At 39.3% G+C, this 72,089-nt stretch overlaps 1 protein-coding gene across 2 annotated transcripts; it reads right to left on the bottom strand.

Moving 5' to 3' along the window:
* Positions 1-25,625: 25,625 nt before the first annotated feature.
* TSNAX (translin associated factor X) lies at positions 25,626-62,502 on the bottom strand. 2 transcript variants are annotated; one of them, XM_070782141.1, is made up of 6 exons: positions 62,353-62,502; positions 61,810-61,914; positions 58,591-58,705; positions 52,073-52,203; positions 30,903-31,030; positions 25,626-27,291 (listed from the first exon to the last, which is right to left on the bottom strand). In XM_070782141.1, the coding sequence occupies exons 1-6, from the start codon at positions 62,366-62,368 to the stop codon at positions 26,914-26,916; spliced, it is 873 nt and encodes a 290-aa protein (XP_070638242.1). In that variant the 5' UTR covers positions 62,369-62,502; the 3' UTR covers positions 25,626-26,913. The 2 variants fall into 2 exon arrangements, with proteins under 2 accessions (XP_070638242.1, XP_070638241.1); XM_070782140.1 differs by lacking the exon at positions 62,353-62,502 and adding an exon at positions 62,230-62,333.
* Positions 62,503-72,089: the final 9,587 nt, after the last annotated feature.

Below are 72,089 nucleotides of genomic sequence, written 5' to 3'. Positions count from 1 at the left end.
TACTACATTTTTAAAACTATAAAATGTTCTCAAAGTGAGAATAATACAATGGCCCCATAAAGTTCTGCCACACTTGCTTCAACTATCCACCGATTCCTCTCCCCCTCCCTCCCTCCCACTCCATGGAATTTTAGAGCAAATTCCAGACTTCGTGTGCTTTGATATGCATGTCTAAAATACATATGCATATTGTTTTTGGCCACGCTGCACAGCATTCAGGATCTTAGAGCACCAACCAGGGATAGAACCTCTGCCCTTGGTAGTGAAAGCACAGAGCCCTAACCACTGGACCGCCGGCGAATTCCCATGTGTATATTCTTCTACGGGCTTCCCTGTTGGCTCAGCGGTAAAGAATCTGCCCGTCAGTGCAGTAGTCGAGGGTTTGATCTCTGGGTTGGGAAGATCAAATGGCACCCCACCCCAGTACTCTCTTGCCTGGAAAATCCCATGGACAGAGCAGCCTGGGGGCTGCAGTCCATGGGGTCACAAAAGAGTTGGACACAACTTAGTGTCTAAACAACAGCATATTCTTCTATGACAAGATGCCATTATGAAACTTAATAAAATTAATGATAATTTATTAGAGTCATATCATGCCTCCTTTCAATGTTTTTAAACAAGAATAAATGGCAAGACTTTACATAACCTACAATTTAACCAGAAGAATACTTGAGTAATAAACCAGCTTGGAGCTTTCTGATATAGCATTCTGTTATATAAATGACTTTAGAGGGAAGTATAGAGGGGCTGTAATTGGAAGACGTGAAAAATATTCTCTCACAGATTTTTTTGTCCATCTCTCATCATTGTTCTGTGCTTCAGTCCTAGTAACCTCAGAATGATGCTGTTACCTGACAGCACACTAACACAGATTAAAGAAATAGCATCTGTCGGGAAGATCCCCTGGGGAAGCGACAGGCTATCCACTCCAGTATTCTTGGGCTTCCTTGGTAGCTCAGATGGTATAAAATCCACCTGCGATGTGGGAGACCTGGGTTTGATCCCTGGGTTGGGAAGATCCCTGGAGAAGGGAAAGGCTACTCACTCCAGTATTCTGGCCTGGAAAATCCCCATGGACAGTGGAGCTTGACGGGCTACAGTTCATGGGGTTGCAAAGAGTCAGACATGACTGAGCGACTAAGCACACAGGGGCAGGTTGGGAGTTTGGGATGGACCAGTACACACCGTTATATTTAAAACAGATAATCAACAAGGACCTAGTGTATAGCACAAGAAACTCTGCTTAGTGGTATGTGGCAGCCTGGATGGGAGGGGAGTTTGGGGGAGAATGGATACATTCTGATGGCTAAGTCCCTTAGCTGTCCACCCGAAACTATCACAGCATTGTTAATCGGCTATACTCCAGTACAAAATAAAAAAGTATATTAAAAAAAGAAATAGCATCTGTTAAACTTATTAAGTTCATTGAGGCAGGATGGGGGCTGGGTGCTGGTAAGTGGAGCAGATAAACGTGAGGCATATATACTTTTTTCAGGTTGAAAAGTAATCATAGAGAACCCTTTCTCCTTCAGAGCACGTACTGATGCTTCAGAGCACGTGTGCCGCATGGAATTCCTATTAACTCTGACAGGGTGGAGTTTGGTAGGAAAGACATGCCAGAAACTCACTCCCTAACCTTGGGAGAAAATGTTAGTGTTATGCCTACAGCTCTAGGAAGAGATACATATAAATATATGTTCATGTCATTTCAATCTTCAATATCTGGTAAACAAGAATTTAGGAAAGGGAGTCTGGCTGATAATTGTCCCAGAAGAAAACAACTCAATTTGTCAGTGAATAACAAAAATATTCATATTACCCAGCTATTCTGCTTTCAGCAACTTATTCTAAATAAATAAACAAAGACACAGGCAAAGACGCACTTCTAAGGTCATTTGTATCAGTATTGTTTATAACCACAAACACTTTAAAAATGTTCAACAACACAATTGACGGAATAAATTACATTATAGCATCATGAGGGTATACTTTGTAGCCTTTAAAAAGCACCTAGTAGGAATATAGTGGTTAATATGTAAATATTTTGACATTATATTTAATTTTTGAAAATCATGTTATTAAATAGCACAATGAGGATAATTCCTCTTTAACTTAATAATAATTATATTAGTGTTTACACACCCGCACACATCCATATACACATATGCACAGAGAAACAAGATTACAAAGATAATTAAATAGAATTAATATAATGCTAATAGTAATTATAAAAAGAAAGTAGGAAAAACCACTAGACCATTCAGGTATGACCTAAATCAAATCCCTTATGATTATACAGGGGAAATGAGAAATAGATTTAAGGGACAGGATCTGATAGATAGAGTGTCTGATGAACTATGGACTGAGGTTCGTGACATTGTACAGGAGACAGGGATCAAGACCATCCCCATGGAAAAGAAATGCAAAAAAGCAAAATGGCTGTTTGGGGAGGCCATACAAATAGCTGTGAAAAGAAGAGAAGCCAGAAGCAAAGGAGAAAAGGAAAGATATAAGCAGCTGAATGCAGAGTTCCAAAGAATAGCAAGAAGAGATAAGAAAGCCTTCCTCAGCGATCAATGCAAAGAAATAGAGGAAAACAACAGAATGGGAAAGACTAGAGATCTCTTCAAGAAAATTAGAGATACCAAGGGAACATTTCATGCAAAGATGGAGTCGATAAAGGGCAGAAATGGTATGGACCTAACAGAAGCAGAAGATATTAAGAAGAAATGACAAGAATACACAGAAGAACTACACAAAAAAGATCTTCACGACCCAGATAATCACGATGGTGTGATCACTGACCTAGAGCCAGACATCCTGGAATGTGAAGTCAAGTGGGCCTTAGAAAGCATCACTACAAACAAAGCTAGTGGAGGTGATGGAATTCCAGTGGAGCTATTTCAAATCCTGAAAGATGATGCTGTGAAAGTGCTGCATTCAATATGCCAGCAAATTTGGAAAACTCAGCAGTGGCCACAGGATTGGAAAAAGTCAGTTTTCACTCCAATCCCAAAGAAAGGCAATGCCAAAGAATGCTCAAACTACTGCACAATTGCACTCATCTCACAAGGTAGTAAAGTGATGCTCAAAATTCTCCAAGCCAGGCTTCAGCAGTACGTGAACCATGAACTTCCAGATGTTCAAGCCGGTTTCAGAAAAGGCAGAGGAACCAGAGACCAAATTGCCAACATCCGCTGGATCATGGAAAAAGCAAGAGAGTTCCAGAAAAACATCTATTTCTGCTTTATTGACTATGCCAAAGCCTTTGACTTGTGGATCACAACAAACCGTGGAAAATTCTTCAAGAGATGGGAATACCAGACCACCTGACCTGCCTCTTGAGAAACCTATATGCAGGTCAGGAAGCAACAGTTAGAATTGGACATGTACCAACAGACTGGTTCCAGATAGGAAAAGGAGTACATTAAGGCTGTATATTGTCACCCTGCTTATTTAACTTATATGCAGAGTACATTATGAGAAACGCTGGGCTGGAAGACGCATAAGCTGGAATCAAGATTGCCGGGAGAAATATCAATCACCTCAGATATGCAGATGACACCACCCTTATGGCAGAAAGTGAAGAGGAACTAAAAAGCCTCTTGATGAAGGTGAAAGAGGAAAGTGGAAAAGTTGGCTTAAAACTCAACATTCAGAAAATGAAGATCATGGCATCTGGTTCCATCACTTCATGGGAAATCGATGGGGAAACAGTGGAAACAGTGTCAGACTTTATTTTTTTGGGCTCCAAAATCACTGCAGATGGTGACTGCAGCCATGAAATTAGAAGACTCTTACTTCTTGAAAGAAAAGTTATGACCAACCTAGACAGCATATTGAAAAGCAGAGACATTACTCTGCCAACAAAGGTCCGTCTAGTCAAGGCTATGGTTTTTCCAGTAGTCATCTATGGATGTGAGAGTTGGACTGTGAAGAAAGCTGAGCGCCGAAGAATTGATGCTTTTGAACTGTGGTGTTGGAGAAGACTCTTGAGAGTCCCTTGGACTGCAAGGAGATCCAACCAGTCCATTCTGAAGGACATCAGCCCTGGGATCTTTGGAAGCAATGATGCTAAAGCTGAAACTCCAGTACTTTGGCCACCCATGGGAAGAGTTGACTCACTGGAAAGACTCGGATGCTGGGAGGGATTTGGGACAGGAGGAGAAGGGGATGACAGGATGAGATGGCTGGATGGCATCACTGACTCGATGGATGTGAGTCTGAGTGAACTCCGGGAGTTGGTGATGGACAGGGAGGCCTGGCGTGCTGCGATTCATGGGGTTGCAAAGAGTCAGACACGACTGAGCGACTGAACTAAACTGAATGGTAATCATCTCTTCAAGCAGAACATAATTTTTTGACTTTAGATTTTTCAACAATATATATATAAAAATTAGGTAAAAAAATTTATTTCAAAAATTTAACTACCAGATCTGGCACCATGGAAGAATGACCTGAAGTAGAATGCCATATACTATAAACCCAGAGAAATGACACATAAAGGAACACAGAAAAAGAAAACAAGTGTCTGAGAAAGAGTGATCTGAAATGCAGGCTGAGACGCACATGAATTGACCATGCCCATGGTTGAAAGCACATAGATATGCTGCTCCCAGGGGACCTAACAGTAGGTACTAAACACCAGGAGCCTGGATTTAATGACACTCAAGGACAGGAGATAAAACTTTAGGTTAAGTGGTAAACCACAAATTTAAAAAAAATACGTAATATACCCGAACACATGATTCCCATTGATGCACCAGGATTAGCCCCTCAAGGATAGTCTGAAAGATATTATGATATAAGCATATTTAAAAATTAGAGAAATTTTTAAAAGAAAGGAATAGAAAATTAAAGAATAAGACACTATGAAAATAGAACAGGAAAGAATGAAAAACAGATAAAACTTACAGAAATTAAAAATAGTTATTGAAACAAAAAAAAATTTATTCTCTCCACCAAGTTTAATAGATGAATTAAATAGTAAATTAACTTCCAAAGTAGAGATTATGAGAGATCTGCAAGCTATCATTAAGAAAACTGCTGAATACTAATTAATTCACTGACTGGATAGCAAGGCTCATTTGATGCAGAGGCTGCCAGGAAGAGCTAGCAATTGCTAGTCAGGAACTTGGAGAAGCGGGGCGGGGAGAACTGGGAAGTCTGTTTCCAAACCCTGAATGAGCCCTTACATCTTGTTAGGTAGGTAAAGGAAAGATTAATAAAAACATAAAGGCCTATGATTATAAAAAGTTAAATGTGTACTTACTCTGTACCTTGACATCATGAAGTCATCATGTTTTCCTGTAATATTAATTTTAAATTGTTCAAGAGACTGTTGATTTGTAACTCTGCTGCTGGGAACATGCTTGTAATAGGAAAGTCACAATATTTGCTGTAGAGAATGGATCACTTATTGTCATAACCTTTTTTTTGTTGTCATGGACTGTTGATTTTCCCTGCTGGCTGAGGTGATAATTAATTCACTAATTCCACGTAACTCACTCTAACTCAACCATAACAAAGGAACAAAGTTAAAGATATTTTCCTCCTTATGAAAAGGTATATTTGAAGTGACTAGCAAATTCAGTTTAAAACACACTGCAAAATTCTATCCAATACTGAAAGTAGAAATAATACAAGAACAGTAAGACAAATTTGATGAAAAGGCAAGAATAGTTGCCCTCTCCTTTATCAAAACTCAGTATAAACTTACAGTGATTAGTAAGTGTGTTATTGGTGCAAGGACAGGCAAATAGACCAGTGGGCCATAAAAGGGAGCCAAAAGAAACCCACGTTTCTTAGGAGAACTTAGGATAATGGAGATAGCATTGCAAACTGATGGGGAAAGGATAAAGTTTTCAATCCACATGGAAAAATAAGACCCCTTCTCTCATCCATATCACACACCATACCCTGGAATACCAAAATAATTTCCACAATGATCCCAAACCTAATGGAAAAAGAAAAACTTTTAAAGATTTATAGACAACCCAATCAAAAAATGGGCAGAAGACCTAAATAGACATTTCTCCAAAGACATACAGATGGACAGCAGGCACATGGAAAGATGCTCATCGTAGCTAATTATTAAAGAAATGCAAAGCAAAACCACAATGAGGTATCACTTCACATTGCTCAGAATGGCCAACATCAAAAAGTCTGCAGGGGATATCCTGGTTGTCCAGTGGTTAGAACTCTGCATTTTCACTGCCAAGGGCCCAGGTTCAATCCCTGGTTGGGGAACTAAGATCCCACAAGTCATACAATGTGGGGGAAAAAAGCTACAAAAAATGAATGCTGGAGAGGATGTGGAGAAAAGGGAATCCTCCTACACTGTTGGTGGGAATGTAAATTGCAGCCACAGTGGAGAACAGTGTGGAGGTACCTTTAAAAACTAAAAATAGAATTACCATATTATCTAGCAATCCCACTCCTGGGCATATATCTGGAGAAAACTCTAACTTGAAAAGATAAATGCAACCCAATGTTCATAGCAGCACTACTTATAATAGCTGGGACATGGAAACAACCCAAGTGTCCATCAACAGAGGACTGGTTCAAGAAAGGGTAGTATATAGATACAGATAGATATAGATACAGATATATGATGGATATTACTCAGCCATAAAAAAAAGAATGAAATAATGGTATTTGTAACAATGTGGATGGACCTAGAGATTATCATACTAAGTGAAGGAAGTCAGAAAGAGAAAGACAAATGTCATATCAACTACGGTTTTTCCAGTAGTCATGTACAGATGTGAGTTGGACCATAAGGAAGGCTGAGCACCAAAGAATTGATGCTTTTGAACTGTGGTGCTGGAGAAGACTCTTGAGAGTCTCTTGGACAACAAGGAGATCAAACCAGTCAATCCTAAAGGAAATCAACCCTGAATATTCACTGGAAGGACTGATGCTGAAGCTGAAGCTCCAATACTTTGGCCACCTGATGAGAAGAGCCAACTCACTGAAAAAGACCCTGCTGCTGGGAAAGATTGAGGGCAAGAGGAGAAGGGGGTGACAGAGGATGAGATGGTTGGACAGCATCATCGACTCAATGGACATGAGTTTGAGCGAATTCCAGGAGAGAGTGAAGGACCGGGAAGCCTGGTGTGCTGCAATCCATGGGGTTGCAAAGAATTGGACATGACTGAGAGACTGAACAGTAACAACAAGAGCAACAACAAAATCACTTATGTGTGGAATCTAAAATAAAAAGATACAAATGAACTTCTTTATCAAACAGAAACAGACTCACAAACAGAAAGCAAACCTATGGTTACCAAAGGAGAAGAGGGAGAGATAAATTTGGAATTTGTGATTAACAGATACACACTACTGTATACGAGACTGATAAACAACAAGGATTTATGGCATATTATAGGGAATTATATTCAATGTTTGTAATAACCTATAATGGAAAAGTCTGAAAAAATATATATGTATATTCACATGTATGTATAAACTGAATCACTTTGCTGTACACCTGAGACACTATACTTCAATTTAAAATAAAAATTTTGTAAATGATAGACCAAAATATACGATAATATACTTATGACCTCAGGGTATGGTTGAAGTTCTTAAGACAATAACAGTACAAATCATAGAAGAATGGTAAATATGATGGCATTAAAATAACACATATCTGTATGAGAAAACACACTCCCAACCATAGACCAGGAAAGGGTATTCATATAAAGAAGAATTGCAAAAATGGGGAAAGGCCATGAGGGGGTTGGGGGAAATAATATAATAGAAAAATGTTGAAATCATATGAACAAGTAATTTGTAAAGGAAGAAATATGAATGGCAAAGAGTTTGTAATTGCAGAGATAGTCACTGTCAGATTAGACCCCATTGAATTATCAGTATTCAATAGTTTTTGGCTCACAAAAATGCAATTTCATATAGGTAAAACGAGTACAGTGAGGGACAAAATCATTTTAAAAGATACCATTTCAAAACCATCAGGTTGGGACTTCTCAGGTGGTTTGGTGGCTAAGGCTCTGTTGGGGAACTAGATCCCACATGCCACGACTGAAGATCCTGTATGCTACAGTGAAGATCAAAGACTCTGAGGGTCCCAACTAAGATCCGGTGCAGCCAAATAAATAAATATTTTAAAAATAAAGAAAGAAAGAAAAATGAAAACCGTCAGGTTGGTTATTAGGGTTGGCAAAATGATGCGGGAACACAAACTTTTACACAGTTGCAGAAAGAAATATAGATTAGTATAGCACTTTATAATATCTAGTAAAATTTAATGTCTGCATTCTAAAACCAAGCAATTTCTCTCCCATATCATCTACCTAGATAAATTCTTACGTATGCTCACAAGGAGACAAGCTAAGAATACTGTATTCACCAGTCTTACAGAGAAACAGAACCAATAGGGCGCATGTGTATGTAACTATCGATAGGTAGGTAGACAGACACATACATGTAACATGCATATAGACAGACATAAAGAGATTTATTATAAGGAATTGGCTCCTGCAATTATAGAGGCTGAGAAGTCCCAAGAACTGCAGCTGTCAAGCAGAAGGCCCGGGAGAGCTGAAGGTATAAGTTTCAGTTCAAAATTCAGCAGGCTCAATAACCAAGAAAAACTGATATTTCAGTGAGTTCAAAGGCCAGAAAAGACCAAAGTCTCAAGCAGTCAGGGAAGAAGAATTCCCTCCAGCCTTCTGTCCTATTCAGGGTTGGATGGGGTCCACCTGCATTAGGGAGGGCCAGCTGCTTTATGCAGTCTACAGATTCAAATGTCAATTTCATCCAAAAAAATATCCTCACAGACATACCCAAAATAATGTGTGATGAAATGTCGGGGCATTTCTTAGCCCAGTCAGCTTGACACATAAAATTAATCATCACAGGTACTCACTGCTGCTGCTGCTGCTGCTAAGTCGCTTCAGTCGTGTCCGACTCTGTGTGACCCCATAGACGGCAGCCCACTAGGCTCCCCCGTGCCTGGGATTCTCCAGGCAAGAACACTGGAGTGGATTGCCATTTCCTTCTCCAATGCATGAAAGGGAAAAGTGAAAGTGAAGTTGCTCAATTATGTCCGACTCTTAGCGACCCCATGGACTGCAGCCCACCAGGCTCCTCTGTCCATGGGATTTTCCAGGCAAGAGTACTGGAGTGGGGTGCCATTGCCTTCTCCGCAGGTACTCACTGCTCTATTACAAATATTATTTGTAATACCAAAGAACTGAAAACAATCTCCTTGTCTATTCATTGCACAAGTATTCACTAAGTACCCATTATGTGTACGCATGGATTGTTCAATATATCTAGGATACACCAGGGAGTACAAACATTCCTCTCCCTGGAGAGCTTACATATTAGTTAAGGGAGAAAAATAGCAAGTGTAACACGTTGGTTGGTTACATACTACCCATGTAAGAAGGGAATGGTACTTTCTACAGTGCCAAGGACACTGTTCGTACTGTGTTCCATGTAGAGGCCAGCCTCTGAAAGTGCATTGGGAGTAGGCTGCAAATGGCGATTAAATTAGATCCTGGTAGACCTTATTCGGAGAAGGCAATGGCACCCCACTCCAGTACTCTTGCCTGGAAAATCCCATGGATGGAGGAGCCTGGTAGGCTGAAGTCCATGGGGTCACTAAGAGTCGGACACGACTCAGCGACTTCACTTTGACTTTTCACTTTCATGCATTGGAGAAGGAAATGGCAACCCACTCCAGTGTTCTTGCCTGGAGAATCCCAGGGACAGGGGAGCCTGGGGGCTGCCGTCTATGGGGGCGCACAGAGTTGGACACGACTGAAGCGACTTAGCAGCAGCAGCAGCAGGCCTTATTTGGAAGGTGGCCTGTTAGCACAAACTTAAAAGTGATGAAGAAAATAGTGCACAGATATCTGAATAAAAAAAAAGAGACAAGAAGAAACAGACCTTGTTAAAACAACAAGCTGGAGGCCAGTGAGGCTGGAGTGCAGTAAGTCAAAGGGAGTGTGGTGTGTGTGTGTGTGCGCGTGCGCGTGCAGTCATGTCTGACTTTTGCAACCCTATGGACCGTAGCCTACCAGGTTCCTCCGTGCATGGGATTTCCCAGGCAAAAATACCGCAGTGGGTTGCCATTTCCTCCTCCAGGGGATCTTCCCAATCCAGGGATCGAACCCAAATCTCCTGCATCTCTTGCATTGGCAAGCAGATTCTTTACCACTGAGCAGCCACCAGAGAAGCCCTGAGGGAGAATATTAGGCTAAAATAAGAGGAGGCAGGCAGATTGTATAGAGCTGGGGTCGCCAACCTCTGGGACCTAATGCCTGATGATCTGAGGTGAAGCTGATGCAATAATAATAGAAATAATGTTCAAAATAAATGTAATGTGCTTGAATCATCCCCAAACTGTCCTTCCCACTCCCCAGGTCTGTGAAAAAAACTGCCTTCCACGAAACTAGTCCCTGATACCAAAAAGGCCGAGGACCTCTAGTGCAGAGTCCTGTGGCCATCTCAAGGGCTTGGGCATTTTCGTCTGAATGAAACAGTAGCCACTGCAAGGATTTCAATAGAGAGGCAAGCTGACCTGACTGCAGGTTAACAGACCACTCTGCCTACTCGGGAGGGGACAAGGATGGAAGCAGGAAGCTGCTGCAGTAACCCAAGTGAAAGGCGGTGATGGCGTGGATGAGGATGATAAAAGATATTGGGTATATTTTAAATATACAGCCTACAAAATTCCTGACAGATTAAATATGGAATGTGAGCCAAAGAGAGGAACTGAGATGACTACCACCATGCCTGATCGTTTACAAGGATGAAGTTGCCATCAAATAAGAAGAAGCAGATAGACGGAGAAGGTTTGACGGGAGAAACAAGCTAAGTTCTGGACCTGTTAACTTGGATACATCCATCAGACACTCAAGTGGAGATTTTGAATTGGGAATTGACAGGTATAACTGGGAGGCTTCCTAAGTGGCACAGTGGGTAAAGAATCTGCCTGCCAACGCAGGAGATGCAAGAGATGTGGGTTCAATCTCTGGGTTGGGAAGATCCCCTGGAGAAGGAATGGCAACCCATTCCAGTATCCTTACCTGAAAAATCCCATGGACAGAGGAGCCTGGCAGCCTACAGTCCACGGGGTGGCAGAGTCGAACATGACTGAGAACACACATGTGCATCTGGAGTTCAGAAGAGATGCCGACACAGAGATATGAAACTGTCAGCATGTAGATAGTATATACATCCATCAGTTCAGTTCAGTTCAGTCACTCAGTCATGTCAAACTCTTTGCAACCACATGAATCACAGCACACCAGGCCTCCCTGTCCATCACCAACTCCCAGAGTTCACTCAAACCCATGTCCATCGAGTCGGTGATGCCATCCAGAAATCTCATCCTCTGTTGTCCACTTCTCTTCCAGCTCTCCAATCCCTCCCAGCATCAGGGTCTTTTACAATGAGTCAAATCTTCACATGAGGTGGCCAAAGTATTGGAGTTTCAGCTTCAATATCAGTCCTTCCAATGAAAACCCAGGACTGATCTGCTTTAGGATGGACTGGTCAGATCTCCTTGCAGTCCAAGGGACTCTCAAGAGTCTTCTCCAACACCACAGTTCAAAAGCATCAATTCTTCGGTGCTCAGCTTTCTTCACAGTCCAACTCTCACATCCATACATGACCACTGGAAAAACCATAGCCTTGACTGGATGGAACTTTGTTGGCAAAGTAATATGCTTTTCAATATGCTATCTAGGTTGGTCATAACTTTCGTCCCAAGGAGTAAGCGTCTTTTAATTTCATGGCTGCAGTCACCATATGCGGTGATTTTGAAGCCCCAAAAAATAAACTCTGACACTGTTTCCACTGTTTCCCCATCTATTTGCCATGAAGTGATGGGACCAGATGCCATGATCTTCATTTTCTGAATGTTGAGCTTTAAGCCAACTTTCTCACTCTCCTCTTTCACTTTCATCAAGAGACTTTTTAGTTCCTCTTCACTTTCTGCCATAAGGGTGGTGTCATCTGCATATCTGAGGTTATTGATATTTCTCCCGGCAATCTTGATTCCAGCTTGTGTGTCCTCCAGCCCAGTGTTTCTCATGATGTACTCTGCATAGAAGTTAAATAAGCAGGGTGACAATATACAGCCTTGACATACTACTTTTCCTATTTGGAGCCAGTCTGTTGTTCCATGTCCAGTTCTAACTGTTGCTTCCTGACCTGCATATAGGTTTCTCAAGAGGCAGGTCAGGTGGTCTGGTTATTCCCATGTCTTTCAGAATTTTCCACAGTTTATTGTGATCCACACAGTCAAAGGCTTTGGCATAGTCAATAAAGCAGAAATAGATTTTTTTTTTTTTAACTCTCTTCCTTTTTTCATGATCCAGCGGATGTTGACAATTTGATCTCTGGGTCCTCTGCCTTTTCTAAAACCAGCTTGAGCATCTGGTAGTTCACAGTTCACGTATTGCTGAAGCCTGGCTTGGAGAATTTTGAGCATTACTTTACTAGCATGTGAGATGAGTGCAATTGTGCAGTAGTTTAAGCATTCTTTGGCATTGCCTTTCTTTGGGATTGGAATGAAAACTGACCTTTTCTAGTCCTGTGGCCACTGCTGAGTTTTCCAAATTTGCTGGCATATTGAATGCAGCTCTTTCACAGCTTTGTCTTCTAGGATTTGAAATAGCTCCACTGGGATTCCATCACCTCCACTAACTTTGTTCATAGTGATGCTTTCTAAGGCCCACTTGACTTCACATTCTATGATGTCTGGCTCTAGGTGAGTGATCACACCATTGTGATTATCTTGGTCATGAAGATCTTTTTTGTACAGTTCTTCTGTGTATTCTTGCCGTCTCTTCTTAATATCTTCTGCTTCTGTTAGGTCCATACCATTTCTGTCCTTTATCGAGCCCATCTTTGCATGAAATGTTCCTTTGGTATCTCTGATTTTCTTGAAGAGATCTTTAGTCTTTCCCATTCTGTTGTTTTCCTCTATTTCTTTGCATTGATCGCTGAGGAAGGCTTTTTTATCTCTTCTTGCTATTCTTTGGAACTCTGCATTCAGATGCTGATATCTTTCCTTTTCTCCTTTGCTTTGGCTTCTCTTCTTTTCACAGCTATTTGTAAGGCCTCCCCAGACAGCCATTTTGCTTTTTTGCATTTTTTGGGGGGATGGTCTTGATCCCTGTCTCCTGTACAATGTCACAAACCTCCGTCCATAGTTCATCAGGCACTCTATCAGATCTAGTCGCTTACATCTATTCTCACTTTCACTGTATAATCATAAGGGATTTGATTTAGGTCATACCTGAATGGTCTAGTGGTTTTCCCCACTTTCTTCAATTTCAGTCTGAATTTGGCAATAAGGAGTTCATGATCTGAGCCACAGTCAGCTCCCAGTTTTGTTTTTGCTGACTGTATAGAGCTTCCCCATCTTTGGCTGCAAAGAATATAATCAGTCTGATTCAGTGTTGACCATCTGGTGATGTCCATGTGTAGAGTCTTCTCTTGTGTTGTTGGAAGAGGGTGTTTGTTATGACCAGTGCATTCTCTTGGCAAAACTCTATTAGCCTTTGCCCTGCTTCATTCCATACTCCAAGGCCAAATTTGCCTGTTACACCAGGTGTTTCTTGACTTCCTACTTTTGCATTCCAGTCTCCTATAATGAGAAGGACATCTTTTTTGGGTGTTAGTTCTAAAAGGTCTTGTGGGTCTTCATAGAACCATTGAACTTCAGCTTCTTCAGTGTTACTGGTTGGGGCACAGGCTTGGATTACTGTGAAATTGAATGGTTTGCCTTGGAAATGAACAGAGATCATTCCGTCGTTTTTGAGATTGCATCCAAGTACTGCATTTCAGACTCTCTTGTTGACCATGATAGCTACTCCATTTCTTCTAAGGGATTCCTTCCCACAGTAGTAGATATAATGGTCTGCTGCTGCTGCTGCTAAGTCACTTCAGTCATGTCCGACTCTGTACGACCCCATAGACGGCAGCCCACCAGACTCCCCGTCCCTGGGATTCTCAAGGCAAGAACACTGGAGTGGGTTGCCATTTCCTTCTCCAATGCATGACAGTAAAAAATGAAAGTGAAGTCGCTCAGTCGTGTCCGACTCTTAGCGACCCCATGGACTGTAGCCCACCAGGCTCCTCCATCCATGGGATTTTCCAGGCAAGAGTACTGGAGTGGGGTGCCATTGCCTTCTCCGAGATATAATGGTCATCTGAGTTAAATTCACCCATTCCAGTCCATTTGAGTTTGCTGATTCCTAGAATGTCAACGTTCACTCTTGCCATCTCGTTTGACCACTTCCAATTTGCCTTGATTCATGAACCTAACATTCCAGGTTCCTATGCAGTATTGCTCTTTACAGCATTGGACCTTGCTTCTATCACCAGTCACATCCACAACTGGGTGTTGTTTTTGCTTTGGCTCCATCCCTTCATTCTTTCTGGAGTTATTTCTCCACTGATCTCCAGTAGCATATTGGGCACCTACCGACCCGGGGAGTTCCCCTTTCAGTATCCTATCTTTTTGCCTTTTCATACTGTTCATGGGGTTCTCAAGGCAAGAACACTGAAGTGGTTTGCCATTCCCTTCTGCAGTGGACCGCATTCTGTCAGACCTCTCCACCATGACCCTCCTGTCTTGGGTGGCCCCACACGACATGGCTTAGTTTCATTGAGTTACACATGCCCTTAATGGTTTTATACACCCATAAGACTGCACAAAACCATTAAGAGGATGAATGTAATTAGAGAAGACATCCAAGGATTGAGCCTCAGGTCGTCCAAGGTGAGGTCAGGGTGATAAGAAGGAATCAACAAAGGAGGCTGAGAATCAGCCAGAGAAACAGGAGGAAGACCAAGAATGGGGTGTCTGGAAGTCAGTGGAAAACAGCATCCAAGGAGAAGGTCCTGGACAGATCCATCACCACCTGTCAAATGCTGCCGCAGGTTGAGTAAGACAGACAGTTATGTATTAAACTAAACAAAACAAAGACATATGCAAGGAGGGATGGGAGGAGGCTCAAGAGGGAGCAGATGTGTGTACACTTAGAGCTGACTCATGTTGTTGTACAGCAGACATACAACACAGTGTACATGTTGTGCACCAACACAACATTGCAAAGCAATTATCTTCCAATTAAAAATAAATTTTTAAAGAAAGAAAAAAAAAACCAACATTTGGAAAAGAGCTGAAGTTCAGGTGAATTGTCGGGGACAAGTCTGAGTGGATCCCGGAGAATGGGAGAAGAATTAGATTCAGAAAGTATACACATCTCTTTCAGGAAGTTTTTAAAGATATGTTTGTATGTTGGCGGGAAATTCCAGTAGAAAGGGAATAAAATCAATCATTGAGGAAGGAGAGAGATGAGACTTGCTGGAGCCACTGAACAGATGAGAGCGGACCCAGGACACAGGTGGAGAGGCTGGCCTCAGAGAAAACACAGATAGCAGGAGGCAGGGAGGCAGAGGAGGTGAAGCCAAATGCTGGCTGATAAGTGTGATGAGATTGTGGAAATTCTCCTCTTCAGTCTTCCTAGCCCTTGGCCAAATGGGAGGCTGAGGAGGAGATATAGGAGGAGACGATATAGGAGGAGACAGTGTGAAATGTCATTGATGAGAGCGGAAGAATGAATGGACTGAGGAAAAACAGTATGACTGCCAGGCAGCATGAGACCAACATGATATCCATGGTCATAAAGTGAGACCCATCAACTTTTCCTATATTTTCTTCAGCACCACAGGGGCACGTGTAAAGGAGTTAAAGAGATGGACTTAATCTGGGATTTAGTTTCACCAATGAGTATGATGAATAAGAGAAAGCAGGAGAGCTGAAGGTGTGTGCAAAGGAAAGGGAATTATTAGCAAGGACGTTAAAGCTGGGAGATAAAGGGAAAGAGGCTACTCAGAGGTCAATGAGTAGTGGAAAGGTCAATGAATTGAAGGGTCCAGTGGGGTCTTAAGAACTGTTAGAGTTGGGATACTAGAAAGGGGTAAACTGATCTTTCAACATGGTAGTAAACAGGACTTCCCTGGTAGCCCAGTATGTTAGAAGAATTATCTTCATGTATCTTGAATTTGCCATTGAATTAAAATGGGTCTGATACAGAAAGAATGAGCATAAACCAGGAGCTAAATAAATTAATAAACCTAAATTAATAAACCAGGAGGGTGGTCTGGGGTACAGCTATAGTCTAGGGGAAATGGTTAAGCCCTAAAAGTAGAATACTATGTAGCAGCTAACATGAATTGACTGGAATTTACATATATCCATGTGAGTAAATTTCAAAATTTTAAATATTAAATGAAATGAAAAATACTAAATGAAAAAAATCTAGTTGCAAAAAGATTTGTATGACAGTATTTACAAAATTTTAAAATGCAAACCAAACAGAAGTGTTTGTGGATTAATACATAGGCAGTAACAAAAGAAAATAAGTATCAAAAGAGTATGTATTCCAATCTTGTGGTTGATAACTGCCTCTGGGGATGGTGGAGGTGGGGTGAAACTCTGTAACATCTTAATTCTTTGGAAAGAAGTCTGGAGCAAATGCGGTTTTAAAAAGTTTTAAAGAACTCCTGTGTCCATGGGATTCTCCAGGAGAGAATACTGGGGTGGGTTGTGATGCCCTCCTCCAGGAGATCTTCCTGACCCAGGGATCGAACCCTTGTCTCACTGTGTCTCCTGCATTGGCAGGCAGGTTCTTTACCACGAGTGCCACCTGGGAAGCCCTTCTCTGGTCTATTTGCCCCCAAATCACATCTTTTTAAATCTCAAATCTTCCTAAGAGACGACAAAGTTAATAAAAATAAAAAACAATAATCCAATATTATCCTTGGTTTCAAGCTCTTTACATCACAAAAGGCCTACGAATGTGCCACCAATTTTTCTCCTCACCCATTCATGTGTGAAAGGAGGGCAGCGAACAATCACCCTTGTCCTTTTGTGTGCATTCTTCTAGAAATAATCTGCATGTTAACAAAAACATATTATTTTAACCTTTGCACGGCAGTGGCATATCTACATTTTTCTAGTTTCAGTTAAAATAAAATGAATAGCTTTCCATAACAGAATATGCAGACCTGCCTCATTGTTTTCAATGGCTTTATAGCATCTAATCATATGGTTGCACCATAACGGATTTAATTTGTCCTTCATAAAAGGACACTCACATTTAAAACATTTCAGTATTTCAAAACAATGCTATAATAAGTATGTTTTAAACATGTAATTCACAAATGTATGAATAAACATGATAGATATTACCAAAATACCCCTTGTAGAGAACAATGTCAATTTCATAGCATGCATGCTAAGTTGCTTCAGTCGTGTCCGACTCTTTGCGGCTCCACGGACTATAGCCCTCCAGGCTTCTCTCTCTGTGGGATTCTCCAGGCAAGAATACTGAAGTGGGTTGCCATTTCCTTCTCCAGGGGATCTTCCTGACCCAGGAACTGAATCCATGTCTCCTGTGACTCCTGCATTGGCAGGCAGGTTCTTTACCACTAGCACCACCTGGGAATCACCAGTTTCATAGATTAATGTCAATTTCCATTTTTTACAGCAGCGTGGAAGCCAACTTCCCCCACTTCAACATACTGCTACCAGTCGTCCACTCTATCCAGCTGATAGGTGAAAAGGGCCAACTTGTAGTTTCTACTTGCATTTCTCTTGCAAGAGATAACAGGCACCTCTTTCTCATGCTTGTTCCCTGGTAGTCAGCATTCAGTCGGGAACAGAAAGCACTCGAAGTATCACACAGGACAGGATTTAACACAGGTGCTTCCAAAACCTTGGAAGGGCTGGGTGAAAGGAAGTTCAGGGAACACTGCCAGTGAATTCAGGAAATCAATAAGTCACAGGAACTGCAGGAAACCATGGCTGATGAGCTCAGCTGCTGGCAGCACTGAAGCAGGTGATTAGTAGAGTGCAGAAGCTCCTGCAAATCCTCACGTAAGCCCTCTGAGCAAGCCCGGCTCTCTGCCTCCGATGCTGCAGAGCAATTATGGCTTCTGTTTCTCTTGTTCTTCAAATATTACATGTGCCTCTCACTGGGAGATGGCAAATAAACCCTCTTAGCAAGGAAATCAAGGAAGTGTGGCTTCTAAGCTTCCACCTCCAACAGTACAGGGAGAATTCAGAAGGCAGCCCTGGTACCAAGAGTGTGTGTGCCCTCAATCATGTCCAACTCTTCGTAACCCCATGGACTACAGCCCACCAGACTCCTCTGTCCAAGCAGTTTTCCAGGCAAGAATACTGGGTTGCCATTTTCTACTCCAGGGGAGCTTCCTGACTCAGGAATTGAACCCATGTCTCTTGCATCTCCTGCACTGGCAGACGGATTCTGTACCACTGCACCAACTGGGAAGACCTTCATACCGAGTATCAATAGGCAATGCCCAGCATGGTCCACTCCTCTGGCTTGCGGCACTCACACCCTTCCAGCTAGCTTTGAACCTTCAAACCACTTCATGCTTCCATCTAATGTAAGGCAATGATCCTTCACGCAACCAAAGTGGTTCACTGTCTTCCCTTAGGAAGTCCCATCAGTCTCTACCCATCTCTGGTCTCCGTTCCTCTTTTAGTTCAATACGACTTGTTTCTGCAACTGCTCCCAAGGTGAGAGCTGATATTTATAATTTTCTTCTTCTACACCTCCTTCTACGGTTCCTATGCCTTCAGTCAGAACCTCAGTTAATTGAGATGCTTTACCTGCGGTGCCTCAAATCGTGATTGCTAAAGATCGGTGCCATTAGGATTCTGCCTCTTTGGTGTTGCCAAAGCCTTCTATCCATTCTCCCTCCACGAAGGGACGTACTAAGAGGTGTTCAAAGTACTGTGGGTGTGTGTGTGCGTGCATGCGCACATGTGCACTTGTGGGTACTATTAGGTAGACAAGGAGGTTTGGAGGCTTTTATTTGTATTATGAATATAGAAAAAAGTTCTGGACTTTGAGTCTTGAGTTCTTATACTTCCTAGATGCTGTTTCGTCATGTTTCTTAAGCAAGACTTGGGATTTGGCATGTGCAATTGCTTACTATTCAAATGATCATTGAGATGGGTTACAAATAGGATTTTCCTCCCAAATTGTAGGCCAGTAAAAAAAGTACTTTTGATGGCAAAGGCACAGCAACAAAAGCAAAAACACTTACTGATTTGCACTGTTGTACAGCAGAAATCAACATAATGTTGTAAAGTATTTATCATCCAATTAAAAATTTTAAAAAGCAAAAACAATTAAATGGGACAACATCAAACTAAGAAGCTTCTGCTCATCAAAAGAAACAATCAAACCATCAACAAAATGAAAAAGCAACCTACTGAATGGGAGAAAATATTTGCAAGTCATATAACCAAAAAGGGTTAATATTCAAAATATATAAAGAATTCAAACAACTCAATAACAAGAAAACTATTGATATAACAAACATTAAAAATGAGCTGAGGAATTGGACAGTTTTCCAAAGAAGACAAACAAATGGCAACAGATACTTGAAAGAATGCTCAACATCATTAATGAATAGGGAGATGCAAATCAAAACCACAACGTTACCTCATGCCCAATAGAAAATGCTATTTATTATCAAAAGATAAGAGATAACAAACGTTGTAAGGGTGGGGAAAAAACAGAACCCTAGTGCATTGTTGGTGGGAATGCAAACTGGTGCAGCCATTATAATAGAAAGCAGTATGGAGTTTCATGAAAAAATTAAACACAGAATTATATGATCCAGCAATCCCACTTCTAAGTATACATTCAAAGGAAATGAAAACAGGATATCAAAAAGATATCTGCACTTTCCTGTTTACAGCAGCATTATTCACAATAGCCAAGATATGGAAACAACTTAAGTGTCCATCAATGGATAAATGGATAAAGATGTGGCATATATAGTCACTCTCAGTATCCAAAGGCAATTGGTTTCTCCTGCAGATACCAGAATCTATGGATATTCAAGTCTCTTAAATAAAACAACATAGTATTTGTACGTAACCCATACATATCCTCTCAAATATTTTAAATCACCTCTACATTATTTATAATACCTAATACAATGTAAATGTTATGCAAATAGTTATAGATATAGTGTAAACAGTTGCCTGTATACAGCAAATTCAAGTTTTACTTTTTGGAACTTTCTGGAATTTTTTTCCCTGATATTTTTTGATCTGTAGTTGGTTGAATTCATGGATCCAAAACCTAAAGATAAAAAAGAGCTGACTGTATACAATGGAATATTATTCAGCCATAAGAACTTTCATTAGGGGACAAGGGAAGCAATAACTGGAACATTCTTCAACAGAACTTCACTTATGGTTTAACAAACAAAAGAGCCAAAGAAAATCCCACTACTTCATAAATCCTAGAAATTGCTTCATCTACTTAGGATCTTTGGATTTATAGTCTTTTATGATGCATGGTAACAAGAAAACATCTAGACCAGTAATTCTTGGCTTTTTAAGGTCAAAGACCCATTTGAGAATGACATGAAAGTCACAGGCATTTCTCAGGAGAGAAACTCTCTAATATATTAGCATTTCACTCACACAACAAAATTGAGTATCTGCCCCTTTTGGAATATCACAATGGAAACTGCATGCTTATGCAAGTGTACAATGTGAAAGACACTTTTGAATTGCTCCAATAACAAGGTCTCCTGGGACTTCCCTGGTGGCCCTCCAGGGGTTAAGAATCTGCTTTCCAATGCCGGGGACGTGGATTTGATACCTGGTTGGGGAACTAAGACCCTGCTTAGTGGCAACTAAGCCCGCACACCACAGCTAGAGAGCCCACACGCTGCAACAAAGACACGGCACAGCCAAACCAAACAGAAACAAGGTCTCTCAATCTGGGTCTCAGGGACTTAGTTTTACAGTGTCCATAGGTGGACTCCTGAAGGCGTATGCATCTCCTTAAATTACATGCAAAATTTTGCACATATAGACTATTCAAGAAGTGACATTCCTGGGTTCTTCATGCCCTGAAAACCATTTTCACATAGATTATACCGTCCAGTCATAAAAACACCTGAGAAAAGTAAGGCTGGCATTATTTGATAATAAAACTAAGGTTCAGAAAGTGGTGTGCTATTGCAGAAAGGCTGTCACTTAAGTTTCATTAAACATGGTTTCTAATTCCAAATCTTTGTCTAGTGTAGTAGGTAACCTTGAGCAAGCTACTTAACCTCTCTCTAGGTCTTAGTCACACTAGTTGTATATTTATTTATGTATAAAAGGGGTATTGAGGAGCAGATATTACCATGTCCTGCCTACATCAGAGCTCTAAGAATCAACTGAATTTATATAAATGCACTTGTAGACAAAAGGTAGTAAGTCCTATTGTCCCACTGTTAACCCATGGGTTGGAATTTATTTTTTTTTCATGGGTTGGAATTTAAAGTATAAATCATTTAAAACCTTCCAAGTCTCAACAGCAAAAAAGATTATGAGTTGCAAATGTGACACCTATTGACTTGAACAAATTATTGACCATGAGGTACTTTCTTGACTTCTGGGTCCAAGTATATGTAGTTTCACTTAGCAGTTTTCCAGGCTCATCCATGATGCAAGTACTAGCATTTCATTTTTTATGGCTGAATAAGTATTTCATGGCAGGAGTATGATCAGTTGATGGACATTTGGGTTGTTCCCACTTTTTGGCTGAAGGTAACACTGTTGGAAACATTCATACACAAGCCTCCCTCTCCTTCTGTTTTTTTTTCTTTTACTTCTCTCCCTCCCTCTTCTTCCTTCTTTTCCTTCTCTCTCTCCTTCTTTCATTATATAGAAGACATAAAAAATATATATGTAGTGAATGTACAGTGGTACTTTATGATTTTGATTTGCATTTCCCTCCACTCCAGTATTCTTGCCCAGAAAATTCCATGGACAGTGGAGCCTGGCAGGCTACAGTCCATGGGGTCACAGAGTCAGACACAACTAAGCAATTGAGTACACACACATGAAATGGTTAATGATGTTTAACATCTTTTCCTGTGCTCACTGGCCATTTGCATGTCACTTTTACAAAACTATCTTTACAATTGGTTTGCCTACTGTTAAATGAGGTTGTCACTTTATATTGAGTTCCTTATATATTTTAGATGCATTTATCTATTATCATTGTACCATTATCAGATTATGATGGGCAAACATTTTCTCCCATTCAGTGGGCTGCCTTTTCACTTTCTTGATAGTGTCCTTTGACACTTAAGTTTTTCTTTTGATGGATGTTTCACTTTTTTTCTTTTGATGCTTGTGCTTTTGATGTCAGACCTAAGAAACCACTGCCTGATCTATGGTCAAGAAAATGTACACCTGTTTCTAAGGATTTCATAGTTTTAGTTTTTATATTTGTCTTTGCTCTATTTAAAATTTTAAAAAAATTTTTATTTATTTTGGTTGTGCTGGGTCTTGTTGATGAGAGGGCTTTTTCTCCAGTTGCAGCGAGTGGGGCTCTCTAGCTGCAGTGTACGGGCTTCTCATTGCAATAGCTTCTCTTGTTGCGGAGCACAGGTGTAGAATATGCAGGCTTCGGTAGCTGCAGCTCCCAGGCTCTAGAGCACAGGCTCAATCCTCGTGGTTCACGGGCTGACTTGCTCCTAAGCATGTGGTATCTTCCCAGACCAGGGATAGAACCCGTGTCTCCTGCATTGGCAGGAAGATTCTTTACCACTTAGCCACCAGGAAAGCCCTTAAATTCTGTAGAATTTGAAGAATCTAACTTCATTCTTTTCAAGGGATGCTCAGATGTCCCAGCACCATTTTTTTAAGACTATTCTTCCCCCATAGAATAGTCTTGACACGTTTGTCCAAAATCTACTGACTTATTCAAACCTACAGAACGTGCACCACCAGAAGTGAACTGTATTATAAACTATGGGCCTTGGGCAATTATGACAAGTCAATGTAGTCACACTCATTGTAACAAATGCACCAACCACTCTGCTGGGGGATGACAGGAGAGGTACATGTGGGTCAGGGGATGTATGGAAAATATCTGTACCTTCCTCTCAATTTTACTCTGAAGTTAAAACTGCTCCAGAGAAATAAAATCTTTAATTAAAAATTCAATTCACCATAGATATATGGATCTTTCTAGAATTTGAATTTTATTGCATTGATCTATGTATCTGTTCCTACACCAATGCTACACTATCTTGATTATTGTACCTTTGTCTTAAGATTCAAATTTTTAAAAATGTGAATCCTTCAACTTTGTCCTTTGTTTCAAAGATTTTGTTGTCTATTCTGTGTCCTTTGAATTTTCAAATGAACTTTAGGATCAGACTCTCTATTTCTGCAAAGTGAAGTTGCAATTTTGATAAGGACTGCACTGAGCCTACAGATCAATTTGCAGAGTATTGCTATCTTAACAATATTAAATCTACAATTCCAAGAACACAGGGTGCCTTTTTCTTCTGCAACATTTTATAGCTTTCAGTGTACAATTTGCACTTAGGGTCAATTTATTTCTATATATTTTATTCTTTGTAATGCCATGGGGTCACAAAGAATCAGACACAACTCAGTGACTAAACAACAACAAAAATACTATTGTAAATGCAATTATTGTCTTGATTTTCAGATTTCTAATTGCTAGTGTATATAAATACAACTGATTTTTAAATATTGATCTTGTATCCTTCAACCTTGCTTAATTCGTTAATTAGTCCTAATGGTCTGAGGGGTTTCAAGGATTTTTTATAGAGGTTTTCTACATATAATACCATGTTATCTCCAAATTGAGATAGTTTTACCTCTTTCTTTACAATCTGCCCTTTCTTTTTCTTGCTTAATTGCCTTAGCTAGAACCTCCAGTACAACGTTGGACATCCTTGCTTTGTTCCTTATCTTAGAGTGAAAACTTTCAGTTCTTTCACCATTACAATGGTGTGTGCTTTACAGATGCCCTTTACCAGGAGCTTCCCTGCTGGCTCAGATGGTACAGTCCGCTTGCAAGGTAGGAGACCTGGGTTTGATCCCTGGGCTGGGAAGATCCCCTGGAGAAGGGCACGGCAACCCACTCTAGTATTCCTGCCTGGAGAATGCCATGGACAGAGGAGTTTGGCAAGCTACATAGGTCCATGGGGCTGCAAAGAGTTGGATGTGACTAAGCATGCATGCATGCACTTACCAGGATGAGAAATTTCCCTTCTACTGTGAATTTGTTGAGTGTTTATGTCATGAAAGGGTGTTGGATTTTGTTAAATGGTTTTCCTGTTTCTGACAGGCATCATGTTTTTTCCCTCTTCATGCTATTAACACGGTTTATGTACTGATTTTCATGTTGAACCAACCTTGCATTCCTGAGATGGAATTCCAGTGTTGGTCATGGTACACAATCATGGTGCTGGGTCTAGTTTGGTTTACAGTGTTGTTCATGTCCTCCATTTCCTTACTCATCTGTCTTGTCGGCCCATCCATTATAGGAAGCTGGGTATTAAATTATCCAACTATTACTGCTGAACTGTTTATTTCTCCCTTCAGTTATCTCAGATTTTGCTTCATGTATTTTGGGACTCTGTTGTTTTATATATATGTATTTTTTTGATTGCTATATATTCCCAGTGGATTGAGCCTTTTACCATTCCATGTTGTTCTTTGTCTCTAGCCAAAAAAAGTGTTGAAGTCTATTTGTTTAGCTCTCTTGGTTACTGTTTGCATGGAATGTCTTTTCCCATTCTTTTAATCTATTTGTTAGTCTCAATCTAAAGTGAGTCTTTTGCAGTTAGCAGAGAGTTTGGATAAAGTTTTTTAATCCATTTCATCAATCTCTCATTTAAATAACACCTTTCTTTGAGGCACCTTCAAAAAGCCCTAGGGTTCTGCAATCTTTATTATGGAAAAAACACTGATTTAATACATGCAGCAATTACTTATGAAAGAAATACCCAATTTTATTTTAGAATTTTTCAGGAACTTGCGGTGTTACCTAGAACCAGCTTCTTTTTATAATAAAGATGAAAAACATTATCACAGGTGATGGTATCAGAGCAACCATTTTAAAACTGAGAGACATTCAGGATATACTTAGAGATCCTCTACCATCCAGGCCTAACACCTACTGTGTTAGTGTAACATGTAACGCAGAAATGCATCAATAGCCATGGCACCAATCCACCTGTAGCAGATAGTGCTGACTATGAACCCAAAGGCCATTTCCCCTTCCCCTATGATGGTAACACCCTAATTCAGTTTCTTGTGTTCACTCTTCTCTCAGATAATGGACACTTTGATACATTAAGGTGATCTCATCTTCCTTTCCACCAGCTGGTTTAAAGGGATAGGAAAGTGACCCAGTTTGCGTCAATGAGAGGTGTCTTTCCTGAAACTCTCACTACTTCTGGACCCATTTTAAGAAATCATAAATCTCTATATTAAGCAAGTCTGTATCAAGTTTCCTGTTAAGGCTAAAACTTCTTAACAGTTTGATGAAATATTTCTCAACGGATCAAAAAATAAGCTAAACTATTATATTTTAATATTTTATTCAAAGAGTTCAGTTTTAAACATCTATAAGATATCCATCAACTTCAAGTGGCAAAAGAAACAAAAATATGTAATAAAACTATTTCAGTATCTTTGAATAGGGAAACCAAAAATACATACTACCACCAGAATAAACAACAAACAAACCTAGTCTATTAGGCATGTATATATTTTATTTTCCTTTAGGTGATAATTTTTGGAAAATTACACTTTCCAAGAATAAGCCCTTGCAAACAGAGCGGCTAATCTTTCCAAAAATAAAATCCAATATCTAGACTCTCAAAACTCACAAAACCAAAAGAAAATGTCTAGTTGTCAGCCAACAGTGCCATGCTCAAGTCAGTTTCACACCACAGGGAATAATCTACAACTAACTTTAGTAGGCAAACTCCAATTCTAAATATTACTAGTGAGGCTGCTTCTATTACTAGTGATACTACTTGTTATTCCCAACTGTGTTGACAATTGTCTTATTGCTGAATTGTATGTGATAAATCTTCTTTGGCAACTTTTTATGTATCAATTAACACAACTGGACAACTATAAAGATTTGGGTTAACTTAATATTTCAAAGATTTCAAAACTTCATTATAATATTTAGATGTAATTTCTTATAGATGTTAGAATAGGAAAGCCTCCACACATGCCTAATGAAATACAATAACAAGAAAAATTACTAAATAATCATTAGCTTTTCAGTTGTGTGTGCAATTATATAATTCAATTCAAACATTAGTGGCAATATTACAATGTTAGTGCCAATTCTCTATCAGACTTTCTGTGATAAAGGACAAAAATTAAATGTAGAAACTAACATCTGGGTACCTGTCAATTTTTCTGGAAGGCTGTTTCATATGGATTCAAAATGACCTAAAATTAGCCAGAATATAGTATGAATTCTCACTACAATACCTCATAGAATTAAAGTACATTAATAATAATTTTAATTCTTATTCTATGGAATAAGCCTATTTTGGAGGCTTGGCACAATCTTACCAAGAAATTTAAATAGGAAACTCAAGTCCAGATGTGTAATTAAGAAATCTTTCTATATATTAAAAAAATCACCAACTTAAACTATAAATGTCTTCCACTAAATATTACCACTCCAAAATTCACACAAAGTAAATTAAAACAGGTATGGCAGAAAGTGCACTCTGAAGCATGTTCACATTTAACAAAGATAAATGACGAAGTTTAGCCAACAAAAATTCAAATAGGCATATATGCAAACACATCTGTATGCAAATTTTCATGAGTAAGATATAAGAAATGATTCATTTTGGTAATTTTATGTACAGCCTGTATACAATTTAAAACAAGTACAACTGAAAACATTTCTAAAGCCACAATAAAGTCAAATGATATACTAAATAACAGTCTTACAAATTGGTCTCTCTTAGGAGTTCTTAAGAGAAAAACAACTGAGTAATGTTATCCTAAGAAATGCCCTCCTCTTGATCAATCATTTCTGTCTTAACTGAAAAGACGTCTGCCAGCATGTGTTTTGGGATTTCTGAACCTCTGACTTTCAAGGCATAACAAGCGTTCTCCACTTTGGCCAGACTTTGTTTCAAAGTATACAGCTTCTTCGAAACCTCGTAAGGTCCGGTATTGCCAATGAATGAAAACCCATCGTAAACCTGACGTAAAAACTGGCTCACTTCAAAGGGAGTGTCAATGTCCCCGTTCCCGACACTGTTAATACACATTCGCATCAACTCTCCAGTTAAATCAGCCACTCCCAGAAGGTAATCAACAGGCGTGATTCTCAGTCTCCAAGTTCCGCACTGCTTATCCTGTGCATCAGAGGAAGGCTGGTAAAAAAAAATAAACACACACACACACAAAGAAAATACACTGTGAAAAAGAGTGACTATGTATACATATAAGGCACAAAATCAACAGCGAGTCAACCATACTAATCTTCTCTAAATAAAATGATCCATTTTGTTAAATGACCATTCAAGATGTTACAAGAAGAACTCATGCCCTCAGCAAGGAGTTGAATTTACGACTTCAAGATAATTCTGAAATCTAATATTGTATCATTATAAAATCAACCATTTCCAACTTCACTTGACATATAAAATAAAGACATTCTTAAGGCCTAATGACTTCATCACATGACAATGGCTTACATATTTAAATGGCAAATCATAAAGCCCTCCAGGTTTATGATCCAGTCATGATTTTCTCAGTCACTTAGTCCTTTTCTGACCTCTCTTCTGTCCCCACTCGGCACTGACCATCATGATTTAACACTAACACTCTCTTGCTATATCCTCCTCAGTTTCTTCAGACTCCTATTTTTCTACTGCACCTGCCCAGCAAAAACACACCCTGAATCAGTATTAAAAACTATTCTTGTTAGTGCTTTATTCAAGTACTGAGTACCACTAGGCTAAAAAATAATAATAACGATCACAACTGTATAGCGTTTGTACCACTACAAATTACTCACCAATCCTTTACTTATTTCCTAGATGGTTCTCGCCCGTCTCTTTGAACACTATTTCAAACCTTCACTACTTTTCTCCTCAGCCCCTTACTCAATCCCAAACCTCTTCACTCTCAGTAAACAATCTTGCCTACTTTCACTGGCCTGGTTATCTGCCAGATCCCCTGGCATAAGCTCACTCAATTACCTTATCCCTAAAAACAAAATAAAACAAAACAAAAAAACTTATTTATGTCCACATCCATCTTTACCTTCTATCCTTCAGTCTCAGATGATGAGTTGTCCCTCCTCTTGTTTGAGGTTAACTCTTCCAAATGACCTTGACCCATCTCCTCCCACCTCTTCCAGGACCTTGCTTCATAAGGTGTATGCCCTTGGGCAAGTTATTTCATCTCTCTAAACCTCAGTTTCCTCATCTGTAAAATGGGATAACAGTACCTACCTCAGAGGTTTATTTTTAAGGATGAGATAACATTTACCAAGTTCTTGGCATAATGCCCAACACAAAGTAAATACTCAATAAATGTTAGCTGCTATCACCATTACCGTCACCACACCAATCTCCTCTCTCCACATCAACTTCTCTCTAATGGATTCTTTCTGAAAGAGGCGATGTCTGAACTGTTATTAAAAGTCTGATGAGACTTAGGTGGGTTGCAATTATACTGAAGGACATTTCAGGCAGAGGAAACTGCAATAGCATGCAGATGAGAACTGTGCTGTGTACATGAGGAACAAGTGAGGTATTTCTTTAGAGTAAAATTTAAAGTAAGAAGTAGTATGGGATGAGTCTAGAAAGACAGAACAAGGGATAGAGCAAGGGGAGAAAGCCACGATAAGAAATTAGAACTTTACCTACAGGTAATAGAGACACTGAGAATTAAGTGAGCAAATGACAGAGTGAAATTTAGGTCTTATAGATGATTCTGGTTGCTTTGTATTAAGGACATGACTCATAACACTGTTGGACTTTTCAGAGACCATATGTTCCAATCTTCTCAATATGGAGTATAAGAAATGAGGTCCCAGAAACACTGCAGGTAATATCACTAGTTAATGGTTAGAACTGGGTAAGTATCCAAAGTCAGCTCCCCAAGTATAGTCTGACCTGCTATATTTCATTTCTATTAACTGTTAAGAGAACTGATATCTTTTTGGAAAGCATAGATTATGGTGGGAGTGGTGGGGGGGTGGGGAAGCGGCTGGCGTTTTTATAAGTCATTTATACAAATAATTTTTGCTTAAGAAAACATTACTGTTCTTTGTTTCCATCATTAGGAGTTCCCTGAATATAATTAAAAAGTTGATTTTGAAGAAAAAGGCATGTTAAGAAAATCAACAAACTGTCAAGGAAATAAATTCTGCTTTACTGATAATATATATTAGAAACCAGGGAAAATAAAATTACTTAAAATGCAATTTTTCACAATAGACTTGAAGTATTTAGGGGAAAAATATCAGGATACCTATAACTTAAACTAACTGAGCAAAAAACATTTAGATGAAGCAAATAAGGCAAAATATTAACAATTATTGAACCCAGATAGTGGGTACATGGGTGTTCATGTATGACTATTCTCTCCACTTTTCTTGTGCATTTGAATTTTTCATAAGAAGTTTTAAAGAATTAAATGGTTTGACACTACTCTCAATATGTAAGTCAGAGCAAAATACCTTCCCCTATTGGATTTCCAGAAATTTCAGCACCAAAATGAATCTCTAGCACTAAAAGGAAATATTATTTATGAACGTGGTCTTAACATTTTGAGAAGACACGTGTGTATGATTATGACATCCTAATCTTAGAATATATTTAAAAAGCAGGGTCACATAGGCTCCCCTTACTTCTTTTTGTAATTCAATCTTTACTAAATGAACTAAAAATATGAAAGAATTTTACTTCTCACGATGAATTTCCTCAATAAAATTCGCATAATTTTTAAAATTGAGAAAATATATGGTTTCCCTGAAGTAAGCTACACCTGTCATGCCAAATTATCTCACTTTTCAGTATTAATATTTTATTAACATTCAAGAAAATATGATTTCCATACCTTCTTCCACTTTCTGCCTACTTGACAGATTTTTTAAAATAATAATGAAAGAAAAACTGATGAAAAATAAAGAAAAGAAAAAAACTGTTTAATTGTACCTTTAAGTGTATTAATATCTTAGGAGACTATCTAATACTCAAAATTTTATCTCATGGCCTAAATATTATGTCTTGAAACTCAGGGGGGAAAAAACAGTATTTATTTAAAAGATGAATTACACTATTTCAGATACAAGCATTATGAACTCAGTGATTAGATTAACATCTCTCACTATATCATAACAACTTTACATTGGCTCTTATAATGACTACTAACTTTTGGGCACCTATGTGGCATGTGCTGTATAATACCTAATTTAAAATCTTTAAATCAAATCCTTTAAAACACTCCTTTGAGGTAGATACCTGGCACGGGGTCCCCGTGGCACATGGTGAGAAACACTGGAAGGGTGACAAGGACACTCCTGGCTTTGGATTCAAGACGCCTGGTTTCCAAGTTAGCTGTCACACTTGCTTGACTAGGGCTTGATAAGTTACTTAAACTCTGTAAAAGCCTTTTGTGAAATGAGGGTAGTAATTCTTACCTCATAAGTTTAATAAAAGGATTAAATGACACAGTGTTTATAAAGGGCACAGAGCAAATACACAGTAAAACTAAAAGTGAACTTAACGCAATAACCACTCCGTAATGCTTTACATAAAAGGGTACTGTTCCCCCCAACCTACCCACAGTCGTTGAGCCACTAACTAATGTATTTAGAAAGACCATTTCCCTAGCTGGGAATCTATGAAATCACACTTTAGAAAGAACAATATGCAATATTCTTTGCATTATAAGCCAATGAATCTCCTACAATCATCACACTGCTGTGTAAATTATGTAATAAATGTGAAATATGATTTTAAATTCTTACAGTCTTATTTTCTTTCCCATTGTCTTCTGTTGAAAAAATCAACTGTTTATTAATTTCATCCATACTGATAAGTGATCGTGTTTTGATGAAGTGTTGAAAAGAGACAGCCTCCACATATTCCTGCAGTCCTGAAAAACCAACAGGAAAATTACTAAGGAACAACCACTAACTTAGTAAGAATATCATAGTAAAGAACTTCAAACTAATCATCATCTAGCTCAACAGAAGCTTAACGGTATCTATTCCATCAGCCCGAGACTGGGTTCTGAGAACACACCACTGGGGACAGCCGCTGGGGACTAGCGCTGCACACAGCGCACGTTCCTGGGGCTGAACGTAAGGCGGCTCAGACAGAAATGCGTTCAGGGTCTTCCTTGTATTTCATGAGTCCCTTAGTCTTACAAATCTACTCTCTCCTACAGAGAAATGGCAAAGATTTTCCGAAAAATACTTTTTTAAAGGATTTAAGAAAGGGCTATTACCAAAATTCTGGTAGGCTTTAATAGAACTTATACAGATTAGCCTTTGTTCCCTTAAGCAGCAAAAATAGACAATCACATGAGATAAAATTAAAGATAATTTGGCTCTTCCTTAAAATGTTCCTAGGTCAAAAACCCAAAACACTGTAAATAATGAAGGTTAAAGTGTCAAAATTCAAAATAACATTTTCCTCATACTTCAAATTAAATCCTTTCTGCTTCAGTAGTTGAATTAAAAAAAAAAAAAAAAACCTAACAAGTAATAATACCAGTTGCACCAGATGTAAATCCTACAGAGTCCACTCTGAATTAAAGGTCGATAAAGGTCAAAAATCGGAGAAGGCAATGGCAAGCCACTCCAGTACTCTTGCCTAGAAAATCCCATGGATAGAGGAGCCTGGTAGGCTGCAGTCCATGGGGTCGCTACGAGTCGGACGCGACTGAGCGACTTCATTTTCATTTTTCACTTTCACACAACGGAGAAGGCAGTGGCAACCCACTCCAGTGTTCTTGCCTGGAGAATCCCAGGGACGGCAGAGCCTGGTGGGCTGCCGTCTGTGGGGTCACACAGAGTCGGACACGACTGAAGCGACTTAGCAGCAGCAGCAAAGGTCAAAAATAGTGCTATTTAAAACAACCAAATTCTATAACCATACTTTTCAGCATTATTTTATTATGTCTTAATCTATAAGGTAGTACTTACAGGGAAAAAAGTGTTTCTTAAAATTATTATCATTACTGCCAGTTTAAGAAACTTGGTCTTCTTTTTGAAGGCTTTATTGTAAAAAATAGGAAGAGGAAAATAAGTTCAGATAAATATCAGAACCTGGTAGGGTCATCTGTATTTAAGTTCTCTTTCTAACACTTCTCCTGAGAGTCCTGCGCTCACATGACCTCCCAGTAGCTAACACTAACAACCAGGCCCGGCGGCAACAGTGTCAGAAGGCTGACCACTGCCGTATCGTCACATCACGTGTCAAAGACAAAAAGGAGATAGATGACCTGGTTCTTACAGCAATAAAAGGAAATAACTAAATGAAAATATCCTGACTCATTCTGAACAGCAAATGATGCTGAAGTAAAGTCAGAAAACAGGTGCTGCCAGAGCAAGACACAATAGAGCACTTTGTTCAATAAACCATAACATGCTGCGAAATGAAGCAATACAGTTGAGTTTAACACAGCAGATAACATCTTTTAACATTTACAATAAAAATACTTTCGTAAAATTTCAGTTTTAGGAATAGGTTAATAAAATCCAGTTTCCTTTCCTAACAACAACCTATATTTCTCATTTCCTTCCAGAAATACTTCAGGCATACAAAAGCAAACAGCAAAACTTAAGAATCACTCATTACATAACTAAATAGCTTTACCATGATTAGCTCTTACTAATGGGAGCTAAAGAAGATATGTGCACAAAGATTTATGTATAAAGATATCCATTATTACAATCATTATAAACACAAAAATGGGAAAATGTACAAGATCAGTAACAGAAGTGCCACTTGTCCACTTACTGTCTCAGTTTTATCAACGCACAGAATGGAGGTGGACCTCCAAACGGCTCTCTTTTGCCCGCTGGCACACATCAAGCGTAGCTGCTAGAGGGCCCTGGAAGGACAGCACAGGAGGAACGAGCTCTGGTTCCCGGTGTGCCCAGTCTGCGGCAGCCATCTAAGCGTGGGGAGCCAGCGGCTGGAGGCGGGCAGCAGCACGAGGCCTCTCCTTGGAGGCAGGTTCTCTCTGTGACCCAGAGAGCGGTTCCCAGTGAGCCACCTCCATGGGCAAGGAGTCATGGTGCAGCACCTCCCCATGGAGAGACTGATGCATCAGCGCAACATCTCAGCCATCCAATGGCCCATGACTTTAACGGGGTAGCTGGGGGCAGGGGTGACTTCACCAGATGTGTTCCTTCCATGGATGTGGATTCCTCCTCTGATTTCCTGTACTCTTTAGAGTTCATGTTTCCTCTTATAAAGAAGTCCCCTATACAGTCAATTCTTTATATTAAACCTTCCCTATTCATTGGAAAAGACCCTGATGCCAGGAAAGAGTGAGGGCAGGAGAAGGGAGTGACAGGATGAGATGGCTGGATGGACATCTCATCCAACGCAATGGATGTGAGTTTCAGCAAACTCTGGGAGATAGTGAAGCCCAGGGAAGCCTGGAGCGCTGCAGTCCATGAGGTCACAAAGAGTCGGACACAACTTAGCGACTGAACAACAACGCAGTTTATCTCCTGTTTGGACACTGATAACTACCGTAGGCTCTTAAGAAAAATAAACAGTGGTACTGTATCTCCTTCACCCCTAGTACCCTACAGACAGGTATTCCAGCGTGAAAGGCCGGCGAAGGTGCCTGTCCTTAGAATCAAGACGCAATCCTAGCAGGAACCTTAACACAGATGCTCCCTTCCTTATTTGAGGTTTTCCACTTGATGTTCTCTACTGGATGCTGTCAACATTTACACTCACTCAGATCTCTCCCATCCATAAGCCATACCTTTCCTCGCAACTATTGCCCGATATCTCTACTCCCCTCCACAGTTAAATTTCTTAATAACCACATCTCACACTTCTCAGCCTACTTCATTCCAGCTTGAGCACATCTCTAGGCCAAAACAGCTCTAACTTAAAATTATGCCAGTTAATGAATCTAATGGACATGTTTTCAGTCTTAATTATGTAGCAGCATTCAGCATTTTGACCACTTTTTCCCTTGCTTCAACAAGCTTCCCATTGGTTCTTTTTATGGCATATTTTCCTAGTTCCCCTTTTTTCTACCTCTCTGGCCATGTCTTCTTAGTCTGTGCCAGTCCTAGGCTCTCAAATCGCCTATGCTAAATCACTTCAGTAGTGTCTGACTCTGTGCGACCCCATAGACAGCAGCCCACCAGGCTCTGCCGTCCCTGGGATTCTCCAGGCAAGAACACTGGAGAGGGCTGCCATTTCCTTCTCCAGCAAATTACCTATACTTGGCTTCAATTAATGCTGCCATCTCCCAACTTTACATCTCTGGTTTAGAATCACATATATCCAAATGCATATTTGACAATCCCATCAGAGGGACCTCAAAAATCAACATAATCAACAATGAATTCACAATATTCCTTCTAAACCTAGCCCTCTTTGTTTTGCCAATTCTAAGAGGATCCTGGCCTTACCGCCATCTATTTTCCCCCCTTTCTCGTCCATTCTCACACCACAGAGTTTTTAATAGTCTTGTAAATAGTCTTTTTTGCCTATTTAATAACTATAATTAATAACAGCTTAATAATAATGACCACATCACCACCCTGCTTAAAGCCTAAATAGCTTTCCATGGCTCTTAGAATACAGAGGAAAATCATTAACATGGTTTATAAGCACCTGCTTAATTTCAACCCCCATTTACATCAACTCATGCCATGGGCAGGTAGTTATACATTTATATAGTATATAACTATACTCATGTAGTTATACATTTCAAAGACGGATATGTAAATCCATACAAATCCTTTAACAAAAGTACATTGTTTGAATACACTCTCTGAATTTTCCTACTTCTTCAGTATTTCTAGGCATAACCTTGCCCCCAAATTCCTAAAGTTGGCTTACATTTCAGGGTCATATTGAACAAAAATAGTATTTTAAATGCTGCAAATACAAGCAGCAAAGTTCTTGTCATGTAAGATTCTATCAGTTGAAGGTGGTGCAAGCGAGCTTCCCTGGGGCTTTATGGTTAAGGCTCAATGATTTCATCAAGCAAGCATTATCTCAGTTTAATAGGTATAAGCCAGTGTAAGCCTGTAGGTGAAGGATGACTTTATCTGTACACCTATAATCTCAAGCTGATTTGACACACAGGATACAAATCCCAGTGCGTAGTTCAAGGTAGAGGAAATCAGTCAGAAGGGAGGTTACCACTTACACTGAGCCAGTCTCTTCCCTGCTCTCTCATGGTAACACTATGTGATGGTTCATCTGGTGCTCAGGCCAAACACCTGTTAACTGTGGGTGTGAGAGTACTTTCAAGATGTGATTAACATTTAAATCAAGACTCTGGGTGAAGCAGATACCCCTCCAAGATGGTGAGGGGTGGGGGTGGAGGGAACACCCATCCAACCTGATGAAGCATGAGGATTCCCAACTAAGTAATTCTGCCGGAAACTATGGTAGAGAAATGCTGCCTAGGTTTCCAGCTTGCCGATTTCAGATTCAAGACTGCAGCATCAACTCTTTAAAGAAATTCCAGGCTGCTAGCCTGCTCTACAAATTTCACAGTTGCTGCTGCTAAGTCATTTCAGTTGTGTCCGACTTTGTGCGACCCTATAGACAGCAGCCCACCAGGCTCCCCAGTCCCTGGGATTCTCCAGGCAAGAACACTGGAGTGGGTTGCCATTTTCTTCTCCAATGCGTGAAAGTGAAAGTGAAGTCGCTCAGTCATGTCTGACTCTTAGCAACCCCAGGGACTGCAGCCTACCAGGCTCCTCCGTCCATGGGATTTTCCAGGCAAGAGTACTAGAGTGGGTTGCCATTGCCTTCTCCTAATTTCATAGTTGCTAACCCCCAAATCATGTGAGTCAAGCCCTTAAAATAAATTACTACCTACCCGCCCCATGCCCCTACCTCATGAGTCCTATTGATTCTGCTTCCCTGGAGAATTCTGGGAATTGTGTGTCTGGTGAGATAGAATGCTCACATAACTAAGTGTGCACATAACTTATGCACATATTTCTGTCTTCTCTCCTTGACTCTGTGCTAGATTTTTTCAGTTCCTCACCCACACTGTGCCCTCTCTGACTTCAGGGGATTTTGTATGCTGCTCCCTCAGCCTTCATTCCATTCTCTCCTCTTTTTCAACCTGATGAATTAATAATCCTTTCAAGTCCCATCAAATAGCACCTCTGAAGAAACTGCCTGACGCCACCACATTCTAAGTCAAGGCCTTGTTATATGTTCTCCTAGTGCCATAAGCCCTTCCTTTGTGGCATTAGTCAAATCTGTAATATTTAAATAACATAACAATCTCTAACAAATGTCCACTTCCATCCCTTGCTGGAAGGGCAATACCATGACTACCTTGTTCACTACTTACCCTCTGTGCCTGATATAACAGGTACAAAAATATAGTTAAATGAGGTAGATCCATTTTTGAAGACCTACTCCATAATTTAAAATTTAAAATGTTTTACAGGGACAGTTAATAAATAGGAAATTGTACATGTCAGAAAAAAGCACAAAATAAATAAGTAAAAATTAAAACACAATATATACACTATGATTATAAAGACAGAAGGAAACAGGAAAAATTTGTGACTTAATGTCACAAGAACTCTTACCATCTTGGCTCTCTAAGTAAGGGGGTTTAAATCATCCTAGAGGAAATACTGTTACATTGAGACAGTCTGCTTACAGAAATCACTGGGGGAAAATTATGTCCAGGAATTTGATTCTGTTCAAGGAAAGACTGAAATTCCAGGACCTATCTACCACAATGCTTAAGAACGGCATCCCAGAGTAAATGTCCTTTCAGGAATGTTTGGATGTGCAAGGGGAGAAGTGGAGCTCAATTCAGGGCAAGAACCACAGAGGTGAAACGGCCTCCATACCTGAAGAGAAATATTTCAAGTTTCAAAGCTCAGCAGTGGGAAAGGAATAAGAATTTTTAAAAAGAAAAGAAAACAAGCATGAAAAAGCAAATTAATATTTTTAATACCATTCCTAATACTGAATGAACTTTAAAAAAGATACTAACTATATAGTTAGTATAGAGAACATATTGGTAGAACATCACTTCTTTATGAATAGAAAAAGATACCTGGCTGAATTCATTAGTTGTAGAATTGTTTTATTCACATGAGCCAATTCAAATCATGGAAATTTATTTTAATGAATGATTTTTAAAAATGACTTGTAGTTAATAAAATCAACTAAGTACAACCAACTTCCTGGACTATGTCTCAACTATAAAACAAAAGTACTAGACACCATGATCTTTGTGGTACTTCTCAAATTTAGACTGGTATGAACTATTCTTCCTATTGAAATATCAAAAAAAATTCATCTTAGTGAAACCAAATTATGTGGCAACTGAAGAGGAATGCCATTTGCCTCTAGAACAAAGCACTTCCCTGAATGATGTTGCTAAAATTTTGCCATTTTATGAATAAATGCACATAAAAAAATATAATTCACCAAACAGGGTAAAGAACATAAAATTAAACATTTCAACCATTTTTAAGTGTACAGGTGTGCTGCATTAAGTGCACTGACTTTGCTCTGCAACCAATTCCCACCACTGGGCATTCCCTGGAGGTCCAGTGGTTAGGATTCCATGTTTTCACTGCTGAGGGCTGAGGTTCGACCTCTGGTCAGTGAATTAAGATCCCACAAAGTCACATGGTTTGGCCCCTCAAAACACACACACAAACAAAAACAAAATACTGAATCCCTATGCCCATTAAATGACTTCTCATTCCTTCTCTTTCAGCCTCTAACAACCAGTATTCTACTTTGTCTCTATGAATTCAGCTCCTCTGGGTACCTCGTATAAATGGAATCATATGGTATTTGTCGGACTTTCCTGTTGGCTCAGTAGTAAAGAATCTGCCTGCCAAGGCAGGAGACGTAGATTGGATCCCTGGGTCAGGAAGATCCCCTGGAGAAGAAATGGCTACCCACACTAGTATTCTTGCCTGGGAAATCCCATGGACAGAGGAGCCTGGCAGGCTGCAGTTTATGGGGTCGCAAAAGCGTTGGACGCGCCTGAGCAGCTGAACAACAAATGGTATTTGTCCCTTTGTGACTGGCTTCTCTCACTGAGCATTTAGCTGTGTTGTAGTGTGTGTCAGAATGCCCTTCCTTTCCAATTTATAAGGCCAAACAATACTCTACTGCACGAATATACCAAATTTTATCTATTTACCCATCAATGGACACCTGAGTTGCTTCCGCCTTTCAGGTATGGTGACTAACAGTGCTATGATGATGAGTGTACAAATATCTGCTTGATTCCTGCTTCCGATTCTTTTGGGTATATACTCAGAAGTCTCCAACAAAAATCTTTTAAAATATATAAAAAAAACATTGGTAGTGTCTAAGTCGAGTGTCAATATAAGATAATGTATCTGGTAGTCTACACATCCACGTTTTCAAAGCTCACTGTAACTTTACATGGCTGTATTACTATCCTTACTTTATGGATGAACAAACTGTGGCTAGAAATCCACTCAGACCACTTAAGGAGTAACTTCAAGCCCTTCCCACTTTACCTTATTCAACTCCATGTAAAACATACCCATTTTTTCTCACATTTTCCCCCACTAAACCCCTAGGTCAGTTTTTCTCCATGCTTCATTTACCTGTTCTCTTGCCTCTGATACTATATTCTTTCACGATTCTGTGCTAGTCTGTGCCTATGTTGCTCTCTCTCAAATCTTTTTTACCTGTAAAAAGAGTTAAATGTTCTGATACATTCTAATCAAGGTAGCACTCATTTCTTCAAACCTACTACATAAAGCTTATACTTCAATTAAATGCTTCAGTAGGCTTTGCATGATCACCTATTTTACACCCTAGAACTATGAAGACAAGAATCCTCCCTTTGATACAACTCTGCTCCTTCCTCCATTCCCCACGATAGTACTTCATATACAAAACAGACTCAAATGCTTAGTAAACTGCTTCTAATGCAATTTATAATGACTGTTCCTCCTCAATAGCTTTATGAAACTCAAGTGTTTTGACAAAAATATTGGCATTTGGTATTCAAATGTTTAGAACTATCTAATTATCCTTTATCTATAGTACTTTGGATTTAAGTCCACTAAGAAAGACATATTCTTACAAACGTATAGAGTTTAAACCGATGAAGTTCAGAATTAGAGGGCTTATCTGATTTATTTTCATACAGGAAAAAAAGGATATGGAATAAGAGCCCTAAAAATGCATCTGTGGTATTAATCTCTATTAAGGTGGGTGGCTGTCAAATATTACATTTTCAAGTATATCTAAAGTCATTATTTAAGTTGTCCTTGTGACGTGTTTGATTAAGTCACCTCAGAGATAAGGGAACCAACTTCTACTCCACAGAAATTAGATTTCAATATATACCATAGAGAAAGTTCAAGGACGTCTGGCCCCAAGGTAAAAGGATGTTTAAACAAGTTATGCTTCAACTTGATGAAAAGGACATCCGCTATTTCCAGTGAATAATCCCCAAGGTGAAAATTTTCAATCTACTGCCATATTCTATCAAACAATGCCTTCCCCTTCTGCTTCTGCCTTGGATGAAATCCAATTAGAATTATTTACAAAATCAGCTGCCAGTAAGAGAGAAGTCTGTAGGTTGCTTTTATGTAATTTGTTATTTTCCATCTTTTTCTATGAGAACATGTACAAGGAAACCCAATGAAAGGCTTCTGATTATTTTTATTTATTCTTATAATATTTAAGCAATATACATTCCACCCAAATCTCCATCAAAAATCATAGAGTAATTTCATCATAACTCAAACTACAAACCTCAACTTTCTTCCCAAGCATCTAGTGTTACAGGATCTGACATGTGACCGAGCAATTCCTCTTGGGTATACGCCCAAGAGAACTGAAAGCACGTGTTCACACAAAGACTTATACGAACATTCAGAACAGTATCATTAACAGTAATCATAAGCAGGAACAACCCAAATGTCCAAAAACTAATGAATGGATAAACAAAATGTAGTATATATGCCCAATGAAATACTATTCAGCCATAAAAAAGAAAGTGCTGATAGAGGCAATGACATAGATTAACCTTGAAACATTATGCTAAGTGAAGAATTCAGACACAGAAGGCCACACACTGTATGATTCTGTTTCTATGAGATGTCTAGAACAGGCAAATCCATGTAGACAGAAAGCAGATTAGTGCTTGCCTTGGGGTGAGGGAAGGTAGATAGGGAATGACTGCCAATGGGTAAGGGGTGTCCTTTAGGGATGATGAAAATATTCTGGTATTAGCTAGTGGTGATAGCTGCACAACCTTGTGGTTACGCTAAAGATCACTGAACTGTACAATTTAAAAAGGTTAATTTTATGATACACAAATTATATCTCAATCTTTAAAATGGCATTTATAGCTATTTTAAAGAGTACAACCTGAATTTTTTCAAAAGTTACCTTTACCAGATCACTGAAACATTAAAGTAAAATTACATCTAAGTTTGATTCACAGGCCACTCTGCTAATAAAATGTATTCTCAAACATGTAACTTTTATACAGATAATAAATATGTACTACCAACAGTAAAACAAATGCAAATCCACTAATTGGGATTTTTGTCTATCTGAGCAAGGCTTTTACTTTAGCACTGAAGAGTGTATGTTGGGCAAATCGGTATTACTGAGTTTTTACCTAAAATGAAAATAAATTTTAGGATTTAGCATACTATTACAGATTAATTTTGCTAAATTCCACAGGGAAGAGAGAGAACTTTTGTTAACAGTTATGTCCCAGAGTAAAAAATGCTTTCCACGAACATATACCATTTAATTTTCAAAGCAGTCCATGCAGCTGTTACAGTTCCCCAACAAAGAAGCCCAGGTCGCTTTTGCAGCAAAGTCTCTTTCTCTGCTTCACCTCACTGAGTAAATTTTATCTGTTAAAAGCAAATCTGAATGAGCAGAAAAGTTAATAGCAATCTTGAGAGCTTCTGAATCCCCTAGAGCGGACTCTGGGATCCTGGGAGAGGATCAGACTCTTTTCCTATTGCAATCGCTATAATACTTCCTGAAACAATTCTTGTCAGCACTTTGAACTCACTTGTCCTTTGGAGTGATAGTCAAAATATTTTAACAGGAATATAAATTATTATCAATATAAACCTAGAATTTTAAATATATTCTTTTATTCCCTTACAATATTAAAATACATGTATTATAAAACCTGCTTCTCAAGTGATTTAAGATACATCATAAACAATCCATCAAACCATCCTGATAATTCTTCAGTCATTTCTTGATTTTCAGATGTTGTTAGGGTGATCTTTCATTTGATTTGTCTTTCAGCTAAATGAGCCATGATTGATATTGGGAACATCATCAAACTTTTCCCATGACTTCTTCCACTAAAATGATGGTCACTAGGTGACTGGGGATCCTGCCCATGTGGGACTTCCAGGCCTGCCTCCATGTCCGCTATATCTCCCTATCGGTCATCAAACCTCTGCTCCGTTCTCATCATTCACTCTCTTTTAACCACTGGAGGATGAAGAGAGCAGAGGAGAAAAGAAAGGAAGCACATGATGTCATTTGGGTGTGTGTGTCCTTTGATTGTCTGCTAGGACCCAGGGCAGAGTCCCCTCCCCAGACCCCTTCCTCTGTGTGAAACAGCTGCTCCCCTCTCCTCCAGGAGTGTGTCTCACACAAACCAAGGTTCCCTGAACTGACCTCACAACCTGTTACTGCAACCTGAGGAAACAGGCTTCTGCTACTGGGATCCTAGTCCATCAAATATTCTATTCTATTTCCTTCAGTTAAGACTCCATAGGTCTTTGGCTTTCTTCTGACTCTACGCTTACTTTGGACCATTTTATCCTTGTCTATAAATGCAACTATAGCTTATAACTGATACCTCCATGGCTGTGACTGCACCCCGAGTCTCTAAACCCATTAGGAAACTGTTTGGGTGCCATATTAACTACATCCAAAACCCAATTTGTCTTCTATCTCTTAATAAATAACATCCGTGCTTAACCAGCTGGCCAAACCAGAAACCTAAAGGTTTTCCTAGTTTATTCCCTTTTCTTTGTACTTTTTAAAAAGGCCATATTCTAAGAACATGCCCTTTCCTCTTCCTCCCCACTGCTAAGACAAAATGGAGACGTCCTAACTCCACACCAGGAATGACTGCCAGAGCCTCCTGACTCACCTCCCTGCCTCCAGCCTTCCTCCCAAATAAATATGATAAAATCATAAGGGAAAGCAGACTTGAAGTGAGGATATCTGAGGTCCAAAAGTCAAACTGGTCTCTTACTAGGTGTATAAACTAATGGAAGTCTATTAAGTTGCTGCACTTCAATTTCCTCATTTGTAAAATACAAACATCTACCTATATTGTAGGTTTTATATAAAATAGTATGTCAGTGTCTGGTACAAGAGCCCTCTGTAACTACTGAATTAAACTGAAGTGGGAATTATTAAAATAAGAATGCTGGGCATTAACTTTTGTTAGAACAATATTTTGTTGTTGCCGTTACTGTTCAGTCTCTAAGTCGTGTCTGACTCGGTGACCTCATGGACTACAGCCCACCAGGCTCCTCTTTCCTCCACTATCTCCCCGAGTTTGCTCAAATTCATTTCCACTGAGTCGATGATGCTATCTGACTATTTCATCCTCTACCGTCCCCTCTCCCTTTTTCCTTCAATCTTTCTCAGTATCAGGGTCTTTTGGAGCTTCAGCTTCAGCAATGAGTGTTCAGGGTAGATTTCCTTTAGGATTGACTGGTTTGATCTTCTTGCTGACAATGGGACTCTCAAGAGTCTTCTCCAGTACCACAGTTCAAAAGCATCAATTCTTTGGCACTCAGCCTTCTTCATGCTCCAGCTCTCGTATCCATACATGACTAGTGGAAAACCCATTCCTTTGACTATACAGACCTCCACCAGCAAAGTGACGTCTCTGTTTTTTAATATGCTGTCTAGGTTTGTCATAGCTATCCTTCCAAGGAGCAAGCGTCTTTTAATTTCATGGCTGTAGTCACCATCTGCAGTGATGCTGGAGCTCAAGAAAATAAAATCTGTCACTATTCCTACTTCTTCCCTATCTATTTGCCATTAAGTGATGGGACTGGATACCATGATCTTAGTCTTTTGAATGTTGTTTTAAGCCAGCTTTTTCACTCTCTTCTTTCACCTTCATCAAGGGGCTCTTTAGTTCCTCTTCACTCTCTGCCACCTTCTGTCATTAGGGTGGTATCATCTGCATTATCTGAGTTTGTTGATATTTCTGCTGGCAATCTTGATTCCAGCTTGCAATTCACCCAGACTGGCATTTCACACGATGCACTCTGTACACAGAAGTTAAATAAGCAGGGAGACAATATACATCCTTATTGCACTCCTTTCCCAATTTGGAACCAGTCAGTTGTTCCACGTTCGATTCTCACTGATGCTTCTTGACCCACATACAGGTTGCTCAATGGACAGGTAAGGTGGTCTGGTACTCTCATTTCTTAAAGAATTCTCCACAGTTTGTTGTGATCCACACAGTCAAAGGCTTTAGTCAATGAAGCAGATGTTTTTCTGGAGCTCCCTTTTTTCCTCCACGATCCAACACATGTTGGCAATTTGATCTCTGGTTCCTCTGCCTCTTCAAAAACTCAGCTTGTACATCTGGAGTTCTTGGTTTATGAACTGTTGAAGTCTAGCTTGAAGGATTTTGAGCATAACCTTACTAGCATATGAAATGACATTATAGTAGTTTTAACATTCCTTGGCATTGCCCTTCTTTGGGACTGGAATGAAAACTGACCTTTTCCATTCTGTGGCCACTTCTGGGTTTCCCAAATTTGCTGATACCTTGAGTGCAGCACTTTATTTTTTCTTTTATTTTATAACTTTACAATATTGTATTGGTTTTGCCATATATCAACATGAATGTGCCACAGGTATACACGTGTTCCCCACCCTGAACCCCCCTCCCTCCTCCCTCCCCATACCATCCCTCTGGGTCGTCCCAGTGCACCAGCCCCAAGCATCCAGTATCGTGCATCGAACCTGGACTGGTGACTCGTTTCATATATGATATTTTACATGTTTCAATGCCTCTCTCCCAAATCATCCCACCCTCTCCCTCTCCCACAGAGTCCAAAAGACTGTTCTATACATCAGTGTCTCTTTTGCTGTCTCGTATACACGGTTATTGTTACCATCTTTCTAAATTCCATATATATGCGTTAGTATACTGTATTGGTGTTTTTCTTTCTGGCTTACTTCACTCTATATAATAGGCTCCAGTTTCATCCACCTCATTAGAACTGATTCAAATGCATTCTTTTTAATGGCTGAATAATACTCCATTGTGTATATGTACCACAGCTTTCTTATCCATTCATCTGCCAATGGACGTCTAGGTTGCTTCCATGTCCTGGCTATTGTAAACAGTGCTGCGATGAACACTGGGTTACACGTGTCTCTTTCAATTCTGGTTTCCTCAGTGTGTATGCCCAGTAGTGGGATTGCTGGGTCATAAGGCAGTTCCATTTCCAGTTTTTTAAGGAATCTCCACACTGTTCTCCATAGTGGCTGTACTAGTTTGCATTCCCACCAACAGTGTAAGAGAGTTCCCTTTTCTCCACACCCTCTCCAGCATTTATTACTTGTAGACTTTTGGATCGCAGCCATTCTGACTGGCGTGAAATGGTACCTCAGAGTGGTTTTGATTTGCATTTCTCTGATAATGAGTGATGTTGAGCATCTTTTCATGTGTTTGTTAGCCATCTGTACGTCTTCTTTGGAGAAATGTCTATTTAGTCCTTTGGCCCATTTTTTGATTGGGTTGTTTATTTTTCTGGAATTGAGCTGTAGGAGTTGCTTGTATATTTTTGAGATTAGTTGTTTGTCAGTTGCTTCATTTGCTATTATTTTCTCCCATTCTGAAGGCTGTCTTTTCACCTTGCTTATAGTTTCCTTTGATGTGCAGAAGCTTTTAAGTTTAATTAGGTCCCATTTGTTTATTTTTGCTTTTATTTCCAATATTCTGGGAGGTGGGTCATAGAGGATCCTGCTGTGATGTATGTCAGAGAGTGTTTTGCCTATGTTCTCCTCTAGGAGTTTTATAGTTTCTGGTCTTACGTTTAGATCTTTAATCCATTTTGAGTTTATTTTTGTGTATGGTGTGCAGCACTTTAACAGCATCATCTTTTAGGATTTAAATAGCTCAGCTGGAATTCTATCACCTCCACTAGATTTGCTCATAGTAATGCTTCCTAGGGCTCACTTGTCTTCACACACTCCATGATGTCCAGCTCTAGATGAGTGACCACACATTAGGGTCATTAAGACTTTTTTTGTATAGTTCTGTGTATTCTTGCCATCTCTTCTTATCTCTTATGCTTTTGTTAGATCCTTACTGTTTCTATCCTTTATCATGCCCATCCTTGCATGAAATATTCCCTTGTTATCTCCAATTTTCTTGAAGAGATCTCTAGTCTTTTCCATTCTATTGTTTTCTTCTATTTCTATGCATTGTTCATTTAAGAAGGCCTTGTTAGGAAGGGGGGTCAGGAGGGGGAACATGTGTACACCCGTGGTGGATTCATGTTGATGTATGGCAAAACCAATACAATATTGTAAAGTAATTTAAAAACTAAAATAAAATTAAATTAAAAAAGAAGGCCTTATCTCGCCATGCTATTCTCTGGACCTCCGCATTCAGTTGGGTGTATTTCTTCCTTTTTCCCTTGCCTTTTGCTTCTCCTCCTTCCTCAGTTATATGTAAAGCCTCCCCAGACCACCACTTTGCTTTCTCGTATTTCTGTGGCTTTGGGACGGTTTTGGTCGCTGCCTCCTGCACAGTGTCATGAACCTCCATCTGCAGTTCTTCAGGCTCTTTGTTGACCAGATCTAATCCCTTGAATCTATTTGTCACCTCCATTGTTAGTCATGAGGGAGTTCATCTAAGTCATTCCTGAATGGTCCAGGGATTTTTCCTACTTTCTTTGATTTAAGCCTGAGTTTTGCAATATGGAGCTCATGATCTGAGCCACAGTCAGCTCCAAGTCTTGCTTTTGTATAAGACAATATTTAAAACTTCCTTAAACAAAGCAATGGTTTTCAGGGTTTTTCTTTCTTCCTTCCAATGCATTAGCTCACAGTTTAGAGGCCATTATTCTTTCAAAATGTTACCCTAGCTCAATGTGCACTATCATATTAAGAAGTAATAATAAATTACTTTAAGGGACACTATTGTTGGAATAAGGACATCTCTGACTTGGTGCATGCATGTTCAAACTGAGTAGGAAGTTGTCTCATCCATGCTTCCTACTTAGCATTCCCACCCCAAGCCTTACCAACTGATAGATGTCAAGAGTAACCTGATGAAACAGGATTTCAGAAAAGCAGTAAGAATGTTCAGAGATGAAAAGAGAAACTGGGTGAAAAGACCTGCCTACACTTGGACAGTCTAAGTAGTGTGTATCCAACATCTACCTTAAAAGAATGGTCACAAACAGTCTCTGACCCAGAAAATGCCTATGAGAGATTTTCTCACGGTCACAGGACTCACCGCGAAAGTTTGTAGTATGATATAAACAATTGCAATCAAAGCAGTCACAAGAAATGTACCCTGAATCATCTCACATTTTAATGCAAATTTAAACTACGTATTTTTATGTAATTAAAACTTTTTATTAAATAAATGTAATAAAATGTATTAATATTTTATTAAAATATTTTATCTATGTAAAACAAAAGGAAGTGAGACTCTTTAACCAGATATAGGATCTAAGATCATCAAATAAAAGCTGCTGGCTTTGCAGAAAACAATTACAGTGTAAAGTACCAAATACTAATTAGCAAAGTGAGTTAGTATAAAAAGTTTATCAGGGTAAATAAACAAGTCAGATGCCAATTCCAATACCATCTCTAAGCTCATTTACAAAATGAGATGGTAGCACAAGATGTCTTCCAATGTCTCTTTCAGTTTTAAAATTATTTTCACATTAGGCAAATGAATGCTTTCAAACCAAATTAAAATACATGAAAAAAAAAAACCATAAATCTATCAACATGCATATGCCTGGATTTCCCACTAAACCAAATGGACATCAAATTATTGAACTGGGCAAAGAAAAATTAACTATCCATCAAACATATTTCATTGTCTTTGGCACAGAGGGCGTATTTCCCATTCTTCCTTGAAGTTAGGTGTGGACATGTAACTGGCCAATAAAATGTGGGCACTAGTGATGGATGCCATTTCAAGAGCTGGCCATAAAAACCTCAGGCATGACTCTGTACTCATCCTTTCCACAACCTGCCAGCTGTATGTTGATGTCCTGGCTCATCTTGGAAACCACATACTGGTAATATCAGAGCCCCAAGATCCTGGGTCTATGAATGACTAAGTAGGCAGAGCACACTCAAACCACCATTGCAAAGCCTGGACTTCATATGAGAAAGAAATGATTCCTATTTTGTTAAGCCACCAAAATACCGTAAGTTTATCCATTTGTTTCCTGTGAATGAATGGGACGCTTCATTCCCATTAGTTCAGGTAAAGGACCTGAACTAACATCTCTGCATACAAAAATCTCACAAAAAGAAAAATTCAATGTTTAGCTATATCTTTTTCCCTTCACTAAATTCTTCCATTATTTATTCCAAAAGCTTGCAGATCTTCGTGTCTTCATGTTCACTTTTTCACTAAGCTGTCTCAATTGTGCTAATATACTGAAACGATATCAAATTTTTCTGTACTGATATAAGCTTTAGAATGTCTGCAAAGATTAATATTGATCCTATTTTTGTATTATATCTAAGCAACAGCCCCTGGAAACATGTTTCCTTTTGGAAGCAACAAAAAACAGTCAAACAAAAATCTGCAAAAGCAAATCATTAGATAAAAGATTTGGCTGAACAACAAGAACAAAAAAGCCCTTTTAAAATACTTTTGCTCTTCATTCTGTCAACATTTATCAAACAGCTATTAAGTGTCTGGGATACATCAGTTAACAATAACAAGAAACTTTTTGTAGAAACTAAGAGTCCACATTCTAGTAGAGGAAGAGAAACAATAAAGAAACATAATAAATAAGGAGATTAGAGAGTATGTCAAAGTTGTTAAGTGCTATGGGGGAAAAAATAGCAACACAAGAGTTATAATGTGTCCTGGTTTATTTAAGAAAAACCTTCATATTTGGGCAAAGAGAAATTTAAGCAATATAAAGCCTTTAGTTGGGGTAAGGTTCTCAAGTTCAACAGGTAAATTAAATCCACACAATACGCAAGCAGTGGTACCACTTACTAGCTTATGACCTTGAACAAGTTGCTTAACTCTTATAAGTCTCAATTTCCCCACTTATGAAGTGGTAAAAATATGACTCAGGGATACTGTAAAGGTCACATAAATATTTAATATATAAAGAACAACAGTTTTAAAAAATATCTGTAGCTGGCCCAAAACACTCACTAAACCCATCATTCGCATTCTCGGATAAGAGAACTGAAATATTAGTTAGTGTCTGAACTTAAGTTTTCTGCACTAGGATGTCTCAAAATTAAATGACAATTTTTAATATTATCACAATGATATAAATTAAACCAAAAAAATATTTTTTTCTTTGAGATGGAGGACATTTCTCCCAACTGTTAATTTTTCAACAAGAGGAAAAAAAAAAAAACTAAAAATATGACAGGGCACCAAAAAGTTTTAAGTGATTTATTTCAAGTAACTAATTATTTGTCATTTGTTTAACAATCCCTTGGGACAATCTGTAATGTACTCTGATAAGAAATGTGTAGAAAACAGACCTAACTTTTTGTTGTTGTTCAGTTATTAGTAGGATACTCAATGTTTGAGCTCACACAAGTATCCCTCAGGGAAATGCTCTGCGTGCCATTAGCACTATTCTTAATGAGGAAAAGCACGGAACTCCTTTAGTTCAATGCCAGAATTGTTTTATCTTCAAGTCAAAAGAACAACTATTTGGAGTAACACCAAAACAAGCATTTAACAATTACAAGCAGCAAGCTATTCATAAGCATCACATTGTTACTGCTACTCTAATTATAAATAAACTTATTTTATCAAGTAAAATATCTATGAGCAAATTTTTAAGTCCCAGACACTTCTCTTGACTGTTTTATTCCTTAACTTTAAGGAAATAAATCTTTATTGCATCAATTTAAAGGACCTCATTTTATTTTAAAGACTTCCTAAAGAAAAGTGAGATACAGAGAATCCTTAGATATTTAATTCATGAGTAGGTAATCTCAAAACGTACAAATCATAAACAAAGGTCTTAAATGGAATATGTACTTAGTCACTCAGTCGTGTCTGACTCTTTGTGACCCCATGAACTGTAGCCCACCAGGCTCCTCTATCCACGGGATTCTCCAGGAAAGAATACTGGAGTAGGTTGCCATGCCCTCCTCCAGGGGATCTTCCCAATCCAGGGGCTGAACCCAGGTCTCCCACATTGTGGGCAGCCACTAGGGAAGCCCTAAATGAAATATAGTGCTTATAAGCACTAATCGTCATAAAATTCATAATCCTATGACTATGATTTAATAATTCATAATCCTCAGTGATCCTGAAGTGGGACTATCTGAAGAAAGATTCCTCCATTCTTACTAATGCCCCAACTAAACTTTTTCCAAGAATTAGTGCTTCCTTCCTGATTTAAGAAACACTCTACTGATTCAATGAAATGTCCCCTTTGCCTTTTCCCCCCATTCCTCGGTTTTGTTCTCAAAGCCAAGCATGACTTCTTAAGTAACATTCTGTGTGTCACTATCCATGTGGTCCTTGCTCTTATTTAAAGCCTTTCCTCATACTTTACTCATTGATCAATGAAGGACCTACTGGGCCAAATGAAGCAAATCAACATCTCTAGATTAATTACGCCTCTCTGAACTTCACACAAATGGAATTATACAGTTAGATACTCTTTTGTGTCTGCTTATTTTGTCCAACAGAATGAGAAATCCGTATTTGATGCTGCACACCTTTAACCGTTTCTAATGCTACCTAGTAATGCACTGGACAACTACACCACAGCGTACCCACTGACCTGCTGATCTTTCACTTTCAGGATATTATGATTATAGCTGTTCTGAGGTCTCCTGCACATGTTTTTTGGTGATATAACCCTCACTTTTTTCAGGTACATACTCAGAAGTAATCATACGGTAGACGCAGGTTTTTGGCTGGATGCTGCCAAACTGTTTTTTTAAATGGTATGGTCAGTATTTACAATTTAGTTATGCTGGTGATTGAATGGTACCTCATTTGGTTTCACTTTACACTACTCTAGTGAATAATGATGCTGAGCACTTTTTCGTGAATATTCATAGTCATCTGAATATTCACATTCTGAGGCCCCTATTCAACTTTTTTTGTCCATTTTTAAAATTGACTTCTTATTGATTTGTAGGAATTCTCCACATAGTCTATATGAGTTCTCTATCTAAAGTATGTATTTAAACGTCATCTCTCAGACTTCAATTTGCCTTTTTGCTTCCTTAATGATGTCTTTTGATAAAGAGAATTTCTTAATTTTAACAAAATTCAATTGATCCAAATTTCCTTTAGTAGTTAATACTTTCTTCTGTCATTTAAAAAATAAACCTTTCCTACTACAAGGTCATAAAGACATTCTCATATGTTTTCTTCTAGAGGCTTGTTTAACTTTCACTTCACCTTTCTTCCTATCATGACCTCTGATCTTCTCTCCCAATCCTTCCAAATTTGTCATATGCAGGGATGTGCGGCCTGACAACATAAACGGAATTCATAAAGCCTTTTAAATTATGTGTGCTATTAATTTAAAAATCAAATAAATCCCTGATAGTAAATAATAAATTATGAGGATGGAAATGTATCTCCTTTCAGAAGATACCATAATGACTCTTCATAAAACTATTTTATCACTTTAGCTTATAATAACGTATCTTCAACTTTAACTGATGTATGCAGGCACTTTCTCTAATATTAAGACATTTCAACAACCATAGGTTGACATTTCTGAAAAACAAGTGCTGAAACGATAAATATTCAGACTAAACCTGAACATATATTGAACAGATACCAAATGAACTCATTTCTTACTACTGAACTGACCTGAGCTCAATGGAATCAGCTCTTTGATAGAAAGCAACTTAACATTTACTTCTGTAAATATGAATCAAACTTTGACTTTGTCTTTCTGCCGATTTTAGGGTATGCCTAAATTATACAGTTCTCTCTCCTATCAGTGAACTCACAACAAGAAAAGGATGAAGAGGATCAGATCAAGTACTTTAAACATTTGTGCAACTGATTTATAAATAGTGATAATCACCAAGATCCAATACTCCATGAAACTTTTTAAATGAATATATAAAACCCAGAGTCGGGCACGACTGAGCGCCTTCACTTTCACTTTTCACTTTCATGCACTGGAGAAGGAAATGGCAACCCACTCCAGTATTCTTGCCTGGAGAATCCCAGGGACAGAGGAGCCTAGTGGGCTGCCCTCTATGGGGTCGCACAGAGTCGGACACGACTGAGGTGACTTAGCAGCAGCAGCAGCAGCAGCAGCAGCAGTATTATCCTAGAATTCCCAATATGGAGTCGCACTATGAGATGTTTTGGTCCATCTGGCTAGGTGATACATCCTCTTTTCATGAACCTTTTGTGACTGAAACTTAGAGCCACAAGTGAAATATACTCAGTGGGGAATGAGATACACCCTGTCTGAATACACTCTACTCATTCAAGAATGAAGTTTCTCTATTAAGAGTGTCTCCTCAATTACTTTATCAAAATCTATCAATAATCATCACTACATAGGAAAATAAAGCCAAGCAAGAAATTACCTTTATATTACTACTCGGAAGTCCCAATTTTTTAAAGCCAATAGTATTTCACTAAGTGTTAATTATAATTCATGCAATGCATACATAAATCATTGAACATACTATTTTCTTTTAAATGTTACCACTAAAGTAAACCTAGACTCACCTGTAGTAATGGCTCTGTGGAATTGATGCATGTCTTCTACTGAGAGCTCTTGGGCTACCTGCAATATCTTTTGTCTGACACCATCCAATTTAACTTCTGATTCAGTCAATATTTCTTCCATATCAGGAGCACTACAATCAAGATATTGGGAACTTTTAAAATATCAGTCAGATGTTTTGATAGTGAAAAACTGAAATAAAATACATATCAACAAATGCACAGCTAAATAAATATCCTATGTATCTTGAAACTTCTAACTCAAAAGTACAACTATAATTTACTAAAAATAGGTTAAAAAATGGAAAATGCTTTACCGCAATATTCAGTGTAAAGAAGTATAAGAAGCTGTATTTATAACATAACCATAACTACAAGAGAAATTATGTTCATAAAAATGATATATGGATGAAAGGATAAAGAAGTTGTGGTACATATTACTTAGCCATAAGAAGGAATGAAATAAGGTTGTTTGCAGTGATGTGGATGGACCTAGAGTCTGTCATACAGAGTGAGAAAGTGAGTGAGAAAGAGAAAAATACTGTATATTAATGCATATACATGGAGTACAGAAAAGTGGTACCGCTGAACCTATCTGCAGGGCAGGAATAGAGATGCAGACGTAGAGGACAGACTGTGGACGCTGCAGGGGAAGGAGATGGTGGGACAAACTGAGAGAGTAGCATTAACATATATATACTCAGTTCAGATCAGTTGCTCAGTCATGTCAACTCTTTGGGACCACACAGACTACAGCATGCCAGGCTTCCCTGTCCATCACCAACTCCCGGAGCTTGCTGAAACTCATGCCCATTGAGTTGGTGATGCTAACCATCTCATTCTCTGTCATCCCATTCTCCTCCTGCCTTCGATCTTTCCCAGCATCACAGTCTTTTCCAATAAGTCCGTTCTTCGCATCAAGTGGCCAAAGTATCGGAGCTTCAGCTTCAGCATCAGTCCTCCCAATGAATATTCAGGACTGATTTCCTTCTATGTTTAAAAGAGATAACTAATGGGAAGCTACTGTATAGCACAAGGAGCTCAGCTTGGTGCTCTGTGACAACCTAGACAGGTGGGTTGGGGTTGGGTGGGAGTGAGGCTCAAGAGCAAGGGGATGTATGTATACTCACAGCTGATTCATGCTATTGTACAACAGAAACTAACACAACATTGTAAAGCAGTTATCCTCAACAACAAGACATCTAGAGAGGTCTACTTTTAGTCAGATGGCACATGAACAGGATTTGTCATCCCACCATAAACAACTAAAGAGAAACAAACATATAAAAAATAAACAAATAAAAAGGTTTTCAGACATTGTGAAACAAGCAGCATAGGACAGCATGAGACATGAGTGAAAAAAAGGACATGTGCCCTATGACTGTTGCATCTGACTGCCTGCAGAGTTTCCAAGTGACAGTGTAGGCATGAGAAACTTAGGTGACCCTGGGAGTCTCCTGCAGTGGAGGTGGAGGAGATGGGAGTTCACAGTGGTCAAGATGGCTAAAACTTGCAAGGCAAAGAAACAAAGAACACACATGCAGAGAGTTTCAGAGATCTACAGAAGGGGACTACTCATGTCTTCAGCTGAATTTCGATTAGTGCGAACTTGTGAGGCTGAAAAAAGGCCCACTCTAAGTGAACACACAAAATAATCTCAAGAGCCCATACAAGACCAGAAATAGTTGATTCATCACTGGCACACTGACACTACAAAATGTGTTAAAGGAAGTTCTTTAGGCAAAAGAAAAATAATGCCCGATGAAAACATGGTTCTATTAATAAAGGAATAAGGGACACCAGAAATGGTAAATATATAGAAAAAGATAACTTTAATTTGAAAAATCATACTGTTTAAAAATAATAATGTATTATGGGGATTAGTACTTTTATTTAAAGAATATTATTTTTAAATTTTAAGTAAAAATGCTGCTGCTAAGTCACTTCAGTCGTGTCCAACTCTGTGTGACCCCATAGACAGCAGCCCACCAGGCTCCCTTGTCCCTGGGATTCTCCAGGCAAAAACACTGGAGTAAGTTGCCATTTCCTTCTCCAATGCATGAAAGTGAAAAGTGAAAGTGAAGGCGCTCAGTCGTGTCCAACTCTTAGCGACCCCATGGACTGCAGCCTACCAGGTTCCTCTGTCTATGGGGTTTTCCAGGCAAGAGTACTGGAGTGGGGTGCCACTGCCTTCTCCAAAAAATAATAATTCCCAAAATAATTATTATTTTTTACTTAAACAATATGATTTTTTCATTAAAAAGTTATCTTTTTCCAGATATTTACCATTTCTGGTATACTATGGGGATTATAGGCTAAGCCAGGTGGCACTGTAGTAATGAATCTGCCTGCCAATGCAGGAGTGCAGGTTCCACCCCTGGGTTGGGAAAATCCCTCTGAGTAGGAAATGGCAACCCGCTCCAGTATTCTTGCTTGGAAAATTCCATGCACAGAGGGCTACAGTCCACAGGGCCACAAAGAGTCAGACATGACTGAGTATACACTCAAAGGGATTATAAATAAGATAGAAGTAGCTGTATTTCAGAAGTATTACAAAGGCCAGCCAAGCTTGTAAAAGTGAAATGGAAAAGAAAGAACAGAATTATATAGGGTTCATATATTACAGGCAAAGTGATATGCAAGCCATCCTTACTCTGCACAGCATCATGTTAACTGAAGTCTGTGCATATCAACACTGTGACCTCAATTTACAAAGTAACTATTACCACAGAACCATGCAAAGGAAAGACATGATTTTCGGAAATGCACAAGTTTCAGTTAACATGGTATTGTACAAAGTAAGGACAGCAGGCTGTGACAAGTCATATAAACCATAAAACAACCACTACAAAAACAAAAAAAGGTACAACTAATAAGCCAACAAAGAAGATAAAAAATGGAATTATAAAAAATACTCAATCCAAAATAAGGCAAAAAAAAAAAGGAAAACGGATCACAGGTTGAATTCCAACCATGTCAATAATCACATTAAATATAAATGGTCTGAACACCTCTGTAAAAGGTAGAGATTAGATAAAATTGATAAATGGATTAAAAAGCAAGAAAGATAAGAAAGCCTTTTTAAATATATACAGTGTTAAAGTGTTAGCCACTCAGTCAAGCCTGATTCTGTGACCCCATGGACTGAAGCCACAAGGCTCTTCTGTCCATGGAATTCTCCAGGCAAGAATACTGGAGTGGGTTGCCATTCCCTTCTCCAAGGGACCTTCCTGACCTTGGGATCGAACCCAGTCTCCAGCATTGCAGGCAGATTCTTTACTGTCTGAGTCACCAGGGAAGTCCAGACATAAATAGATTAAAAATAAAAGGATGAATAAAGATATACCCCGTTAACAGTAATCGAAAGAAAATGAGAGTAGTTATTAATAACAAAGCAGATTTCAAAACAAAGAATATTTCCAGGGATATAATCATGATAATAATGGGTCAATTCATCACGTCAAGCCAGCAGAACAATCCTAAATGTCATTTAATACATCAAATGAAAGAACTTAAATACATCAAGCAAGAACTGATAGAACTGCAAAAAGAAACAGACAAATTCACAATTAGTCAAGAGATTTCAATATCGCTCAATAATTGACAGAACAAGTATATGTTAATAAAAATCAGAAACGTCATAGGTGATTGAACAATATCATCAACCAACTTGACTTAGCTGACACGAGAGAACACTACACCCAACAGCAGCAGAGTACATATACTTTTCAAGTGTACAAGGTCCAGAGAGACCATATTCTCGGTCAAAATCAAGTTTCAGTAAATTTAAAAGAATTCAAATCATAAAAATTTACGCTTGGAAAATTCCCAAGTATTTGGAAACAAAACAACATCTAAACAACCCAAGATGAAATCAAAGATGAAAATGAAAATTAGAAAGTATGTTGAACTGAATGAAAATGAAAAACAACTTATCAAAATTTGTGGAATGTGGCTAAAATGTACTTAGAGATGTAAAAAGGAAACGGACAGCACTGTATTAGAAAATAAGAAATGATCTCAGTTTCTTCTTTGACCCCAACTTCCACCTTAAGAAATGCTTCAGAAAAGGAGCAAATGAATCCAAAGTACACACAAAGAAGGAAATAGTAGAAATCAGTATGTCAGAAAACCATACAGAATATCAATGAAATCAACAGTAGTCCTTTAAGATCAATAAAATTGATAAACCTCTAGCCAGAGAGATCAGGAAAAAGAGAGGATACAAATTACAACTTCAGGAATGAGAGAGAATATTATAACAGATTCTACAGAAATAAAAGAACATTATGAAACAAAATGGAAAATTTTTTTTAAAAGATCAAAATACCAAAGCTCACTGGTAAAGAGAATCTTATTCTACTACTACTACTAAGTCGCTTCAGTCGTGTCCGACTCTGTGCGACCCCAAGGACTGCAGCCTACCAGGCTTCTCCGTCCATGGGATTCTCCAGGCAAGAACACTGGAGTGGGTTGCCATTTCCTTCTCCAATGCATGAAAGTGGAATCTACCTTTATCTATTTATTTTAGCCTTTATCTATTAAAGAAAATGAAAGTATAGTTAAAGTATGAAAAGTACTCATTAAGAGTAGTTATCTTTATGTACTCTGATTTCTTTCATGAAGTGTTTTACTTTCTCTAGTTTATAATTTTTCTGAAGTTTACTATTAGTTTACTAATCAAAAAACGTTATGGACAATACAGAAACAATTCGGATAAAAAAGTATAACATACGAAATCTGCTTACTGATAATGGCTGTCAGTGTATTTCATTCAGACTTCTTTCACTCAGTACCTTAACTTCTCTGTCATTTTTAATATTTCTAAAGATTATTATTTTCTAAGTTTACTATAATGAATATTTATTATTTTTTGGTAGACAACCATAAGATGACGTTACACAGTAATATGGTTTTCTCCAAAATATGAAATTCTCCTGTTACAGCTCTACTATTTCTTTAAACTGCTGAATATTGCCAATTGTTTTAGAACTGAAAATTCTATTGAAAAAAGTGTTCATAATTCACCAGATCAGTGTTGCTTTTTTTCGTAATACAAGCTCAAGTGTGTATAAGTTATCTGAAAACTGGTTCAAAAAACAAGCAAAAAACTAATTTTAGAACCAAGTATAAAAAAGAAAAGGTTAATAGTGCCACATTCCACTAATCTACATATGGCAAATTGTTTCCACTTAATGGAATAAAAACTCAAGTATTTCAGAGTTACCTTAAAAGCTGTGTGTGAATAGAATACTTCAATACTACTTTAATAATAAAAAGCTCATAAATTACACTTGGACTTGCTTAAATACTTTGTCACACACACACAGTGGGACACACACACAGTGGGGAGCCAATCCTTGCTAGCCTTCTGGAGGCATTTGGAATTGGCAATATAACAAAAATCTCTCTTTGTGAGCTATAGGATGGATGATTTCTACCTCAATGAAGAACAGAAAAGCAAAGAAAGCTAGTCAAATGAAATACAAAAACCAAGATGAGAAAATGGAGATACCCAGCTGCATTCATAAAATATTCCACTTCCCTCCTCTTAATCTAGGCTAGTTCAAGTTCGCTTCTTTTATTTGCAACAAAGAAATCTATCAAATATACAGAGCTCCCTAGAAAAACAGTAAAGTCCTACAGAAAGAATGTCACAGAGCTGAAGGTGGGGGAACTTGCAAAGAATTTAAGCTTCCCTGGTGGCTTAGACGGTAAAGAATCTGCCTGCAATGCAGGAGACCGGGGTTTGATCCCTGAGTTGGAAAGATCCCCTGGAAGAAGACACGGGGCTCAATCCCTGAGTTGGAAAGACCCCCTGGAAGAGGACACGGCAACCTACTCCAGTATTCTTGCCTGGGGATCCTGGTGGGTTACAGTCCGTGAGGTCACAAAGAGTCAAACAGGACTGAGCAATTAATACTTTCACCTAGAAAAACAGTCAAGTCATAGTTTAAGAATATCACAGAGCTGAAGGTGGAAGAACTTCAGAATTCCCCCAAAGACTTAAACAGTCAACACTATCACAGGCTGCAAAAATTAAATAAGAAAACACTAGAAGAGTATATACTAGATTTATCAATATGAGTGAACAAAGGCAATTTCAATTTCAGTTCGGTGAGGCAGAAAGCCCAATGTCCAATGAACTGAAAAAATGAATGGGAAGATAAGCAGAATGCAATGTTTACCCAATACTAAAATTTTTGCACATATCATCCAAGAAAAGCTTTCATGTTAATAGGCTCTAATAAACCATTAAAGTTTAAATATGTTCATAAACAATAGTTCTATCTCTGTGAATGATCTTAACAAGACAAATCCTTAGCTGTTCTAAAAATAAGAAAAATTTCCTATTTTAAAAAAAATGTTTATTCTTAAAATAAAATCCACCTGCTACTAACATCCTCTTGATCCTGGTGTTCAAAAAAAATCAGCTAGTTACTGCCCACTGACTTCCTGATAAATATAAAATACATATCAACCTGTATCCAACTGTAACAAATTTAAAGATATTTACTTACCTTGTAATTCTATGGAGGAGAAAAATTGTCCTTTTGCTTTCAACAGTTATATCTCGACTAAGTTTCACAAGTCTCTCGTATTTGTCATGTCTTGCATCAAGTTCCTGTTGAAATGCTAAAAACACATTATTATGACCATAAGCATGCTTGTTCTACATTTGAAAGTATAATGAAACAATATTGTCAGTATATAGAAGAAAAATCAACTTATTTACTTTTAAAATACTTGGAAATCAAAAACTCTGCTACTAACCAAGATATTCTTTCTTTAAATACAGGTATGCCTTAACTAGATTTTACCACTCAAGAGCCTCACAATGAGATGTATATATAGTGTAACAAATTATCTGTTCTAATAAAGAGATTGTTATCACATATAACTACTTACAAAAAATACTTTCAACTACTTCACTAAATTATGTAAAGTTATTTTTAATTACCTTACCATGTACAATGTAAATATCCACAAAAAATTAACCAGGATTTTCAAATTATGCTTTAAACCTTCATAACATCAACTTTCTGAATTCTCAAGCCCTAGCTGTTGAAATACCCATACAGCACTTACTTAATAATCACTTTATTTTAGAAGAATTATCATTCCAAAGAACTAGCAAGTTGTCTGGCAGTCCACAGACATACTTTGAACCTGAATACAAAAGTGTATTCAGAACGTGAATGAACTATTAACCAAATTAGCAGCTGACAAAGGCCTAAATACATCCGGTCGTTTATTACTGAGATAATAGTTAGGCTAGGATTTTGCCTAATATTTGAAGACAATCAAATGCATTCACATTTTGACTGTATTAATGACCACTGTGAATTAGATACTCTGAATAAAAAGTTAAATAAGGCAGTTTCTATCCTCAAGCTCAGTCCAGTATGAGACAGATGGAAAGAAAGAATTGAATGTGATCATGCTATAATAAATATATAGAAAAGGTTCAGTAAAGGAGGAATTATGTCTTTCTTGTTCACTATCAACATATGTGAAAACACAGTATTAGTAGTGTTCAGTCACTCAGTCCTGACTCTTTGAGACCCCATGGACTGTAGCCCCACAGGATCTTCTGTCTATGGGATTTTACAGGAAAGAACACCTGAGAGGGTTGCCATTTCCTACTCCAGGGAATCTTCCCGACCCAGGGATCAAACCTATGTCTCTTGCATCTCCTGCCTAGGCTGGCAGATTCTTTACCACTAGCACCGCCTGGGAAGCCCTTGCTAGAACACAGATGTTCAATAAATACATCTTGAGTAAATGGATGGATGTTCAATGAATGTAATGTCTGTCACCAAATTTGCTTGGGAGAAAAATCAGAAAAAAATCAGGAAAGCAGGAAGAAGCTACTTGGAATGGGTCTTTAAAAAAACTACAGTACATCAGCAGGGCAATGGAGCACCAACCTAGAAGCTGCTGCTGCTGCTGCTGCTGCTAAGTCGCTTCAGTCGTGTCCAACTCTGTGCGACCCCATAGACGGAAGCCCACCAAGCTCCCCCGTCCCTGGGATCCTCCAGGTAAGAACACTGGAGTGGGTTGCCATTTCGTTCTCCAATGTATGAAAGTGAAAAGTGAAAGTGAAGTCACTCAGTTGTGTCCGACTCCTAGTAACCCCATGGACTGCAGCCTACCAGGCTCTTCTGTCCATGGGATATGCCAGGCAAGAGTACTGAAGTGGGTTGCCATTGCCTTCTCCAAGCTAGAAGCTATTCCAGGCCTGAAGAGCAGTACATCAGCGGGGCAATGGGGCACCAAGCTACAAGCTATTCCAGGCCTAACAAGCTACAAAGGCAGGAAGAAACATAAGACCGCAAAACATGCTTGGAAACAAGCAATGGAGTGCATGAGCCCATGACAGGGAGCACTTGACCCAGTGCAGCTTCTCCACTGTGCATATAGCTCTGTCAATACACTCTTTCCTCAGTCACAAGTAGTGGTCTTACACCACTTAAGATCACTGTTATGTGCTATGAAAATCTTCGAATATGTCCACAATTTACTTAATACTCCTCCTTTCAAAAAATGGCACCTAATTCCCTCTCTCTCAAACGTGAGGCTGAGTTTTAAAACTGCCTTTTTTCTAACTAATAAACTATAGCAAAAGTGACATGTATGATATCCAAGATTAGGACATAAGAGCACTGTGGTCTTCTCCCTCCCTCTATCTGGGGAAGCCAAACTCTGTAACACAAGGACACTCAGGTAGTACTATGGAGGGGTCCACATGGGGGAACACAGAGCTGGCTGCTAGCAGAAGGCCTAAGTGACTGATAGTTGTGGATCCTCCAACTCAAGTCATGTCTTCAGATGACTCCAAGTTATCTGAACCAACAGGTAACTAAGCCTGTCTTGGATTCCTGAACTACAGAAACTATAAAGAATAGGATGCTGGGAGAATTCTCTGCTGGTCCAGTGGTTAGGTCTCTGCGATTTCACTGCAGAGGAGCATGGATTCAATACCAGGTAGGGGAACTAAGATCTTGCCTGCCACACGATGTGTCCAAAAAAAATAGGATGCTGGACAGAAGACAAGAGTTATGTGAATTTTGTTTTATACTTTGTTTTGCAATGAGGAACAATTTTCCCAAGTTAATATACTGAGAAAAGAGAATCTGGGAATAAATATACACGTATAATTTACATGCACTTGAGTGCCCACTCTCTGCAAAGAGATATAGTGAAAACAAAAATACAGCATTTCCCTCCTGGTTCAGTGGTTGAGACTTCACCATGCAATGAAGAGGGTGTGAGGTCGATGCCTGGTCGGGGATCCCACATGCCTCATGATCAAAACATCAAAACATAAAATAGAAGCAGTTATTATAACAAATTCAATAAAAACTTTAAAAATGTTCCAGATTAAAAAAAAATCTTAAAAAAAAAAAAAAACCCAAAAAGTCTCCAAAAGCCTAGCGGAGAAAAGAAAACCAATACACGTTAAAATATCCGTACATATATAGTTGATATGTATGCTTCTGTATCAGGTGCACAGTAATTTTCAGTTATGTGGCAGGTCTGATGTTAATGTTTACCTGTGAAACTTAAAAGGGAAAAATAAAGTCAAGACTTTTGTAATCTCAATTTTTCATGACAGACCGAGCACCACTGCAAAACCTCTGGGAAAATTGAGACTGAAGCATAACATAGTTAAGTGATCCTTTTTACAACGTCTTTAGTTCTCTTCCCTTCACCAGTGTACATGATAGAGAACTTACATTTGAAGGCCAACATCACAGGTGAAGATGAATTAACATCCTTCCCTTCTCTTCTCTGGTTATGTGGGAAATTGTCATGCTTCCTTTTCCTGAACCCTCCTGATCCTTACATAGAGAAGGAAAAAAAGGTTGGACAGGGCTCTCCCATCGCCAGGACTTGACAACACATAATAGAGGTAAACCCCTTTCTTCCTTAAAACCAGACCTCCCCTGGGCCGTCATCGCAGAGACTTTCTCAGCAAACGGACAGAAAAGCAGCCCTACCTTCCCCCACCACCTCCCAAACCTTAAGCTCATCCAAACCTCCCATAATAGGTTCCCTGATCTGGAACAAGGTGGGGCAATTACCGAACTAAGATAAAAATGGCTCGAGGATTAAGGAAAAGAGGTAAATAGGGCCCATGTGGCCGGGGAAATCACCAGGGCCGCCGCCCCCCGAGTCTGCGCGGGGAGAAAGCATCTTTCAAGGGTGGGAAGTGGAAAATGCGACAAAAAGCCTGGATTAAATAAATAAATCACGCCCAAAGCTGTTGAGGATGCCACCTTCTTTGCTGCTCATGTCGTCACGGCCTACGGCGAGAAGAGAGGAGACTAAGCGCCTGGGGGAGAACAGGGTACGAGCGGCGGCGGCCGAAGAGCCCTCAGCGGCACCCAGTACAGCCGGCCGACGTCAACGCACTAGCCGGAAGCGCGCGCCGGCAACCACTCAGGCTTCTCTCTCCGCCCGCGCACACTTCCGGCCGCGTTCCCGCCCCGCCTCGGCTGGCTCTGCCCCGCGCTTGGCCCGAGGACCTCGCTCCCGGGTGCTGTTGTCCCAGCTGCCCTCTGTTGTGCCTGAAAACAGAAGCGACTTTACACGCTTTTCCGTATTAACTGATCATAAAAAAGACGACTGCATCCCTCTGAGAGTGAGAGCAGTGTGAAGGCTGGAGGCGAACGGAAGATGTATGCTTTTTTTCTTTTTCTCAAGGCGCCTTTGGAACACCCTCGCGTGCGCACCCGCATGGGCCCCTGGCCCCCGCGCGGTGCATAGTGGGGGTTGTAGTTCGCCGCTGGAGGCCGCTCTGCGGCGCCGGGGAACCTGCGGATGAGGAAAGGAGCTTCCCTGCGTCTCCTCTGCAAGGGTTTTGTTATCGAGGCTGAACCTTACAGAGATAGAAGTCTTTTCCGTTTCGGGAGGTGACGCCAGAAGCTAAAGTGATGAAAATATGCATATCAATAAGTGCAAGACGTTGCTGGTTATTTCTCCCTTGTGTGTCCCCCTCCCGCCCCTTCCTCTCCCCCTTTCCCTCCCTCTTCTTGTGGCCTCGGTTATGCTCCTCTCCGGAATGCCTGCTTTCGCAGTGGTCTCCGTCGCTGAGTGACTGTGTGACCTTAAGGAAGTAATTCATCTCTAGCTCAATTTCTTCATCTGAAAAATAGGGGTAAATTTGGACCCGCCTCGTAGGATTATTTGACCCTTAAATGAGTTACCACTAAGAACCGCAGAAGAGTTTCTCACATAGTAAAGTCTCAGTTAAAGATTAGCTTTGATACCCTTCTCCCACCGTCGCTTTCCAAAAGGAACATGTGCTACAGCATCCTCTAGGGTAGGACTCAGGCTGAGGCTGGACGGCCTGGGGCTGATTGGGAAAACACAAGTACTATATTTTAGTACGTTTTCCCTAAATAACCTCTTTATTGTAGACACTTTATATACACAGTCTTTGCTCCTTGTTTATTTAGTAACAAAGTGTCACGCGAGTGTTTGTTCCTCGGTTCTTTGTCTCATCACAACAAAGATTTGGAATGACGGACATTAATAGCTCTCAGGTCTCAAAAGGGCCATGTTATAGCTCTTAGACAAATCAGTGTTACAGCTCTATTTAGAAGATAGCAGGAAAATCCATCTTTGAGGCGTAAGGGCATGTAGATCCAAAGACCCGAAGAGAAGAGCGCCCAGCGTGTAGGGGAGAGAGAGCTAGCTTTGGCTCCTCTTTTTATATGTTTTTCTCTCCCTGGGTCTGTCCTATGTAAATTGGCCAGCCAGGAGTGTTATTTGTTTTACCTGAGGTCCTCACTCAGGTCCTCGGACCTTCTTTTGATCTATTTTCGCGGGCTTTTCCCTTTGTCTTTTAGCCACCGCCATTTTGGACTCTTTTTCCCTATTCTACCTACCTAACAAAAGGAACAGTGATTGAAATGAAATAACTTGGCAGTGATTTCAAGCACCTGACAGACCTGTGTCATAGGAAGATTTTCTATTCTAGCTCATCTCTAGGGTCTCTTCAGCTCTGGAGCAAGATGCTTGGGAAACACTCATTTCGTCTCTGCAGCTTTGAATACATGTATCAATTAGCCACGGAGAAGGCGATGGCACCCCACTCCAGTACTCTTGCCTGGAAAAGCCCATGGATGGAGGAGCCTGGTGGGCTGCAGTCCATGGGGTCGCTAAGAGTCAGACACGACTGAGTGACTTCACTTTCACTTTTCACTTGCATGCATTGGAGAAGGAAATGGCAACCCACTCCAGTGTTCTTGCCTGGAGAATCCCAGGGACAGGGGAGCCTGGTGGGCTGCCGTCTATGGGGTCGCACAGAGTCGGACACGACTGAAGCGACTTAGCAGCAGCAGCATCAATTAGCCAGATTTCTTGTGAATAAAGTAGGCTCCTGAAGACCTGGACTGAACTGCTTTGCTGATGTACTGAACTGCTTTGCTGATGATGTTGGTCATAAAATTTCGAGTTTGTGTGAAGTCTGATCCTACTGACCCTTATCTGCCAGTGGTCTTCTACTTGACCATGACAAAAAGAGAGAGAGAGAGAGAGACAACTTTCATGTAATTGTAATCATTTTAACGTGACTCCTTCTACATCTAAGGAAGCCAGTTATTTACAACATTATTAGAGTCAGTGCTTACTTGAACTACATAGTGGGAAAAGGGTATTTTTCCCCACTCCACTGGTATAGCAGCTTATAAGACCTCAACTTTCCAAAACCTGGATCTATCATATCCTTTTCTTTCTCCAACCACCACTCCTGTTCATGTGTTCAACTACAGCAGGGTTTCATTGAACTGCTTTTCACTTCTTTCTCATTAGAAACTTAGTTTCTAACCTATAATGTTTCATAACCTATAATGATGCCTCAGAGTATAATACTTAATGGAGGTGAATCCCAGGAATACTTTCCCAGTACTCATTTGCATATGTCGTTACCCCAGGTGTCCCAAATGTAGCTACTCCTTTGGCAGGAAATGCCTCTCAACCTGTGTGGCACCTGCAGAAGGTATCTCCACCGTGTCTCCTTGTTTTATTGCTTCAAATGCATAAACATAGTTTTGGTACTTAGTGGGACATATTTTCTTTTGTTTTTAAGGGAAAGCTACCACCCTAAGTTGGGGAAAGGAAGGTAAAAGATTTTCAGTAGGAGTCCACATCTGGAATGGTGTTCTTTCCTCCTCATATTGCATTCTATCTGGCCATATTTGACTCTGAATAAAGTCCTACACCTTTTAAATGCACCTGTTTTTATTCAGTCCATAAATCCTCACATTTTGTCACCTTTACAGGAAAAAGTACTGCATGCAAAAACTGGTTGTGGTTACTTAAGAAAGCACAAAGTCAAGTAAGAGATGAAACGCAGGCCAGCACAAGGGTCTGCGCTTCCGCGTTTACATTATTGTGTGTTTATTACATAAAGCACGGGGGGCGGGGGACCAGGGAACGAGGTGGGACAGGGAGCTGTGAGAAACTGCCAGAAACTTGAGTGACCATTTCGAAAATGATAACTACAATATTTAAAAGATACTTGTAGGATCTAAAGTGGTATCGTGAAGTGTACACATACCATTTCACAGATATATTTTTCAAGCAATGCTAGAAAGTAATAAGAAATTGATGTTCTAGATCTTTACTGAAGAAGGAAGTTTATTAGAGGGAGTAATAGGGATGGGCAAAACCACAATGAGATACCACTTCACATCCCACTAGGATGGCTATAATAAAAAAAATTACAGAAAATAACAAGTATTAGTGGGGATACAGAGAAATTAGAAGTCTCATATGTTGGTAGGAAGGATGTAAAAAGGTGCAATCACTATAGAACACAGTTTGGCAGTCTCAAACGTGGAGTTGGCATATGACCCAATAATTCTACTTCTAGGTGTGTACCTTGTGCACAAATGATCATAGCAGCACTCCTCATAATAAGCAAAAGGTGGAAACTACCCACATTTACATCAGCACATGACTGGAGAAACAAAATATGGTATATCAGAACAATGGAGTTGAAGATACCAAGGGAAAATTTCATACAAGGTGGGCACAACAAAGGACAGAAGCAGCAAGGACCTAACAGAAGCAGAAGAGATTAAGAAGAAATGGTGAGAATACAGAAGAAATATGCAAAAAAAGGTCTTAATGACCCTGATAACTGTGATGGTGTGGTCACTCACCTACAGCCAGACATCCTGGAGGGTGAAGTCAAGTGGGGCTTAGGAAGCATTACTATGAATAAAGCTAGTGGAGGCGTTAGATTTGCAGCTGAGCTATTTCAAATCCTTAAAGATAATGCTGTTAAAGTGCTGCACTCAAGATGTCAGTAAACTTGGAAAATGCAGCAGTGGCCACGGAACTGGAAAAGGTCAGTTTTCATTCCAGTCCCAAAGAAGGGCAATGCCAAAGAATGTTCAGACTACTGGACAATTGCACTCATTTCACATGCCTAGCAAGGTAATGCTCAAAATGTACAAGTTAGGCTTCAACGGTACATGAACTGAGAACTTCCAGATGTACAAGCTGGATTTGGAAAAGGTAAAGAAACCAGAGACCAAATTGCAACATCTGTTGGATTATCAAAAAAGCAAAGGAATTCCTGAAAAACATCTACTTCTGCTGCATTGACTATGCTAAAGCCTTTGACTGTGTGGATCACAACAAACTATGGAAAATTCTTCAAGAGATGGGAATACCAGACCAGCTTACTTGTCTCCTGAGAAACCTGTATGCAGGACAAGAAGCGACAGTTTGAACTGGACCTGAAACAACAGACTGGTTCCAAATTGGGAAAGGAGTACATTAAGGCTGTATATTGTCCCCTGCTTATTTAACTCATATGCAGAGTACATCATGAAAATGCTGGGCTGGATGAATTACAAGCTGGAATCAAGATTGCTGGAAGAAATGTCAGCCTCAGATATGCAGATGCACTCCAGTGGCAGAAAGTGAAGAGGATCTAAAGTCTCTTGATGAGGGTGAAGGAAGAGAGTGAAAAAGCTGGCTTAAAACTCAACATTCAAAAAACTAAGATTATGGTACCTGGTCCCATCAGTTCATAACAAATAGATGGGGGAAAAGGGGAAACAGTGACAGACTTTATTTTCTTGGGCCCCAAAATCACTGCATACTGTGACTGTAGCTATGAAATTAAAAGACACTTGCTCCTTGGAAGGAAAGCTATGACAAACCTAGACAGTGTATTAAAAAGCAGAGACATAACTTTGCCAATAAAGGTCCATGTAGTCAAAGCTATGGTTTTTCCAGTAGTCATGTAGGGATGTGAGAATTGGACTGTAAAGAAGGCTGAGCACCTAAGAATTGAGCTTTTGAATTGTGGTATTGGAGAAGACTCTTGAGAGTCCCTTGGACAGCAAGCGGATCAAATCAGTCAATCCTAAAGGAAATCAACCCTGAATTGGAAGGACTGATGCTAAAGCTGAAGCTCCAATACCATGGCCACCTGATGCAAAGAGCTAACTCATTAGAAAACTGGGAAAGATTGAAGGCAGAAGGAGAAGGGGGTAACAGAATATGATGGTTGGATGGCATCACTGACTCAATGGACATGAGTTTGAGCAAACTCTTGGTTATAGTGAAGGACAGGAAAGCCTGGTGTGATGCAGTCCATGAGGTCACAAAGAGTCAGACATGACTTAGTGTCTGCACAACAGCAATACAATGGAATATTATTTGGCAACAAACAGAAATGAAATACTATCCATGCTACTACACAGATACATTATACTAAGTGAAAGAAGTCAGTCACAGAAGCCCATACATATGATTCCATTCATTTGTAATGTTTAGAACAGACATCCATAGGGACAGAAAATTCATTGCTTAGGACTGAGAGAAGTGGGGAGCAGGGGATAGAAGAATCATAGCTAAAGGGCATTGGATCTCTTTTTGAGGTAATGAAAATGTTCTAAAATTGACTAATGATGCTTGCACATATCTGTGAATATAGTAAAAACATTTGTATTGGATGAACTGTAAATAGGTGAATTATATTTCAATAAAGCTATGAAAAGTTTTTTAGAAAAGTGAAGAGAAACAATCTGTTCAGATTCTGTAAATATATACATGTAGATATGTAGACATACTTCAATGTTATTAGTTGTTGTTTTTCAGTCTCTCAGTCATGTCTGACTCTTTGCAACCCCATGGACTGTAGCATGCCAGGCTTTCCTGTGCATCACCAACTCCCAGAGACTGCTCAGACTCACATCCATCGAGTCAGTGAAGCCATCCGACCAGCTCATCATCTGTTGTCCCCTTCTCCTCCTACCTTCAATCTTTCCCAGCATCAGGGTCTTTCCCAGTGAGTCAGTTCTTCACACCAGGTGGCCAAAGTATTGGAGCTTCAGCTTCAGCAACTGTCCTTCCAATGAATATTCAGGGTTGATTTTCTTTAGGATTGACTGGTTTGATTGCCTTGCTGTCCAGGGACTCTCAAGAGTCTTCTCCAACACCACAGTTATAATTGTAATAAAATATATATAAAATATTTTTCCTTTAAGGATCAGGTAATCTTCAACAAATATTTCTGTGCATAGCTTATTCCTAGCAATATGATTTGTGCCATTAAGGACACAAGTATTTTCTTATTTATTCAATAAGTATTGTTGAGCACCTACCATATTATATTAGGTTGGTGCAAACATAATTGTGGCTTTGGATCATGAATTTTGAATCATTATGACTAGGCTCAAACACATCTTATATCAAAATAGGAACCATTACAATCAACATATTGTTGCCAATGAGAAATAAGTTTGCTTATCCCTATAGCATAAAAATCCATGATTCAGGATTCAACAAACACTTGGAAAGCATTTTTCTGCCTCCTGCTCTTTATGAAAACATTTTCCCTGCAAAACATTGTCGAGATGCTTGAAGAAGTGGTAGTTAATTGACCAGAGGTCAGGTGAATACAGTGGATGAAGGAAAACCTTAATGTTCCACTTTTGAAGTGGTGGTGGTTCAGTGTGCAGTCGGGCACTGCTGCGGAGAATCGGGCCCCTCTGTTGACCGGTGCCGGCTGCACGCATTGTAGTTCTCAGTGCATCTCATCAATTTGCTGAACATACCTCTCAGGCATGATGGTTTTACTGGGGTTCAGCAGGCTGCGGAGGACCACCAGCAGTGGCTCGGCAGCAGACCACCAAGGAGTGACCATGATTTTTTGGTGTAAGTTTGGCTTTGGGAAGTGCTTTGGAGCTTCTTCTCAGTCCAGCAACTGAGCTGGTCATCTCTGGTTGTCATACACAATCTACTTTTTGTCACATATCACAGTCTGATCCAGAAATTGTTCATTGTATTATGTTGAATAAGGAAAGATGACACTTCAAAATGATTTTTTTTTAAAATTTCTGGTCAGCTCATGAGGCACCCAATTATGGAACTTTTTAAACTTTCCAATTTGCTTCAAATACTGAACAACTGTAAACCACAACATCAACTGTGGTTGATGAATTCTGCCGAAACTTCTCATGTAGTTGTAAGAGGATCATCTTCGATGATGGCTCTCAATTATTATTGTCAACTTCCAATGGCCAGCCACTGCCATTGTGCTCCTCAACTTCAAGGCTCTTGTCTCCTTTGCAAAACTTGAGCCACCACTGCACTGTATGTTCCTTAGCAGTTCCTAGGTGAAATGCGTAGTTGGTATTGCAAGCTGTCTCTGCTGCTTTATGACCCATTTTGAACTCAAATCAGAAAATTGCTTGAATTTGCTTTTTGTCTAACAACATTTCCATAATCTAAAATAAATAGAAAATAAACAGCAAATAATAAGTCATTAGGAAAAAAACATAAAGTGAGAAATGCACATTAAAATGATGTATATCAAACCAAATTTATACAGAAAGTATTCCAATATCAAATGGCAAATTTCAACAATGCAAAAACCACAATTACCTTTGCACCAACCTATTAGATGCTGTTCTAAGTACTGGTGATCCCTGGTCTTATAAAGTTTATTTTTAGTGAAAGGAGACGAGTGAAGGACGAAATAAATAAAGTATTTGTCACTAGGAAGTGATAACGGCTATAAAGAAAAAGTGAAAAAAAAAAAAGAGAGATGAAGGTTTCCTGGGATGGGGTTAAGAGTTGCATCTGCGAGAGGATGGTCAGAAAAGGCCTTCTTGGGAAGGGGGCATGTGCTATAGGTCTGAAGGAGCAGAACAAATGGGCCATGCAAATATCTGGGGTATTTGCCCTGCCCTGTGTGCCAGGAATTCTTCCCTTTCTCTCCTATGTATACTTTTTGTTTGTTTTCTTCTGCATCATTCCCACCACCAGACAACTGGCTGTCATATAGCGTCTGGTACAGCATGCGCATTCAACATTTGTTGAAAGAATGAGCAAATGATATGCAGCTACATGGTCCCCATCTGTAGATCATCTTTTGTGATGGTAACAGTTTTGTTATAGTAACTAGTTGAAAGGAAGCTTTAAAGTTCAATGTAGTCAAATTTATCAATTTTTTCCTTTGTATTTGTGTATTGGATGCCTGGTTTAATAGTCTTTCCTGTATCAGGTTGGGGGCTTCCCTGGTGGCTCAGATAGTAAAGAAGCAAAACAGGAGACTTGGGTTCAATCCCTGGGTGAAGAAGATCCTCTGGAGAAGGAAATGGCTACCCACTCCAGGTATTCTTGCCTGGAGAATTCCATGGACAGAGGAGCCTGGCAGGCTACAGTCCATGTGCTCACAAAGAGCTGGACACAACTGAGTGGCTAACACTTTCACTTTTCACATTAGGTTATGAAAATATCACCCTATATTTTCTTATAAAAGTATAAAACTTGCATTTCCATTTATGTTTTTATTCTACCTGAAATAAGTGTATATATTGATAAATGATTATCTTACGACCACATATTGATGTTTTATCGTTTCTCCACTGATTTAGAGCAACACAGAGGTCATCAGTATTGCGTACATGCTTGGCTCTGTCTCGAGTTTCTTATTCTGTCCCACTGGTCTGTCTGTCTATATACCAGTGGCACATTTGCAGTCATTTCCCATCCTCCCTCTTCAGTGCCTGGAAAGCACTAATCTACTTTCTGTCTCTGTGGAGCTGCCTATTCCGGATATTTCATACACATGGAATGGTACAATAGGTGTCTTTTTGTGTCTAGCTTCTTTCACACAGCAAAATGTCTACAAATTCATCTACCTCATACTATATGTCAGTACTTCAATCTTTTCATGGCTGAATAATATTCATTTGTAAAGATGTGTATATGTAATATATATATATATGTGCTGTGCTTTATCTGTTTATCAGATAATAGATACTTGGGTTGTTTCCACTTTTTGGCTCTTATGAGTACCACTGCTGTGAACATTTGCCTGCAAGTCTGTGTGTGAACGTGCGCTTTCACTTCTCTTGGGTATGGGCCTAGGAATAGAACTGCTAAATCATATGGTTCCTACTTACTTTGAAACTGGCTTTCCAAGGTCTATGAAAAAACTTGTCAATCTATTAATTAAAATGCACTGGGTATATAGAGTAATTGGGGGAGAATTTATGGCAATGAGTTAACTCTATTAACTATGGTAATTTCTCCTGATTTATTTCTTTTTTTAAACTCCTTCACTGATTGAGTTTTGCTTAACTTTGATTATATTTATTCCTAGATCAAATTGCCAACATCCACTGGATCATGGAAAAAGCAAGAGAGTTCCAGAAAAACATCTATTTCTGCTTTTTTGACTTTGCCAAAGCCTTTGACTGTGTGGATCACAATAAACTGTGGAAAATTCTGAAAGAGATGGGAGTACCAGACCACCTGATCTGCCTCTTGAGAAATTTGTATGCAGGTCAGGAAGCAACAGTTAGAACTGGACATGGAACAACAGACTGTGTCCAAATAGGAAAAGGAGTTCGTCAAGGCTGTATATTGTCACCCTGTTTATTTAACTTCTGTGCAGAGTACATCATGAGAAACGCTGGACTGGAAGAAACACAAACTGGAATCAAGATTGCCGGGAGAAATATCAATAACCTCAGAT

The sequence above is a fragment of the Bos indicus genome, chromosome 28, assembly GCF_029378745.1.
Source record: "Bos indicus isolate NIAB-ARS_2022 breed Sahiwal x Tharparkar chromosome 28, NIAB-ARS_B.indTharparkar_mat_pri_1.0, whole genome shotgun sequence".
Lineage (NCBI taxonomy): Eukaryota > Metazoa > Chordata > Mammalia > Artiodactyla > Bovidae > Bos > Bos indicus.
Note: the sequence above shows the minus strand (reverse complement) of the source record. Positions and strands in the feature narration are given on the sequence as shown.

What these genes read in the sequence shown, in the direction of transcription:
- TSNAX (XM_070782140.1), bottom strand. Translation starts at nt 62,269, where the DNA reads ATGCTTTCTCCCCGCGCAGACTCGGGGGGCGGCGGCCCTG. An exon ending in CTCGGGGGGCGGCGGCCCTG is followed by an intron (nt 61,915 to 62,229) that starts GTGATTTCCCCG and finishes TCTCTATGTAAG; the next exon opens with GATCAGGAGGGTTCAGGAAA. An exon ending in TGTGATGTTGGCCTTCAAAT is followed by an intron (nt 58,706 to 61,809) that starts GTAAGTTCTCTA and finishes ATGTGTTTTTAG; the next exon opens with CATTTCAACAGGAACTTGAT.